The 72,089-nt window shown below is 34.8% G+C and overlaps 1 protein-coding gene across 1 annotated transcript; it reads right to left on the reverse strand.

Annotated features, from left to right (window-relative positions):
* Positions 1–21,400: 21,400 nt before the first annotated feature.
* Positions 21,401–48,438, reverse strand: TRIQK (triple QxxK/R motif containing). The gene is made up of 3 exons (XM_040995188.1): positions 48,362–48,438; positions 28,929–29,014; positions 21,401–23,149 (listed from the first exon to the last, which is right to left on the reverse strand). Exons 1-3 carry the CDS (start codon positions 48,420–48,422, stop codon positions 23,036–23,038), a joined length of 261 nt encoding a protein of 86 aa, XP_040851122.1. The 5' UTR covers positions 48,423–48,438; the 3' UTR covers positions 21,401–23,035.
* Positions 48,439–72,089: the final 23,651 nt, after the last annotated feature.

A 72,089-nucleotide genomic window follows, 5' to 3' on the forward strand; every position in this document is an offset into this window, starting at 1 on the left:
GAGTGCAGAATCTGAAAGTTGGAGTGGCCTAGTAGGGAGATAGTGGGCACCTCCCTCAAGAGTAACCACTCCTGTTGGACAGCATGAAAACCAGGATAGGGGCAGGGGTGGCTAGACAGAAAGGCACCTGCCAGTATGTGTATGGGCTGGATAGTAGGTTGGTTGGGTTGAACTAGGCTTCAATGCCCATTGATAAGTTCCAGAGACACATGGGATGTGGGACAGACTGAACAAGCCTGTGGTACATACTGCCAAGCATGGGAACCAGGGTGGGGACAGGCCTGGTAGGGGTTTGAGGGAGTTGCCCCAACTAGGCTGCAGCTCCCACTGACTTGCGTGAGGGCTGAGTATGAAGTGGGTGGGATCAAGCTGGACTGCAACTCCCATTGGTTCAAGTAGATGACAGGGCTCAACACAGAACTGACCCAGCAATTGCAATGGCCAGCATGTGCATAATTGGGGAGATGGACTGTATCAGACACTGTACTGGCAAGTACAAGCAAGAATAAGGTTTGTGATCACCTCAGACGAAGCTTCCTTGGAGATCCCTCCAACTGAACTGCTGATCTCAGAATCCCAACCGTGAAGAGACCATGTCAGCCAGTGGATTCTGAATAGGTTTCATCACGATTGAAACAGCAAGATTGGCAGCAATTAAGAACTGTTGAACTATCAAAATTGTTTGAGCAGAACCCTCAGAGCGTGTCTCACACTGGGGACCTGGGATGGGTGGAAGGCTGGGTGAGGCGTTTCCCTTTGTTTCTCCCCTAACCCCAGATACAGTGGATAAAAATGATATCAGTGTGGAAACAATGGTATTACCCAATTTCCAGTAGCCCTTGACCCTTTGTATACCCTAATCAACTAAGTAAGATCATTTAAAATATATATATAAATACATTTTGTTGAAAGGAGAAAAAAAAAAGACCTGCAAATCTTAAGCTATGTGAAATATTTACCTTTTACAAACAGATGGGTATTGCATATTGATTTGCACATTTTTCATGCCTAGATTGTGGATGCCATACTCAACTTTGATTCCTGCTCACTGCCACTGTTCTGTCTCCTTTCCTAGGCTCTCCTCATCTGGCTGATCTTCTAAACACTGACATGCAAATGATGTCTCTTCACAGTACTTCTCTTCTGCTTTAGTTTCTTCCCTAAGGGATCTCTTCTAAATTTGACTTCTAGTGTCACCATACATAACTCTTAAATTTGTATTTCTAACCTGGAAATATTCTCAAAACTTGAGTCTTAGATATCACAATTCCACAGAACCTTAATGATACAATGCATGTTGGCTGAACTCTTATAGTGTAACAGACACTTATTTCAGCACTACAAACACATTAATGACTAAGCAAAAACCTCTGTCAATGGCTTTTGTAGTCCATAAAAGGGAAGGTAAAATGAAAATTATTCATAACCAACTGAAATATAGTTAATGATCAAAAGTGGTAGGCTTTAAGTAATAAAGATATGACTACGGCAAGTGCCTTGGCAGCACTAGGATGGGGCAGGGGCTTCAGCTTGAAATGTAATTAAGATGAGCGTCATGGCAGAAACCCAGTGCCCAAACCCTGACGCTGAAACACAGCAGCATCATGAATATGCTGAATTATGGCTGTGGACAGAGAAATAGGGTAAATGGGGACACTCATTATCCCCTTCCCCTATCTCTTCTCTGTAACATCTCCTACCAGTGTTTGTAGCTTTTCATTTTTAGTATATCTTCCTACTCATCCAGCATACCAATTCCTTGTGGACAAGGATTTTATTATTTTAAGTTCACTGTTCTATTTCCAGCTGCTATAAAGTGCCTTCCATTGAGTAGAAATTTAATAAATATTTGTTGAATGAATGATTAATAGTAAGAAGTCTAGCAATAAAAAAGACCTGTATCTACTTACATTTATGGATCTTTCAGCCAGCATAGTCACAAACAAAGGAGCGATTACACATAAGTAATACAGCTTTTATATGAATATGTCTCATGATGCCTAGAGGGTTAAATAGCTAAAGAAAAACACATAAAATCCTAAGAAAAAATATCCTGATGAAAAAAATATTTGTTTATCTTTTTTATTAGCTTTTAAATTTTTGACTAATGGACATACTGTTCATTAAAAAATGAGGAAACTGTATATATGCAATCTAACATGGTAATATTTCCTGAACGGATTTGAACTTTTGAAACAGAAGCAGGAGTGTGAATGTGTTAAAGTCTGGCTTGGACTCTTACTCTAATTTTCTGTCCAGGAGTCTATAATTGTGATGTACCTCCACAAGCCACAATTTAATGAATCTGGGGCCTCATTTCCAGGACCAAAGGTGATGGGGAACCTGCAGCTCGATAATACTGTTTTGTTTCATTAAATGTTCTTACTGTCTGTGTGGAACTAAACGTGACTTGTCTGACAGATGATAAAAAGCAGCAGACATCATTAGCGTCCGTCACATGACTCTGGACACCTAGCCGAGCGAGGGCCTCTGTTTGCTCATGATCAGAAGTCAAGTCCTGCCACAGATTGATTTAAAATTGCTTCTGAACTCCAATGTTCAGATCTAACCATGAAGCCAAAAATGATTCCTATTCGAACCTTAGAAATCTTGTGAGGTTTTAAATCATTGCAGCTCATATTTCAGGATGTTTCAAGGGACAGCCATGTTCACAAAGAAAGCAAGCTCCATTCTGAGCTTTATTAGAATTTCAAAAAAATAAATGTGCCATCTCCAGAGCTGCTCATTACTAGGAAAAACCTGATGCCAGGCAATTTATGATTATTAAAACATATAATTTGCATTTAAATTAAATGAATTAATAAATGCAGAGATTAAAATACTGTGTTATATTTTCTTATTGTTTGCTGCTTTAATTGTTACACATGCTAACCTAAACAATAAAACTTGTAAGTTAATTTTTAAATACAGATGGTATTGAGAAAAATATGAATTGGAGGAATTAATCTCCATTATTTCACATTTTTGTTATGAGAATGTATCCATATATGTGTCTTTTCTTACAATGCAGCTCCTTTTAAAGAAATTAATAGTATTTTATTTTTAGAAGATATTTCTCAACATTTATCTATGGGTGAGATTTTTTCAAAACCATAAATAATACATCAATTTTTGATATATAATAATTATACATAATGAATAATAGTCTTCATAGCTAAATAATATTTGCTGAGAAACTATTATGTGTAAAGAATACACATTGTTATGATGAAAATCAAGACTGCAAGATATATTTCATTGAGCTCACTTTATTGCATGAAGTCATGCAATAAAACATTTTAAATATAAAAATTACCAATCTTGTGAAAACAGTTCTAGGGTAACTCTAGTTCATACCAACCTAAAATGATTAATTCAAAACTATATTTCTAAAGAAATTCTGGATCTGAATATAATAGTACCCACTCAATTTTGAATCTTAAGACTTCTTCTAAAACAACAATTGTTTTTTCAAAACTTCCAAAGTATATTGAACAATAATAGTATCAAATAAAATCAGAAAAGACTTCAGCCACACTGGAAAATGGAATAATCCAAAAACATGGGATGACCTGTACACTGAGATTTAAAGACTACGTAGAAACAGATTTCCTGACACAATGTGTATTAAGTCTGTGGATGCAGAAAGCAGGTGGTGGGGGCAGGAGGTTAGCAGAGATGAGAAGTAGGACCCAGAGATAAAGCCCAGACCACCGGAACAGCAAGCACAGCACAGAAGGCAGATGTATGCGTCACCTCGGGTCTTTGGCATTCAGAACAATCACAATAGGGAAGTGTGAAGATGAGCAGTACTGAAGAAATCAGTATGTTTGGGAACAGTTTCTAGAAGGAGGGCCAGGATTATGCAACTAGAAAAAAAGATCTTATTAAGAGGGAAAGGAGTATGCCCTGGATGAAATAGCAGAAATAAGGAAGAAGGAGGCAAAATTGAGGATCTTTCTGAAATGAGAAAGAAAGTAGGCATGCTGTTCATTTCCATCTCCCCTCTCACTAAGAGCACTCCTGAGTGAAACAGACCTCATTCCACCGACAGGACGGGACGTTTCTTGACCATCTACAAAATCCTTGGGAACAGAAAGAGCAAATTCCACAAAAAGCTGATGAAGAAGAAAACAGAAAATTCAATCAAAATACCTGAGGGACATGTCGTGACAACAAGAACACAAACACAATGAAATGAATACTCTTACACCATTTTTAGTCCTAAAACCTTCAAATATTTGGAGATTAGACAAAAATATGTAGATAAATGTACCTAGTTAGACCGAATCTGAAATTAGAAACAAAAAGCAGAAAAGGGGAATAATAGGAGTGATTCAGTAAGATTTGGCTGATTTCAGTAAAGGAACAAGTGAACAACAACAACAAAAAAATCTCAGAAATAAAGATATTAGAAGTTTCCAGTGTTATAATGGACTGCAGAGAAATTTTAATAACCAACTTTAAATGAAAGCCAGAAAGAAACTAAGGAAATGAAAGTATGGTTCTTTCGAGATGAAAAATTAAATTGTGGAGAAGCAGAACAAGATCATTGATTATGTTGCAGGTAACACGGAGGAGTCGAAAGGCCTATTTAAGATTCATATCCCACATAGTAAAAGTTTATATGGAAAGGAATGTCAAGTGCGCTAAAATGTATAAATACAGGGGTGATTGTTAGAAGAAAACCATCCATTTCTGAAAATACCAAAACATTCTCTTTAGAGAGAAAGAAAACACCACAAGGAGAAACTCAATACATATTCTGTTTTAACAAAATATAGAGATAAACATTATACAAACTGAATTAAAGAACTGAACCCAAAAGATAACCACAAAATGATATAAATAGGGTTTATTCATCTATTTAAAAAAAAATCCAAATTGGATCAGAATATAAATCCTGACCCCATATTCTATTGAAGATACACACCAATAATATAAAGTGTTAAAATAAATTGTAAATCATAGGGTTGGAATGTATGTAACAGAAAAATGAAACAATAAGACAGTAGGAGCTATAATGTCCATATTAGAGAAAAAGTCTAGCTAAAGGTCGATGAAAATATTTTATTCTGCTGAAGGCTTCAATTCATAATATAAATAGATACTCATATGAATGAGTCACATCACAGAAACACCATATTCAAAAACAAAACTGCAAGTGATGAATGGAGAAATAAAAACTAGGTAATAGAAAACTTTAACATACCAGTTTCAATACAAACATGGTTAAACACATGAAGGCACTAGGAGAATATCTGCATAGTATCTTCAATAAAGTAGAACTTTGTGAATCCATAGTGAACATAACTCCTTATGAGCCTTAACCCCTTCTTAAGTGTACATGAATCTTTTACAAAAACTAATCACATATTAGGTTAAATTGAAAAAATCATACAATTCTATAAACTAGAAATATTGCAGGTCTGGTATGATGGCTCAATGGCTAAATTGTCATCATGCAGGTGCCGAGATCCCAAGTGGGCACAGGTTTGTGTCTCAGCTGCTCCATTTCCATCTTGCTCCCTGCTTGTGGCCTGGGAAATCAATCAAAGAAGACCCAAAAACTTGGGACCCTGCAGCCACATGGGAGACCTGGAAGAAGCTCCTGGCTCCTGGCTTTGGATCATCTCAGCTTAGGCCATTGTAGCCATTTAGGGAGGGAACCAACAAATAGATCTTCCTCTCTTTCTTCCTCCATAAATCTGATAATAAATCTGATTTGCTTTTCCCATAAAATTAAAGAATAAGTATTTTTTAAAGAGAGAAATATTGCAAATGACATTTATTACAATGCAGAGAAACTGCAATTTCATCATTTTGTGTTATACACATGTGTTGCAATATCACATTGTAGCCCATAAACATGCAGAGTCATTATGGGCTAATTTAAAAATTAGGAAAAAAAAAAGATCAATGCTGTTGTATAGCAAGTTAAGTTGATGCCTGCAGTAGCCAACATTTCATGGGGGCACCAGACACTAAGTCCTGCATCATTTCTGATCAAGTGTCCCTCTAATGCACCTGGGAAAGTGTGGAAGATAGTTCAAGTGTTTGGGCCCCTGCATCCCTTTGGGAGACCTAGAAGAAGCTCAAGGCTCCTACTTTGACTTGGCCTAGCCCCAGCCCTGGCAGACATTTGAGGAGTGATCCAGCAGTTGAAAACCTCTCTTTCCCATTTTTTCCCTGTCCCCCACCCATAGCTCTTTCAAATAAATAATTGAAAAGTAGTAACAACATAAAATAGAATACAGAAAAGCAACTACTAACCCTGGGAATGGGGAAAAAAAGAACATAATTCAAGACAAAAAAAAAAATGAAAGAAGCAAAAGGTTAAAATTTAAATAGAAGTACCTTCTGTCTGTATACACAGATATCTATTATACATTTTTAAAACTTATCTATTGAGCAACACATTCACGAAAAGGAAATTCTAAGTAGGAGCTGTAGGATTTTTGAATAATGAATTTGTAGAAGAAGCTTATAACAGCAATATAGGGTTACCTGAGGGTAAGATGCTATTGTAGATACTTGCACCTGCCGTTTGTGAGTGAACACTACACACCTGCTTCTGGCTCTTGACTAGGCTGGCCCTGGGAGGGAACAGGTTCCTGCATGGACCCATTGCAGGTCTTTGGAGAGTGAATGAGTGAATAAAAGCTCTCTGTCTGTTTCTCCTTTTCTCTCTGTCTCACCAAAATATAAATAAATATTAAAAAGTTAAAGACATAAAATCGTAAAATCTGCATAAGTAAAAATGAAAAAAAAAGAGGTTAAATTTCCAGTAGAAAAAATCAAAATAAAACACAAAGTCTAAAATCATCCAGAACAACGAACAACATTTTTAATATAATGAATCCTGAAGTTCGGAAGTTAAAGTGAGAAATCTGGTTTAAAATTTATTTTTCTATAATTTTACAAAACTGCACAACTCAGAAACAATACAATAAGCTGATTTATAATGCAAATACTAAAGAAAACTTCATTCTTTCGTAAAGAATGTCTAATCCTAAAAAACATGAGACTGAATTTAATCAATAAGAAAATTAGACTACAAGCCTTGATTAAAAATACAACAGTGTGATTACGTGATATTTACACTGGTAATGTAATAGTAGTTTAATATTTTTAAAAAAATATGTAACTATTTATTCACTGAGATTCCTCTGGGATTTTTATCTGAGAAAAACTATTATTATCTCCATAGATTCTCAATATGCAAAGAAAACATTTAATAGCTGTTTTAACATATCTGGAGTGAATGAAAATAGTTGGATACTTTCTGAGTATACACTGGTAACTTTATATGTATATATATACTTCCATGCATTAAGATATTATGCATTATCAAGTATATATTCAAGAATTAGATATTTATGTGAAATATGAAATTTGCTATATAATCTGACAAGTCACATGTAATCATTTATCAATTGTGTTAGAAGTATATACTCCTTATAAATACTTATGTAGACATTTATATAGATTTGTATTTCTAGATTTATATCTTATTTATGCCATTTATACAGAATTATAGTTGCATATATTTTCAAAATTGTATTTAGTAAATTATGTATGGGATTTGGTACTTACATAAATTACATGTGTGATCAGTTTCATAGTTGATATATGGTTGATAAATATTGAATTAGATACCTTGGTTATGGTATGTGTACAGGTTAAATATCTCTCATCTAAAAAAGTCAAAACCTTAACTGATCCAAAACCTGAAACTTCTGTTTGCTGCCATGATGCCACAAGGGGCAATTGCACATATGACCTCGTGTGACAAGCCATAGTCAGAATTCAAATGCAGGAAAATGAATGCTTCAGACTGCTGTCAGACTATGCATAGAAAGTGTATGTAATACATAAATTAATTTTGTGTTTATATTTTCTTGTCCCTAAGAAATCTTGCCATAATTAAAATAAACTCCACCATCTGAATTGTTCCTGGTTCAAAGCATTACAGATATAGGGACAGTCAAGCTGTATATATGCACAGATACATACACCAGCAAATACCATCTGCACAAATATCAAGTCAGATTTTTATTTAAAGATGCAACACAATAATTTCCACCAAGATCATGAGGACAATGGCCACTGTGTCTATTAGTATTTAACAACATTGTGTCAGTATTAGTCAGTGTTCTTGGATGGTCAGTAACAACTAATGGTGTAGGAATTGTAGAAATGAAAAAGTTATTTGTTTACAATTGACAGGACAGTATATTTGGAATTCTAAGAAAATCAATGGCACAAAGGAGACCACGGGGAATTGGAGTGCTTTCGGAAGCTGAGAACTCTGAGGTCATCCATCCTCGTTTGGATCTACCTACATGGGATGGAGGAAGCCCAGATGCTTCCTCGCAGGAGCCAAGGTCATCAGAACATCAGCCAGAAGCCCTGAGCAGTCCACAGAAACAGAAGAACAGTAAACTTCCTTTGGGAATAGGGAGAGGAGCTTTATCTGGTCCTCGCTTAGTTCCAACTTTGGATCCCCAACCTCTCTTGCAAAGACCATCAGGGTTGCTCCGGAGGCACCTCCTCCCCCCCCCAAAAAAAACAAACAAAAAATTAGAATAGCTAGAGAACAATAAGGAAAGCTTAGAACCAGACAGGAAACGGTCAGCGTGAACTCACACATACCTTACTAGGTAGGACACAAAGAGTAGTTACTCCTCACTAAGGCATTGAAGATTTCTCTGCACACCCCTCCTAAAACTCTTCTGCACTTCAATTGTTGGCATATAGCTTGTTAGAGTTGTAAGCCAGTTTAGACTATCCTAATATCTGCCAAGATCAGCAAAATTATGCTTCAACACTATAAACTGCTAAATACTAAAATGAAAATAGACTGGAGACAGCCGAATAGTACCTTATAACCATTCAAAGGTGTATGGCAGCTGGTTGTACATAACTAAAATTGAAATGCCAATGAAGTAGTCACAGGAATTGGTTAAGAATTTGCATTTTCCAACATATCAGTCACTCAATACCATGTCAATTAACTCCATAATGTTGTAAATTGTTGTTGATGTTATGTTGTGGCTTTTCATAGGATGGGATGATATTCTACCAGCTCTGCTTTCAGACCAGGGATGGTCTCCCCAAGAAACTGTTGAATTTATCTGGACAAGAAGATGCTGGACTCTACACATGGTAAATGCTTGCAAAGAAAGAATCATGACTGAATTTGAACTGTAACACTGCAACAAGGTGGAGAAATCCACCATGGTGTAAGGGTACAGGGAGGGGTTGGGGAATCCCAGAGCCTATGAACCTGTGTCACATAATGCAATGTAATTAATAAAAAAAGAAAATCAATAGCACATATATAAAATATGAATGGCTATATCAATTGATAATTGTCACAGGGAAAAATAAGACAAGTAAGCTGAGAAGAAGATCCAGAGTGGGTGAGTATTTTTAATTTTAAGTGTTATAGGCCTAACCAGGAAAATGACACTGGTGGAAAGACTTGGGGAACACCACAAGCAAGGCACTGAGGTGCCCATTACTGGTAATTCTATGCAGTACAGTGCTGCAGGTACCAGCTCAAACTGTGAAGACAAAAAACAAAAAACAAGCAAACAACAAAAAAAAAAAACAAGAACAGCACAAGAGTTAGGAACAAAAAGTACAGTCATCATTGGAATACAGTACAGTCATCATTGGAATACAGCATTGTATCTCATAAAACAGTGAAAATAATCTTCAGACTGATTATTTGAATTACTTATTTTGGCTATATTACTTTATATTAGGTAAATATACAGATTCTCTTTGTATTTCTATATAAAAGATACCTATGGAAAACTAATGAAACATTTATAAGATTATTTTAAACAAACTTATCAAACTCTATCAAAATTCATGAAAAGCACAAAAATAAGTAAAACAAGACATCAGGTTCAATGGACTAGGGGTTGGACATAATAAATATGCTAAATTCCCCCAACCTAATTCAATGGCATTGCAATAGCAAAGGCTTGTCGGAGAATTGGAAATGCTATTTCCAATACTGGATCAAAATTGAAAGGACCAAAGACACCAAAGGCATCTCTGACAAACAAGGTAGTAGATTAGCCCTGTAGAATCACGTTGACTATGTAAAAGTAGTAACGAGGACAGCCTGATGTCACAGTAATAGAAAATGAACTATGTAAATGAAAGGTTTGGATGAATTAGGTGGCACCTGCTCAGATCCAGATCAGTGCAGGTGGTATCTGATTGAGGTGGCAAGAAGTCATGCTGGGAAGGAGAAGACAGCTCACCAAATGGTACTGAGACAAACACCACAGAATGACAGGTGACAGAAGAGCAGGAGGTGTGGGAAGCACAGTGAAAGATAAGTCCCCAAAATGGAGCAAATGACAATTTTCAGTTGGGTGGCTTGATTAGACCTCACTAAGAAAATAATTTTTGGAAAAAGAAAGGAAAAAAAAATCCTGAAACTTAACACCAGGCACACATACACATACAAAAATCAATTTCACAAGTGTTTAAAGGCTCAAATATAAGAGAAAAAATAATTAAACATTAGGATAAAAATATTAGAAAATATCTTCATGATCTCAAAATGAAAGCATTTTTAAAATTTAAGAACTGTAAAAAGTATTGATGTATTCAATTACATTCAAACTAACCTCTATTAATTGATATCACAGAAAATAAAATATAAGGCAACAATGTGAACTCTACACTCCCAACACAGAGAGAGTTAGCCACATAAATGTAAAAAATGAATAATTCTTATTCTTTCTTAAGGAAATAGCAAAGCTTTAAAATGGACAGATAATATGAACAGGCATTTGGCAGAAAACATATCAATGGACAATGAAAGATTGTGTAAAGATGTTATAACATATAAGCAATCATCCAGGAATGCTGCAGAGCCTTGTAAAATGCACAAGTCAGACAGCCATGACAAAGATGCTGGGCTAACATGCCACTAATGTGCCATCATTGAGAGTTCTGTTCAGGGGTATGAGTTGTAACGCACAGTGATCACATGCACTTTACATGTCTGAAACAGTGGTTGGCATCAGAGAGACAGCAATGGAGCCCTGCTCCTTAAAGTCTCAGTTTTTTACACAGATACATAGAGCTTACTCCTCAGATTCCTTTGCAATAAAAGAAAAATTAATGAGCATTAAGATTAAATTGAGACTCTATGATGGATTATGTCAATCAGTGGGTTCTTTGATGACCTCATCGTGCTTGGAGTGGCGAGATTGGCAGGGATTCATAACTGGTGAACTATAAAAACCACTTGAGCAAGAATCTCAGAGCATACCCCACATCCGGGACCTGGGGAGGGTGGGAAACTGGGTGGGGCTTCTCCCTCAATATCCTCCTTTACCTCAGATACAGGAAGGAAACAATATGGAAGTAACAGTCTTAAACACTTTCTTATTGCCCTTGAACCTTTTTACCCTGATTAACTATGTAAAGATTGTCAAAAATAAATTACAAAAATGGAAAAATAAATTAAACAAGGGAAATTAGATGAAATCTGAGAAACAAAGAAGGTACAACCAACTATTAAATAGCTGTCCTTCCGACAATCTGTTCAATGCACCTACCGGAGTAGGGTGGCCATGAAGATGCCTTGAATTCTCTTACATTTCCGTCTCTAGCAATGCCTGTTGTGTTTTATAATATCATGAACATCTTCCAGGATCACATGCCATGAGGACACAAGTATTTTTATATCTTGATCTTTTATTTTTCATTTTATTCCTTTACTTAATATTTTATGATAGAGTCATTTGGTATTTCCTCATCCACTTCCCCAAATTCCCTCCTCCCACCACTGATTTCCCCCATATCATTACAACAGTATAGTTCTTCACAATCACTCTTAGGTCTATCGCAATCATTCTTAGTTCCATCATTTTGCTATTTAAGCGTATCCTGACATTGTAGACATGGACAATGGCAGAGTCCATCATCCTACTGTCAAGATAAATTCAACAGTTTGATTGGAAGTCCATTTTTTACTTCGAAGTAGAGATGCATACTGCATTATATCTTCATATCAATATGTAATAGTCTCTATTACATACTTACTATACATCCTCTTAAATGAAAATCTGTAAAACAAAACCAACTGAGAGAAAAATAGAAAATTTACAACAATATGAAGTTGAATAACATGCTACTGAATGAACAATACTTTATGGAGGAAGTGAAAATTGAAAACCTTCATGAAGAAGACAATGTTACCATATGATCTATGTTTTACTGCAAGAAATTAATAAGAAAAAACTTTTTTATAAGAAATGAAAATAAAAGCAAAAATATCAAACCCATTATATATAGCAAAAACAGTATTGAAAAGAAAATAACATCAGATGCTTTCAAAAAATCAAAATATTTCTAATAAATGATTTAATAACACATTTCAATGACATTAAAAAGAACTAATGAACAGGAAGCAATAAATAATTTTTAAAAGCAAAAATAAATCAACTGAAATTAAAAAGCTGCAAATTATAAGAAAGAGTCATTTTTAAGGAGTTGAACAAAAGAAACTTTTAGCCAGACAAGCAACAAAAAGCAAGAGGGAAAAACACACACACACACACAAGAAAAGATCCCTTCCTCATATGCAGATTCCATGTCTTTTGGATAGGATTCTCTGGAGTGGGATAGCTGGGTCATATAACAGGCCAATTCTCATTTCTCTTAGTACTCTCCATACTGACATCCTTAGTGGTTATAGTAGCCTACACTCCCACCATCAGAGAAGGAGCATACCATTCTCACATCCACACCAGCAGGTGTTGTTAGTAGGCCAATATCTGAACATAGGCCAATATCACTGGAGTTAGGTGGAATCTCAGAGGGGTTTTCACTTGTATCTCCCTGATGGCTTGGGGGCCTGAACATCTTTGCATATGTCTGTTAGCCATTTGAGTTGGTTCTTTTGAAAAACATCTGTTCATATCCTTCTCTCATCTCTTCACAGGGTTGTTTGTCTAGCTGTCTTTGAGTTTCTGAAGCTCTTTGTAAATCCTGGATGTTAATCCACTATTGGTTGTGTAGTGTGCAAAGATTCTCCCATTACATTGGTTTCATTTTTTTGAATGTCTCTTTGGCTATACAAAAGATTTTTAGCTTGATGTAGTCCCATTTGTTTATTTTGGCTTTTACTACCCGTGCTTTTCGTGAATTTTCTAGGAAGTCCTTTCCAAATCCTATACCTTGCAGAGTACTTCCTGTGTTTTCCCCTAATATTTTGATGATTTCTGGGTGCAGAATAGGTCCTTGATCCTTGTAGAGCTGATTTTTATATAAGGTGACAGGTGTGGGTCTTGCTTCTTATCTCTACAGACTGCTATTCAATTGTCCCAACAGCATTTGTCGAAGAAACCACTTTTCCCCTGTATTATTTTTAGTTCTCTGGTGAAAAATTAGTTGGCTATACATGCTGGGCTCCCTTCTGGGGATTCTGTTCAGTCCCATTGATCTTTTTTCTGTTTCTGTGCCAGTACCTAACTGTTTTGATGACCAGCACTCTGTAGTATGTCTTGAGGTCCAGAATTGTGATTCCTCCAGCTTTATGTTTATTTTTCAAAATAGCTTTGGCTATTCATGGTCTCTTGTGCTTCCAGATGAATTTTTAAATCATGATTTTTTTTTTTCTGTAATAATGTTGGGATTTGGGTTGGGAGTTTGTATATTACTTTGGGTTAATATGGACATTTTGATGATATTGATCATGCCAATCCAGGAACATGGTAGATTTCCAAATTTTGTAATGTCTTCTAATTCTTTTTTTTTTAATGTTTTGTAATTTTCATTACCGACATCTTCCACATCATTGGTTAGGTCAATTCCAAAGTATCTGATATTCTTCTCCACTAGTTTTAAGGGACTTAAAATCTCTTTCTCAGCCATGGAGTTATTTGTGCATACTAGTGTCATCTCTTTTGGTTCATTAATTTTGTATCCTGCTACCCTGCCAGAGGCTCTTAAGCATTGCAGTGGTCTCTTGATTAAATCTTCTGGTTCTTATATGCAGAGAATCATGTCATCTGCAAATAGGAATAATTTTAAGTTCTTAGTTCCAATTGTAATTCCTTTAATTTTTTCTTTGCTTGATAGCTTTAGTAAGGTCTTCCAATACTGCAGTATTGAAATAGCAGTGGTGGAAGTGTACATCCTTGTCTAGTTCCAGATCTTAGTGAAAATGCTTCCAGTCTTTGCCACTTAGTATTATGTTGGCATTTGATTTTTTGTATATCACTTCGATTGTGTTATAGAGTGTTCCTTCTATGCCTATCAGGCTTAAAGTTTTTAGCATGAAATGGTGTGGGATTTTGTCATTTGCCTTCTCTGCATTTATTAATTCTATATTTACAATAGCACAGTTTACAATAGCAAAGACTTGGAAACAACCCAAATGCCCGTCAATAGAACAAATAAGCTGTGATACAACTACTCCATTGAATACTACTCAGCCATTAGAAACAATGAAATTTTACCATTTGCAACCAAATGGTCCCAACTGGAGACCATTATATTTAGTGAGAAAAGTCAGTTCAAAAAGGACAAATATCATATGTTCTCATTGATGTAAGACAACCCTCATGCAAAATATGAGGAAAGTAGTCCTTTAAATACTGTTTTGCTACTTCTCATGGGCTTGATATTTTTATTTTTATTTTCATTCATCCAAAACAAGTGTTTTCTTCTTATTAATCTTTTTCTTATTAATTTCCTCACTGACTCATGTTACACAATAGAATCGCTTGTTTTTTGCTTTGTTTTAGCAAGACCTTTGATTCTTTTTCATTTATTCAGCAATATACTGTTCATTCATGTTGTAAAAATTTTTATTTTTCTCTGTTGTTTTTGTGTCATGGATTTTCATTTATGGTGATGTATAGTAGCTGAGTAGTAGAGACTATTACATATAGATGTGAAGACATAATGCAGTGGTCAGCTCTACTTCCAAATCAAAGATGAACTACAATTGAAGCTATTGAATTTATGTTTTTTTTTATTTTGAATTTTTGAATTATGTGGTACAATTTTGTATAGACTGGGATCCCACTCCCAAATTCCCACCTTCCAGAAGATTTTCCCCATTTTACTACAATGGTATAATCCTTCATAAGAAATCATAATTTTATCAGTCCCTTATTTAAGTGTACCCCAACATTGCTGCTACAGACAATGTTAGACAGTTCAGCATTACATTGTCTACATATTCCAACAGTTTCATTGGGAACCTGTTTTTCATCTGGAAGCAGGAATGAATGTTGCATTATACCCCCACATCTGGATATGGTGGACCCCAGTACTCCATTACTATATACATTTCCATAATTGTGAAGCCATGAAACAAGGTCAATAACTGGTATGAGTTAGAAAAATCACAACAACAATGACAAAAACAAATTACAGCACCATGTAAAAATGCATCACTGAGTAACCAACACATGAGTGACTAAACGGAAATACAAGTCTCTTGGGAAAAACTATGCCACTGTGTAATCCATGAACCAGCAATGAATTCGACAAGAGGAAAGAAAATCTTTGGAATAAATAAAACTGAGATAAAAAAACATCAAAACACATGGGATACAGCCAAAACAAACTAACTAAAAAAGAAAATAAATAAATAAAAGACAATACGGATTGGAATATCGTTGTTACTCTTTCCATTCTGATTTTTTTATATAGGAGAGAACATATCATGTTTGTTGATTTGTGATTGACTCATTTCACTGAGCATAGTGGTCTTTAGTTCCGACCACCTAGTTATAAATAGTATAATTTCATTCTTCTTTATAGCTGAATAATATTCCATGGAGTAGATGTACCACCGTTTCCTTAATCACTCTTCTTTGGATGAACATCTGGATTGTTTCCATGTCTTTGCTGTTGTAGATTGTGCTGCTGCAAATATAGGATACAGATACCCTTCTCACATATAGATTTCACTTCAATTGGACATATTCCTAGGAGCAGGAGAGCTGGGTTATATGGCAGATTTATTTGCAATTCTTTAAGCACTCTCCATACTGAAGCTATTGAATTTATCTTGACAAAAAGATACTGGAATCTCCACTATTGTGCAAGCCTACAGTGTCAGGATACATTTAAATAGCAGAACGATAGACTCAAGATTGATTGTGAAGGGCTATACAATTGTAACGATATGGGGGAAATCAGTGGGGAGGTTAGTGGTTTAAGGAGAGAAGTGATAACCCAAAGCATATGGAATTGTATCATATAATAGTAAATAAATATATTTTAAAAATGAAAACCAGATAAAATTAGAGATGAAAAAAAAAAAAACATCCTAAGAAACTAGTCAAGTGATCTCTTCTTGCTGATGGATCCTTTGATCAGTGACACCATCTCATTTTTCTTTTCCAATCACCTGTGATAATTTTTTTCCATCCTTTCATTTTCAGTTTCTGCAAATCTTTGAAGGTGAGATTTGTCTCCTGTAGGCAACATATAGATGGGTTTTGTTTGATCCATCCTGATAATCTAGGACACTTGATTGATGAGTTTAGGTCTTTTACAATCAGTTAATACCCAGAGGTATTAATTTGGTCCTTTCATTTTAACAATGTGCTATTCAGTCTTTGTTTTAGTCTTCCTTTGTTGTCTTAATGGGACATTCTCTACATTTGCCTTTGGTTTTAAAGGTGTTATTCCTTTTCTATGTCAACAGTACGTATTTAAGGACCATTCGTAGGACATGTCAGGAAGAGATGTAAACTGTGAACTTTTCTTTACTGTGAAATAATTTTATTTCATTTTCAAAGACAAAGGAAAGCTTTGATAGATAAATTATTCTGGAATGATTTTTTGTTTTCATTTTAGAACCTGGAATATGTCACTCCATTTTCTTCTGCCCTATAGAGTTTACTCTGAGGTCAGCAGGGAATCTGATTGGTATTCCTGTATATCGTAATCAATGATCTACCCATTGCTAAAATGACAGGTTTACAAGTTACCACCATTCATATTAACCCTGAATGTAAATAACTTAAACTCATCAATCAAATCTCATAGATGAGCGGACTGGATTGAAAAACAAAACCAATCTATTTGTTGCCTACAGGAGACACATTTCATGAGCAAAGATCAATGGAAACAGTATCTCATGGATTTAGATTTTTTTTTTTTTGGTTAGTTTTATCTCTTCAAAACACTTTCTTCTGATTAAATTCTTCAATAATTCATAGATCATACAGTAGCATCACTTCCTTCAGGAACGTTTTTGATTTTCATTTCTTCAGTGACACCTTAGTCATTCATTCATGTTATTTAGCTTCATTGTGTTGTTAATTTCTCTTTTTCCTTCCTGTTGTTGATTTTGTTTTGTGGCTTTTCACTTATGGGGATGTATAATAACTGTGTAATGGAAACTATCATATCTAGTAGCATGTTGTTTAACTTAATGGCATTGTAAGTTTCTATTTTTTCTTCCTATTGTTGATTTTGCATTGTGGCTTTTCACTTGGGATGTAGAGTAACTGTGTAATGGAGATTATCATATCCAGATGTGAGGATACAATGCAGTATGCCTCTCTACTTCTAGACAAAGATAGACTCCCAGTGAAATTGTTTATTATATCTTGATAATAGGAAGCTGGACTCTTTGCCATTGTCCATGCCTTCAATGATGGACATATGACTGTGTAGAACTATACTGTAGTGATGATATAGGGGAACTAAGTGAGGGGGGAGGGAATTGAGGAGGGGATCAGGGAAATCCCAGGGCCTATGGAACTGTATCATAAAATGATAGCTAGAGTTTGTTTTGAGATACCTTGGGTTACAAAACAGTGGAGTAAACATATAGAAGAGTGAAACTTTTCCCTAAAGAGTTATTTATTTGTTATTTCAAAGACAGCTTTTATAGCAAGAGAAGAGATGGAGAGAGGTCTTCCAGAGTTTTTTCCATGTCTCAAATATAAGTGCAGGGTCTCAAGGACTTGAGTCATCTACTGCTTCTTCTCAAGCCATAAGCATGGAGCTGGGCGTGAAATGAAGCTGCCAAGATAAGAACCAGAGCCAATATCAGAATGCCAATGCAGCAGGGTGAAGGGTTAGCCAGTTATATGACTCTGGCAAACCCAAGAGTGACAAAATTTTGTTAATTATTATAAGTAGGTGATGTGTAGGCTGAGGTTACTCCTATTAATCTACTTTTGTGTAATACATGAGGTTAATGACAAAAAGTTGCACATGAAAAATAAGAGATTGTGGAAAAATATGTGAGGATTTGATGAACGTACCACTTGATGTGTGGATTACAAATATTGGGAATCTGCATTGTAAATAACTTTGAAGGTGTCAGGTATTTCTCTTTAGTCTATCAACTTCTACCACACTAAGGCTGCACAAGAAGCATCCTACTAAAACTTAGATTATGATCTTCTTATGGCCATGTCATGAGGCCACTGGATCTGCATCCATCTATGAAATCTTCTTTTAAAAATTAGTCACCTGAATTAAAGAAACTTCGAAAGTTTCTTTAACCCTAACGTTTCTTTAACCTTCTTTAACATGAAGCCAGAAACACCTATGAGTTCTGTGTTACCATGCCCTAGGATGCACAGAGGAGATCCAGAAAGACTTGGCTTGTCTCAGACAATCGAGCTGCTGGAGAAGCAATTTGTCACTAGCAGATGGATAGCTCAACACTAAAAAAGATGACACACTAGAAGGAAATTAGATATTGAAAACAATTTCTTTCAGACTTATCGTGAAACTTCAGTCTCGTACGAACAATTATCTTTAAAGAAGTCAGGGGGAAAAAAATGCCATACTAAGATCGGTACCCGTGAAAACAGAACTTTACACATGCTATAGCCTTTATAGTCACCATTTACTTGATTGGTCCAAATATTTATAGTTCATTGTTATGACTGCCAAAACTGGCAACCACAGGATTGTTGTCTCAATTAGGACAGTAAACAGATTGTCTCTTTTTTTAATGAAAAAATCTAAAATGTAATACTTCACAGTTTAACATGTTTATTCATCTAAACGAGCTAAAAAATAATGGTGCGACATCTGTTCAAGAGGCATTGGTACCTCAAATTTTGGCTGCTTCCCCACCAATTTGGTTGTTGTCTTAAAAAATGGAGAATAGGAGGGGGTACTGTCATCAAAAAAAAAATCTCCTGGCATGTAAAGTATCTTATTTTTTCTTGAAATAAGGATCTCATATCTGTTGCTAAGATTTTTTTTTTAAGTGTCTGACAAGGAGGCACTGTGCTGAACATGGCTGCAATTCAATTCTGGTGGATGAACTAGTGACCTACTGCAGATATTTCCACAGTGGTGTGGTTATTCATATGAGTCACTGTGCCTTCTGTGTACCAGTACAGCTAGCACCTGAGCAGCTTAGTGAGACTGTTTCTGCAGGGATCCAGCTTTTTCTACATTTTTTTTTCACTGTAGCAATAATGCCAGATATGCTATCAAGTGGAACAAAATCTAGCAAACAACCAAAAGAAGGCACCACTTGTAACAAAGGAAGGCACCACTGCTATGGAGGAGGTGCTACGAATCTCCCCAGGAATGCCTCGGGTAAGTGTAATAAAGTCTTATTTGTCATTAAAGGGAGAAATTAAAAATATCTCAGGTGGTCTGGCTCAGCAACTATGGAGGGCATACATTGAAATGGGATGAATTTAATTTATAAAACTTTATTTCTGAAACTCATCTACAGCAGAGTCTGTTTCACAGAATTATCATTGACTATATGATTTTAGAAGCTGGACAACATAGTGCTTAATATTCACAAAACGATTATATTGATAAATGGATTTTATTTTCGTTTGGAGTGAATGAAAAGTTTGTGTATGGTTTTTTAAGAAATAAGTAGGATAAAAATGGCATATTTCTCAGAAAAGAGCAAAATTTCTTTTATACTTCATGTGGTTTCCTTGATCTTAAAGAGAAACTGGACAAAAATCTCAGTTCCAAGACAACCAATGATCATATTTGCTGACTGGTAAGAGTTGATCCATATTGTGAACTTTATTTTGTATTTATTAAATTCATATAACTTTGGATCATCTATACACAGCAAATTACACCAGTTTTTAAGAGAACTAAAATAATTTACCTTGTGTTTTGATATGAGTCTATTCATTTATTGGCAGATTACTACGCAACTGGAATTACAGAAATGATTACAAAAGCATACACTTAGGGCAGCCAATCATTGGATCTTTGAAGCATTTGTTGCTTTTAAGAAAAGCATAAGAACACTATAAAATCATAAAATATTTGCCAACTAAAACAAATAACCTTAGAGAAGTACTAAAAATGAGCTTTTTCCTAAAAAATCCAGATAAGGTTATATTTTACAGTGTTTCCTCTCAAATAACTTGGTATATTTCTTTATTCTGGTTTAAACTTGTATGTCAAATAAGAACAATAAGAGCTGTCAACTCCACTCACAGTACTCCATGGACCACATTTTCAGTCTATTTCACTAAAGGGAATTTATTCTCTAGAATATGTTAACAAATATATTCTAACATCCTGGAAAGTTATTAATATAGACTTTTTCTAGTTTTGTCTTACAAATTACTCTGAGCAGTCAATCACTAGGCGAAAGGGCAGAAGGACGGATACTCACGTGTTACACACCAAACACTACTCACTATTCAGTAGTGTGGGTTCCTGAAACAGCCCAAAGCTATCACCTGTCCCTCTTCAAAGATTCCAACCACACATCCAATCTGGGGATTCTCTACTCGGATTGGCTGCTTCCCAGATAATGTGAATTCTCAAAATTTGCATTTCACAAAAACAGTGTTGTATAAACATCACCTCACTTTACCTGCTATTTACTGAAAATCAGAAAGTTCTCTGGGCATATCATGAGTGAATCCAGCTGACAAAAGGCCTCATTATAGATTCAAGGTATCCACAAATTGAGGCAATGAGGCACACCTACAATTAAACTATGTTTAGACTAATATTTCTTATCATTAGAAATCACATTTTATTCCCACAGTAGAAAACGTCAAGAATGGAACAGAATAGTAAAATGTTTTCAGTGTGATGAATTTTGAAACATTTCCAATTGCATCATCCTCTATCTTAAACATTTCAGGTTGTGTTCTTCATTACCTGGGCAGTCATGTTGCGCTCCTAAACAATATTACATGTTCTTGCATTTGGATTGACACCAGGAATCAGAAATAATCTTTATCTAATATGCCTGTTTTTAACACCATATGGGAGGGGAAATAACCAAATGAAAATTACTCACGTAAGTGCGATGGAGGAAGGGGAGGGAAGTATTTCTTGACATGTGGTGTGTCACTCAGGAAAGGAAAAGGCCCATCATATCCAAAATGCCAGCTTGGATATTCCCTTGCCTCCCACTTCACGAGCAGACATACCACATGGCACGAAATGCTGCAACCTTTCCTAAAAATGCCACTTGGATTGGTCCGCGGCGGTGAGCGTAGAAGAACTCTTGGTCTGTCTCGTGAGTTTATGAGTTCAAAGGGAAGAATTCTGTAAATCACAGTTAAATTTTGTCCTCAGATGTTTGGCGTAAATGATCTGTGAGACTATTGGGACCTTTGCCTGTTTTCACACTGAGGGAATAGATTATGCTGCTTGAAAAAATTGTACAGAACCTAACACTACATAGTCATATCCACGTTTTTGCAAAAGTACCAAAGACCTCTTTTTTGAAAATGTTTTTAACAAGCTGATCTTAGAAAGCCCTTTATCCTTTGTCAAATCTTTCTTCTCTTGGACATTATGTAGCCAAAGCTAATTATTTATTCTTCATGAATATAACATATAATCTATAGACTATCTTGTGCTCATACTGAAACTATTCATTTCTACACAGCTTTTTAGAATTTAGTAGCCAAGAATTACTTTGAGGACAAATATCTTCTAAGGTTCATGAGTCTTAAAAAATATATTTCAAAACTTGACTGCTAGTAAAAACATTAAATATACTGGTTATTATGCATAAACAAATGCAAACCACATTGAAAACAATTTTGTAAACAGAAATCTCTGCATAAGAGTAATATTAAGCATGTGTTTTACTTATTTTTTACTGAAGAGTTCTAACTTATTAATTCTGAAAGCACAAGATGTAATTTTGCAAAACAACGTCAGGTCATTCAGATTCAGGAGAAAAGCCATGAGGAACATCCTGGGGGTGGGCAGGACTTCTGTGACTTTATGTTTCAATGACAGATTGCTGCAGCTCTCCCTAATAAGAGGGGCAAAGTGATACTCCAACCTGCCAGGATAGAATAATTAAAACAGAGTTCCATGTTTATATTAATAGAGTAATAAGTTAATTAAAATCAAGATCCACTGAACTTTCTATTTACACCAGTTCAGATGGCCCGAGAGGCAAGGGATTGTATTTTAGAGACATATGTGACTCTTTGAGCTTCTGTCATGCAGGTGCCATCTCTGATGGAGCACATGTGCAATGAACAGTTGGTGAAAAAGGGAAAAGAGTACTGTAGTTTTATGTGCAGCTAGTCTCTCTAATGACATAAAATACGTCTGGAAAAAAGCAGGGCTCCTTTGTGGAATAAAAAATTTCCCATGACTTTTCATTCCTTCTTAGGCTCTTAATGGGATTTGAGAACGTTTCTGCAAACAAAACTACGTGCTTTTATTTATGATGCACTTATACACAGAACAAAACTGATTTAGTAATCGGCAAGTGATAGAGCTGCATGAACTGCTTATAATATAAAATAATTAAATTTGGGATATTTTCCATTTTATTTAAATGCACCACGGACGCTTGTCAAAGCCGAAAGATTTACAAAAATGTTTGCTGCCATATAGTATACTACCTTGCTATGTGAGAGTCCTCTCTTGATATCTCAGGCAACTATTTAAAAAGATGTGTCTGCAAAATGAATACATCAGCAGGAAGAAGTCAAGATGTTGCAGTGTCAGTACTTCAGAAAGTACCAGTCCCAAAGATGCTTTTATAAAATTATTTCTGTTTCAGGCATTGAATACTCTTCCGCTAATCTTCATCTGGGTCTAGATCAGATTCGACCTCTGACGACAGTCTGAGATAAAAGAAGGCATAGAAAGCCAGTAGGAGGGCAAATATAGCTGCAAGTACAAGGCCAACTTCCTGGAAAAAAAGAAAACAAAACAGTAGCCTTGATATTGATGAAAACTTGATTTATGGTATCCATTTCATAAGATAAAACAATCATATTATGCATAAATTTAAAATGTCTGTAATGAATTTAAAACGAATTTCTTTCTTAAAACACATTCACTGTGAAGAAATGTACTATGTCCTTTGCAACAGAAATATTGTAGCGGCAAATATGTCAGTGGGTGAGTTACTTCTGTGATTTTTTTTTCAAGTTAATTCCTGGCAGGAAGATTAAAATTCATCAATTCAATATGTTTTCAAGTTTGGATATCCAAATGTTGAATTCAAGGAATGAAGCTGATGCCAAAAATTGTCCTTTTTTTTAAGAATTTAACTTGGTCCATTATTTCAATGCAATCATTTTTAGCAATAGCATTTAGACAGAGTTTTAAATGAAAGGTATCACTCCTTTCATACTGTGAAAATAGTTATAGCCTGTTTCCAAAATATTTGTTGAATTTTAAATATCACTTGGTTGAAGTTCTAATTTTTAATTGTAAGCTCTCTAGTTATTGTCAGGGAGGATCAAAACTATTAGCTCATGACTATATAATGACTTTCAATAGTGAGCAATTGTCCTTGATACTGAATGTTGTGGTTTGATAGGGATTTCATTAATCAACACTGATTAATGACTAAAATGTACCACGGAGACCATAAGAAAATAATTTTAGGTTACATAATATCTTATAAACTCATGCTTATTTATCTGCATGTTTCACAGAGAGATTTCCTCTATGGTAATATATCATCTGATTAAGTAGGAAAAGAAAGAAATGAAGTGCCTGGTCTATATGCTAAAGTACCCACTGCTCTTTTTCTTTTATCTTCTACTTGTATAACAGTCTCAGCATTGTTTTACAGAGAAACAAAATGTTTGCCTTTACATGAATAAATATTACATTTCATATGAATGTAAAATCAGTAAATCAAAACATGGGCATCAAAATGAATTTGATTTATAACTCACATGGACATTTTAATGCATGCCAAAACTATAAACAGGTATTTTACACAGAGTTCCTGCCCAATGATTATATGTACTTGGATTTCCAAATTATGAAAATAAATACTGATACCGATGTTTGAGTTGCAACACTAAGTGTCAGCATTTTTTGTAAGATTTGATATTTTAAATTCAATATTTCAACATGATGTCAAATGGGGGTAAATTTTTCTTCGTTACAGTTGGAACACTTTGGCATCTCAAAAGGGCATGGAGGCATCAGACAGGTTTCATTTATTTTCTTATATCCACAGCTGTGCTCCCAGGCCCATCTGGTTACAGCTACTAATTTTAAGAGGATGTAATAAACAAGAGACACACAACTGCAAACTCCATCTGTTCCGTGGAGTGGACAACAAAACTGTCCAACAGCAGCCGGCATTCACCAAGCCTCACGGAAGAAGAAACTTTTTTATTTTTGATTGGAAGCCATGATTCTTATCTTATTGATAATTAATTCTAATAGTTATTTTCAACCTCTTCTAGTCCTTAAACCAATCTATGTAATCTTTCTGTATACTTTGAAATAGCCAGAGGGATAAAAAAGAGGTTATCCATAGACTACTCTGCTAGGACACTAGTACACTGAGTCAGTTAGATTTCGTCAATATAGGATGGATTAAACAATATTAGGTGGGAAATTAGAACAATTGTCTTCAAAATGTCCTTGTTTTTGGAAAGACAAGCAGTGTGCATGTGACCGGAGGGTGCAACAATATTGATACTTTCAGGTTGCTTTGACACTAACCATAAGTTTTAGATCTATAGCTATTTAGAATTCCCTCTATCCCTTGTCCATTGATAGCTATAAATCTGAAATAACCACAAAGCAAACAACATTTCAACATGGGTCCTTAGCATATGGTTGACACTGAGAATCTTATTTATGTAATGATATTTTCATATTTTTTTGTAATTATGCTTTTCAAATAAAAATTTAAATAAAGTTAGTTAATTAGCTAAAATGTGGGTATTCCTTGTGACTGATAAAAACACAGGTACTTGCATTCCAAAAGCATTACTGAGGCTGTATTTCTTGATAAGCTCTCCTCTAATTGAGCAGTAACCAAATACTAAACACTTAACTGAGCAAATACTTTGCAGCTGGCACACATCGCATAGCTGGCCATAACTTATGACATGAGAAATAAAAGAAAACTCAACAGAAATTAATTCCAGATTTCAACAAATTTAGTCATGTTTTATGATGAAACTATTAGCTATTTCCCAGATATTTCCCATTAATAAATATACATATTACTAGCACATGCTTGCTTATGTTTAACAAGCCTTGAATGGCATAAAGATAAAGGATTTATTCTGCAAATAGTCCTATTTATAGTCCACAATGTCTCAATTGTATTATAGATTTGGAATGATAATGATATCTAGAAGCTTTTGTTTGGTAAATTCCACTAAGATGATCAAGCCTTATCTTACTAAGCATTCTTCACATATTCTGTTGTATTATAACACTTTCTAGGTGAATTATGTATTAATATTTATGTGATCTTGATAAGGTATGATCCAATTACAAAATGCTTTAGAAATGCTACAACAATCATATCCATAAAAATATATCCAAAGAAAACAGGAGGATATTTTGTAATAGAAAATGCAGTCATACCATGCAGACTAAGTGTAAGTAAGTATAGTGACAAATATTAAAGCAAGTGATACTTACACATAGGAAAAAATGGCTAGTTCTAATAAATATACCCTCAATCAGCTGATAATTCATTAATAAATTCTATATCCCAAGGCCCCTGATATTTTCTCCATTAATTTATATTGACAGTGTGACCCACTGAAAAGGATATTCTCCATAATCTCCATTTTACAGATGGGCTAGCCTAGATTTATCTTGTTCATGCCAATGGTGAGGAGCATAGAAGATGTGATATTGGGCCTTGTGTCTTTCATCCAATGTTGTTGTCATTGCTACAACTTTCCCATTCTATCATTTATTCATATTTTGGTAGATTTACATAATTTTATGAGTAAGCCTATGATACATTAAAAAGAATAAGTAGTAAAATGATACAATATTGCAATATTATGGTCATTCTATATGAACAAGATAAGAGTCAAACATATTTGATGTTCATTAGTCCTTAGTTGCTTCTCTGACATTATCAATACTGGTAAAATCACTCACTGGGGAAATTAAAAAGCATTAAATGGCAATTGCTGAAAGAAACTTTGTTATTTAAAACCCTACACCAAAATGACAAGACAATCAAAGTTTGACAGGGCAACCTAATTACTATGCCATATTTGAAATATAAAGCACCTCCCTGGTTCTGATTCCAAAAAAAAAAAAATTTTTTTAAATCATCTTAATGGGCTCTTCATATAAATTTTCTAGCAAAGTAAACGGTTTGTAAGGTTGAAATCCTGTTTTCCACAGGTTTACAAATCAAGCCAACATACTAGCTTATTATAATGAGGCATGCTCCAATAGAACATCTCTGGTGTAAGTTGCAAATGAGATCCAATAAAAAGTTTCCATTAAAAGATAAACAAATTCCAGACCATCTTCAGCATGTTGGAGGATATAACATTGAATGAAATGATCTAAATACAAATTCACAAATACTGCATGTTCTGCAAGCACGGACGCTAATTAAAAAAAGAAAGAAAGAAAGAAAGAAAAAGCATCAAAAAAGCAAAAGCAAAAAGAAATGCCTGTATGGATCTTGTTTCAAATAGGTTTGTACATTTTTATATCTGCCAAATCAAAGGTTTAAAATGCTATACTGCTATATTTTCAATGATCTGTGTTTATTTTTAAATGTAGTTTATAGGTGAAATAGGCATATTTCCATTTAATTATTGTTTACAGCCTCTTCTAGATTCCAATCCAATTATGATCTTTCTGCTTTTTATTTTTTAAGCTTTTTGTTTTGTGAAAAATCAATCCTTTGACTGTTACGCAAATTTAAAATACCTTATCTCAAAAAGAGAAACAGAGAGAGGGAAGGAGAAAAGGAGAGGGAGGAAGGAGAAAGGGAAGAAGGAAGGAAGGAAGGGCGTAGGAAGGGTGGGAGAGAAAAAGGAGAAAAAGGGGGAAGAAGGAAAGGAACGAAAGACAGGGAGGGAGAAATAGTCTATTCTTACAATTGTATAGAAGAACTATACTGAAACTGGTAAAAACTAGCAATTCTAACCAAAGCTTTTCAAAAAGGCAAAAATATTAGATAGTTTATAATGACACTGTAAGACATATTTTCTTTCCTACTGACAATGTACTTCAAACTAAACATTTCTTCAAATTAAAACTTACAAGGCCAACTACGAAAAGGGACATAATTAAAAAAGAAAAAGGGCCCTAAGTACGTGAATGCCTCCAAAATTTTTAAACACTGATACAAAACTGGCCACTACATTATGTCACAGGTGGATTTTGCTGCCATAGAATCTTTCTAAAAGAAAAACAACAACAACAATAAACCACCTCATTGTGAAAGATAAATGTAAGAGACATACTGCCTTGGAAGACAATAAAATACTCTCAGTTCAAGAGACAAACAATGAGTAACTTCATGTCAAATTTACAACCAAGCATTGCTTCTAAAAAAAGGCAATTTTTCTACACATTTTTAAGGAATAAATGAAATTCCATATGAAATTTTTATAAAGATTGATTTTTCTCTTTTAAACCAAAAAACAGTTTTCCTATTCATTAAAAGCTGAAACACAGCACTGAGGAGATTATGTTGTGAAAACATACTACATCACAACAGCAATGCTTGATCAAAATCAGCAATCAGGAGTGAAAGAAGGCAATGTTTCATGATCATAATAGCAAATTCTGGAAGACAACCAAATATATCATCTGGCAGTTCAACAGCTGTTACAGCTTGGTAGTAATACCTTGGCATTTGCTATAAGCCAATGCTTAGAAACATTGATTTTTCATCTGCCAGATAAAAACCCAAATCTCCTTTTAACAGTTTTATATTTAAATGATATATATACACATGCATATATATGAATAAATATGTGTGTGTGTGTATGTGTGTATGTGTGTGTGTGTATTCCACTTTTATTTTACACATTTGGTAGCAGGACTTCCAAATTACACTTTCTCTGAAGCTGAATTCAATTCCATGTACTTGGCAAAAAATTAACATGAGTAATAATATAAACGTAAAGTTGTTGAACTCATGGTACTGGCATATGGAGTTAATGTAGCAACACCATTCTCAGTTGCCTTTATCCCTCTTAAGCAGATAAAACACTGGTTTTCTAAAAGAACAAGTTTCAGAACATCATTAGATTCCATTACACAGCATACTGACTACAGCAACATGATACAAAGTATAATTGTGTGAGTGATCGAAGTATACATAATGGCTAACACAATTTAAACAACCATAAATATTTCTGCAAGTGAGGTTTCTGTTATTGTTTTTTTTTACTAAGTCCACCGCATCACTGCAGTGAACAATAAACAGAGTAACTAAAGAAAAATTGATTTGAAATGTAAATTTTAGTGGGTCTGTTAAGAGACACAGTATTTTACTTTAAGATCCATTAAAATCTCAGGATGAGAAGGATGTTTTCCATTAAGTAACTTCTTTAACCCCCCTCCCCGAAAATAACCTTCAATTTTGATATGCTGTTTAGAGTTTAAAATGCCATAAGATGCTTAGAACTCCACATTTATGCAACCCAGTTTTAGAAAGTAAAAAGGCATGCACATATCATATTTTGAAGTTATCAAAAATGCAGGTCTACCTTTATGCCTATCGCTGTTTTCCTTGCTTCTGCTTTTAATCTGGTTGCTCGTAAAATAGGTTTGGTTTTTTTATAATCCTGTTTACCTAGGAAGAAATAGTTTCAGACAATGAGTTATGCTTATATTTAATTCAAGTTTAACAGTCATCTGAAAATGTCAACAAATGTTTAAACAGAGTAAAACAGGGACGCATAGTTGCAAAGTAGTTCCCAGTAGTGACAACTATAAAGTTGCCACCTAAAGGTCAACATTTCCTCCTTTCCCATTTTTTCAGGGAAAAGACTCTGACAGATATCTTTGATTTGATGTGCAATGAATATGTAAGAAACAAAATTTTAGAAAACAAGTTTTACAGAAAAATAGTAAGCCTTGTGGGAGAATTCAGAGAGAAATATGTCAGTAACTGATTAAAGATTATTTCTCATTAATTGTTAAAGTTAACATTGTGTTCTAACTTGTAACAGGATACTTCATTGTAAATTCATTTTGTTATTGGGTAAATTAAGTAGTCAAACAACCAACTGGAGGAATATACCCAAATTTCCTTTAAAAAGAGATGAAAAAGAAAATTGTACATACTTGACATAAACATATATTTATTTTTTATTTCCTCTTGAGACAATAAATGTGGTTAGATTTTAAAAATTTCCACATCAGCTTCAAGTGTATCTACATTCCCACTTGGAAGCCGAGAATGAGCAAACCTGAGATAGTGTGACAAAATTTGGCACAGGATCATCAGGTGATACTATCACTGAATAACACGACAGTCACCACTCTGGTGAGAAAACAGATTTAATAGCAAAAGCCCTGCTTACAATAACACACACACACACACACACACACACACACACACACACACACACACACATACACACATATTCATGCATGCTAACACATATACCATAACATATATACACACACACACATCTATGTATCTATTTTTTCCTAATAAAGCAGAAAAATTCATGTACAGAAATACATTTCTGGGCCCAGTGAGGTAGCTTAGTGGTTAAAGTCCTTGCCTTGCACGCACCAGGATCTGGTTCTAATCCTGGCAGCCCCGCTTCCCATCCAGCTCCCTGCTTGTGGCCTGGGAAAGCAGTTGAGGATGGCACAAAGCCTTGGGACCCTGCACCCACGTGGGAGACCCAGAAGAAGCTCTGGGCTCCTTGCTTTGGATCTGTGCAGCTCCAGCTGTTGCGTCCTCTTGGACAGCAGATCTTTTCTGTCTCTCCTCCTCTCCCCATATTTGATTTTCCAATAAAAACATAAGAAAATATCATATATAAATATATCTTAATATATGCTAATGATTCAAAAGTATTCAAAATTTCTTACATATTTTCAAATTAGAGATGACAGAGAGGAATGGGACAAATGGGTGACAGTTATGAATAAATGCTCTATTTGTGTCCATTTAACAAATACTAGCATTTGGCTGAAAGGATGCATAAATGTAGATATTTTAAAATAAGGATCATGTGCTCTTTCCCTAGCTGCCTCTGGAGGGTTGTCACTCTGAATCTTTAAACATGCAGGCGTTCAACAAATATTATTTGATGATAGAGTTCAATGATTCAGAAAAATGAGTCATGCATAAAATTGTATATCAAATCACCTAAGTTTACAAAATGTGATAAACAAGATACAGAAAAAAATATTACTCTTAGCCATTATAAATTAGCAATATTCAATTTTTCTGAAAAAAAAATACTGAGTAGTGTTACTCTAATTTCACATTTCAATGGTCATTGTTCATGTCATGGTACCTGCTGACCATATAGACAGTTCAAACCTGTGACACATGAAATGCCTATATTTCCAACTATAAAGCAAATTTCTACTGAAAATCCAAAAACAAATTGGAGATTATAAATTTAAAACCAAAGAAGATATTCATTATTTTATGTTTTATATACCCCATTATAATCTTTGGGCACACTGTGGAAAACACAAATGAAAAAGGATTATCTTACCCTTTTTTATATAAGCAAGTTATAAATAAAATCATAAAGCTTTCACTATCCATGCTCCATATCCTACAAGAAAAAAGACTATCTTATCCCATACATTTTTCGTAGTGATATGCAATATTTTGGACAACATATCTGTCATAAAACAGACTCAAGCACACCTTAACAAATATGATTAAGGGGCTGGTGGGATGGTTCTACTAGCTAATCCGCCACTTCCGAGTACCAGCGTTCCACATGGACACCACTTCTTGTCCAGGCTGCTCTGCTTCTCATCCAGTTCCCTGCTAATGGCCTGGGAAAGCAGCGTAGGATGGTCTAAGGCCTTGAGATGCTACACCCCAGTGGGAGACCCAGAAGAAGCTCCTGGCTTCTAGCTTCAGAATAGCTCAGATGCAGCCATTGTAGCCATTTGAGAAGTGAACCAGCAGATGGAAAAATCTTTCTCTTTGTTGCTTCTTCTTTTTGTGAATCTATTTTTCCAAAAAAATAAATCTTTGAAAAGGAAAAAATAAAGATTCTGGTTACAGTGAGGATTTGTCAATTTGTTTCAAGCACTACGCAATTATGGGTTAAGTGACCTACCCTGTTTCAACTCAATTCCTATATGTTCCTAGAAAATAATGCCTGCACGTTTATTCTGAATCAACATAAGCATTGAAATTGTATTTCTAATTAGCAGATGGTGTTAAATAATATTGCATATCTACTGCTCCAAACAGTGCATTTGCCATTAGTTTCACACTCTCTGTTGATTATGACATCCATGAGTTTATGTTGCAACATGTGGCTTTGGTGTATGATGTGCAAAATTTCCAGAGGGATCTATTAAGTTCTTTATATCAAAACTAAATTGTTTCATTGTTTCAGCATTTGGATTAGTCTCAAGAAATATACTCATGCTCCCATGACTGTGAGTATCATAAAATTCAGAAGTCTCTGCCTTATATCTAGAGTAAATACACTTACAGCATCTATATTTTAATAGCAGACTATTTCCTCAACCTAACAGTCTGATTTTGTTTATAGCATCCATAATGTAATAAACAATATAGCTATTTAACAGTTGCTCATTAAATTTTATGTGGAGAATAAACCTGATCATTCAAGCTTGTGGAGCAAATCTGGAACTTCAATGTCACCATTCATGTGTACTTGTCTCCTATTTAGCTACGCAGTCAACTTTGCTGGTGTTAATTGATTTTACGTTTGTGTGTGGATTTATGTTATTGCCCAGTGCACATTTATTTTAACGTAAAGTACTTCTTTCAGTGTGGTCCTTACAGCACTGGTGTCAACACATTTCTCAAGTTTCTGGTTTTACATAAAATTTCTTCCTTTCTCCTTTCACAAAAAGGATAGTTGTGCCTGACATAAAAGTCATGCTTTACAGCCTTTTGGTGTAAGCATTTTATACATAAAGCATTCAATATTCACGCTCTATGTAAGGCAATGAATAGTTTGACGATGATAACACCAGGCATTGGATTCTCTCATATTTACTCAGTAACAGTGAGTTATATTTGATTGAGTATTATAAGTTTGCTACATAAAGTAACATATGTTGCCAACTTATGGAAATGTCTGGTCGTTATTGTTTTGAGGACTTTTTTTCCTTCCCCTTTTCCTCTTCCTTTTATCATCATTGATATGGAAGCATGCTTGAGAGTGCCCTACAAGTTTATGTGTCTCTGTATATTTTGTGTTATTCTTTCTTCTTCATACTTTTCAGGCTAGAAAATTTCAACTGTTTTAACATCATGTTGTACTGTTTTTCACGTATTTTGCAATTTCTCATAATTTACGATTTTACTCATCATTTATATATTTATTGTTATAATAATAAATATGGTTTTATTTGTTATATTCATAATTTTGTTCATAATTATACTTAACAGTGAAATGTGTCAGTGTTGTAAATGAGATCTCTTTCAGGGCTTATCTTTGCTGTTTTTCCTTCTTTGGTTTTTAGTAGTGTAGTTTATCTCGTGACTTGTCCAAATTTACGTAAAGTTGATATGCCTCATAATATGCAGCTTCTGACAACATTATGGAGTGAACATGGTGATCACTCCATGGCTGATCCAGGAGTTCTTCAAGTGTCTTGAACCAGTGAGTCTTCTTGATTTCCCGATGAGGTGTGTGTGTGTGTGTGTGTGTGTGTGTGTGTGTGTGTGTGTGTGTGTGGTTTGTGCGTGCATGTGGACGTTTTGGAATACAATCCCACGATTTAATAGGAATTTTGACAGTTATGCCATAGCCATACTTTTGCTTGATAAGAACCTGAAAGTTAGCCAAAAGTGCGAGATTACATTTTTTGATGTCCTAACTGGACAGGGCATGTGCTTGCACATTCGCTTGACATGGAACATTCCCACGAATTTGCATCAGAGTCTCCTACCGACATTACAGGCATCTCGCTGCTCAGTTACTGCTTTTAAGTTTTTGTAGTGATCTTCATGCGTATCCCCAACCGGTAAGGCTGCCTCAGACAGCTGTGCTGTTCAACATTTGTCGCCAATCGTTTCGTGGCAAGGCAAGTTTTCCTAAACAGGCTTTTCGGTGACCTGCCAGTTAAGTTTAACAAAGACTGAGTTCTAGTGCAAATATAAAAACAAATTTACACTTATGTTCTAAAAACAGAATTTTCTCACAGTAGTAGAATAATAACAAAGCCCTTGGTCACTAGATTAACCTAGCCAATGCGTTGTTTCTTAATTTGTAAAACATGGTCTATTTGTGAAGCAATGAGACACACAGAGAGAAAGTGAGCTTCTGTCTGCTGATGAATTCCTAAATATCCATAATGGTTGGGGTCAGGTAAGGGGTCAAGGTTGGATGCCAGGAGGACAATCCAGGTTTCCAATGTAAATGTCTGGAGTGTGTTATCTGGAGTCAGGAGTTGAGGCCAGGCCGTCTGAGGTGGAACACAGGTATCTTACCTGCTAACCTGCAGACACATCTCAGCCAACTCAATTTTCTAATTTCCGGTCACAGATACTATGAGAGGTTGTCGGTCTTTACCGGAAGGCACAGTAGTTTACCTACAGTCCTACAGCAGAAGTAGATCAACTCTATCTCATTTCCAGAATCTTTAACTGTTTCATAACTCAGCAGAGTATCAGAAGGAAAATGATATGCGTGTGCATTGGTGAAGACAAAAAAAGTGCCGGAAACTTCCTCATTCTCTTATACATAAGAAAGAGAAGAATGAATGTCAGTGAAAAGCACTTCTCATCTATGTCAGCGTCATGGAGATTACACTGATTTGGATTTTGTCATGAGTTTCTCTCACAAGTAGTGGCAAATCTGTCCCATGCTGCTCTGCCATCAAGAATGGGCACAGGTAGAACTACCTTAAAAATTGTCACTGTTTGACAGTGCCATACTTCATATCTGTGACACAACATTCTTCAATTAAGTATATATTATATATTGCGGAGAAATTCTTATTCGTGTGAATAGATGAAAAGATATTCATAAAATGTTCATGACCACATTGTCCATAATAGTACTCATTGATTTAAAAACAGAAATTGGACTAATAAAATTGTCCAAAACCAGGAGAACAGAAAAATATCGGTGCTTCTAAGCAAGGAAATGCTATCAAGCATAGAAAATGAATGCATTATATCAACATATATTAAGAATAATAAAGCAAAAAATATTATATTCAATAAAAGCAAATTATATGTCAATACACAATATGGTTTCATTTAGATAAACAGAGAACACCAAACAATGTCACCCTTCATACACATGCAGGTAACATATGTATGTAGAGAATTAATAAATATCAAGATTATAATTATCTCTAAGAGAGACGGATAGTGTTGCAACTGGAAAGCATAAAACAGGCACTGTGAAGGTTGGTATGTTTCCAATTATAAACCTGGGTGTTGGATACATTGTGTTCATGTTATTATTTTTTTAATTCTGCCCGAGAAGCTGTTAATATTGAACAAGACATAGAAGAGTCAATTACTTTCCTTACTGTATAACCTACATTACTTCTTAAATTTTCTGGTACAGAAAAGTCGGGGACTTGAGTATCTCAGTTTACTAGCACAGAGGAATAAATCTTTATTTGGTCTCAATAAAAAAAGTGATAATTTTTATAGTTTTGATCCCTTTCTTTAGCAAGTTAGAATTGCTCAGAAACAACAATATATAGTTTGAATACCAAGATGACAGAGATTGACTGATTCTCCATGAGTATTAGGACCAAAGTATCTGACCTACCAGTTATGAATTGGGGATTATTTAGTTCAACAAACCATAAAATGGGGTTATCATTTTAACATTTATACACATTTGCATACATAAAATACATATATAGACACATGTGTCTATATATATGCACATATGTACACACACATATATATATGGACCTTTATAATATCGTGACATCAGCTTGCAGTCTGCTCCACTATTGCAATCATCTTTGTAAATGTCCATAACGGATAATGATAATGGACAGATTCTCCCAGTGGCAAAGGCTCAAGGAGAAGTTACCTAAGAATAGTCAGAATATTTCTTCTCATGAGTTAGAAGCTGAGATATCTAGTATTCAGTATAAATTTTTAATGCCTATAGACAAAGTGAGAAGTCATAGTGAGTATTTTATGCTGGTTCTCAAGAATAAACGGGGTATTTAATATATAGCAGAGGCTCAAAGAAATATGAGATGATATGAGGGAATGCCTAGGGTTACTCTATGATGAATCGTAAAATTTAATAAAATTCTTATGCAACTCTCTAACTAGGCAAACAGGTAAAGTATTATAGATGTCAAAAATATACAATAATTATATTCTTTATTTAATTCAATATAAAATCCTGCTTTTAATTCTTTCACATTTCAAGCAATAGTTTAAATATGACATGGTTTTACACAGAATATAACAAAAGAAGAGATTCCTTAACTGCTTTTGGCTCTTTCCTGTTCAGTTGGTACCCTTGGCCAAACACAAGATTGAATGTTTGCCCTTTGATGATATTATGGCCAACCTCATTATCATGTGAATATCTACTTATTGTTTTATAAATGTTCATTTTTCAGGAGCTCAATCCACCTCCCCCCTCCAGTCGACTTTACAGAACTCACACTCATTATCATCTCATGGCAGTACTGTTCTTCCTCTGCCTTTGCTGCTTTAAAAATTAATGCACTGTTATTTTCTGAATACTGCCTAAGCTGCTTAGGGCTACATTATGCTATCAAGCAAGCACATGCAGAAAAGCTTCCTAAACTGTTATTCTTTCAGTGAAAATACAGCTGGTTCTGCTTCAAAGGCACATCTTTTCACCTGCAAATGGACTTGCTCCTATACTTATTCTTCAATTCATTGTCTTTTATTTGTGTCTGGAAATCTTTAATTGCCTTTAATTAGAAAAAAAGTAAATTCAGTGCTTTAATCTTGCAAATACATTCAATCATAATTCTGTCTGGGATGAATACCAAGTTCTATTCAGTGTGTGATCTCTATAACAAAGATATATAATTTATTGTCCATTTATATAGACCATACCAATTAAGATACAATAGAAAAGCAGAGAGATAAGAGTCAAAATATTTGAAAAGAAAAATTTGCAATCTAAATTTAATTACTCAAATGTATTATTGGAAGATGAGTTATTTACAGAAGCCAAAAATACCAACAAATAATATTGCTAATCAACAGTGAAGACTTTGAGAGTTCCCTTCAACATTTTCAGAATAATTCTTCATCAATTGTTTCAAATCCCTTTGCCTTGCCTCCAAAAGCCAACAGCACTTGAAATCTTAGTTTTCCATATTATAAGAATACCATTAAAAAGAACAATGCAATCTTTCATATAAAGGAAATTCTCAGCAAACACATGAACACAATTTCAGCTACGCTATCATGAACTACATACAAATAACTGAAGCTGCTCACAATAAAAGCAAGAGAGTTTGAAGTCACTCTTAGGGAAAACTACAGTAAACCCCAGTTAGTTACGCCAGAAACCACAAAGTTGCACATTGGCACATTCAAGGGAAATAGAATTACAAATGCTTATAGAAAAATAACTGATTAAAACCTTTACCAATCAAATTGAAAAAAGAAATTATTCTCAAACCAGAAGCTAAAGAAAATGGACCCAAGGGATTGGGATCATCATTATCCACCTTTAAATTCAGGCAATCATAAAAAATGAATCTGTATGCTTCCTTAAAAATAAACGATATATATATATCATATATTATACAAAGCCATAATATATAGGTATAGATTATAAAACATTACAAAGCATAAAATATAATTTAACACAATAACTATTAAGAAGTAAACCAAGTTGAGTAGAAATGAAAGCATCATGTATGTTTGATGTTATCAGTTTAAGCTATGTTGGCATGTTTCATGCAAAACTCACGCTAATCACAAAGATAAAAGCAACAGCAGCTATCCAAAGACAGCAAAGAGTCAAAGTTTTCCAGTGAAAAAAGGCTCCAACAGCAGCAGAAGGGGAAGAGCACAATGGCTAGAGACCAAACACAACACAATGGCAGTAGTAAGCACTTTCCTACTGAGATTAAATGCAGACCGAAAATCACTGAAACAATTAAAAATTCCAAGTTTATTCTACCTATGAGACTCAGCTTGTATTAATGACATATTGACTCTCAAAGTGAAGGGACAGAAGAAGATATCCCATGAAAATGGAAACCGGAGTGAGTGGGAGAGTCATGTGAGAAACAAACAGCACAATAAAAGCAGGAAATATCGGTAGAAAATAGATCATACATACAGAAAGTCAAGATGGAAGAAGACTTCAACAACATCGCAACAACCAAAGGGACCTAACAGATGTATCTGCAACATTCCATCCCAGCAACGACCTAGACGTCCTTTGAAATACACACTGACATTTTCTATATAAATCCCATTCCAAATAAAAGCAGAAGTTTAGCCAATTTTTAAAGGATTGAAATTTATTTTCTGACACAGAAATTAAACTAGAAATAATTTTTTAAAAACAAAACAAAACAAAAAAATGCACCACATGCACCAGTAAATGAAAGTGAAAAAATTGACTTAATCACTGAAACAAAGAAGGAATCAAAAAGGGATTACAAAAAAAATAATAATGATGAGACAAGTGACAATGAAACACAATATACAAAATGTATAGCATGTAGCAAAGAGAATTCCTTTGAAATTCATGTTAAAATGTTATATCTGAAGGTTATATCAGTTGAATGGTTGAATCAGTTATCTCTGAATGGTATCTAATGGCAGAGACTCGGAGATGTCATGGAGATTAGAACAGGTCACTGGAGTTGGAGGGGCACACAGTATGGGACTGGTGGCCTCCTAGCAGGAGAAACCTGAGCTGACACATGCTTGCTCTGCCTCACCATCTGATGACCTGCCCCACATTACAGGGCAGCCAAAGACCTTTACAAGAGCCTCATCCCGGACATCCCCACTTCCAGAACTGGCATTAAAAAAAAAATTCTTTGCATATTCCCAAGCTTCTGGTATTCTGTTATACCAACAGGGGAAAAAAAGCAAGACAGAAGCACTGAGAGAAAATTTTGGAGAGATAAAAACCTCATTTAAAAACATTTTTATGTAAAGTTTATGCCACAAGGATGTAGAAACACAAATTTGCAGAAGAAAAGAAATAATACAGATTAGAGCAAAAATAAATGGAATACAAAAATAGCAAAAATAAACAAAAAAGAAGGTGAAGTTTTATTTTGACAAATGAATTGCCAAGCTTTTAACTAAACTAAAAAGAAAATATTCAAATAAAATCAGAAATGAAAGAGCTGGAATATTAGCAAATTGCTATCAAGAGCACAGCCGAAAGAACTTTGAAAATTACAGGATCATTTCAACTGATAAAAAACAATCATTTGACAAGATTTAACAGCCTTTCCTGAGAAAAACTATAGAAGGAATGTAACTCAAAGCAACTTAGAGTATATACGAAATGGTCACAACTGACATTACCCAGTTTCATTTTCAAAAGAAAGGAACAAAACAGCAAATATTTTCTTTACATCTGAAGCAAAGGACAATGCCTCCTTTCACCACTTCTATTATCTATCTATCTGTCTATCTATCTATACAACAGCAGTTAGCACAGTTAAGCAATGAATTTCTTAATAGTAAAATGATCTCTTTAAAGAATAATATATGAAATATAGAAGGACTAGAGAACTCAATAAAGAAACTGTTAGAACTAGTGAATGAATTCAGTAACGTAGTAGCATACAAAAATTAAGTTTTCATTTGTATATACTAAAAAGAAATACCTCAAGAGTAAGGATATAATTCCATTTACAACAGCATCAACAGATATAACATAGAGGTAAATTTAATCAAAGCAGCAAAAACGTTATACATTGAGAATTATTTTTAAAAATACCAAAAAATTAAAGCAGATACAAAAATAGGGGAGCTATCTCATGCACTATCACAATTGTGTTAAAAATACTCTCCAAAAATAGCTACATTCCGTTAGAATTTACCTCATGGTATTAATGGTATTTTTCAAAAAGGACAAAACAATCTTGACAGATCCAAAATGGACAAAACAATTATGATCAAGAAGGAAAAAAACAGAAGACATCACTTTCTGATTTCAAAATATATTATAAGTACACAGTACTCAAAACAGTATACCACTGTAATAAAAATCAGATATACAGACCAATGAAACCAAATAGAAAGTCCAATAGGGAACCCACATGTACTTGCTTCAGTGATGTTTAGCAAAGGTTGGCCTGTAGGGAAGGGATCTTGTGTATGTGTCTGGGAGAACTGGTAGCCATATGCAAAAGAGAGAAACCTTATACCATTGACAAAATCAATTCAACATGGCTTAAATACTTAAATGAAAGCTTAAAATTCACAAATGCTAGGAAAAAAGCAAACCATAAGCTTCTTAAAACTCATTTATTGTTCAGTTATAATTTCATTCAAATAAATCATGTTTCCCAATTGGATAAAAAAACATATGTATCTAAAAGTGTGCGTACGAGCCAGCATTGCAGCCGTATGATTTTATCCAAATGAAAATGCATTTGAGAGAGTTATTCGCAGACTTACGGCTATCACAGCTCAATTCACAATAGCCATATATGGGATCGTCGCGGATCCCCAGCAGCAGATGACAGAATAAAGAAAATGTGGCACACAAACACTATAGAATACTACCCATTCATAAAAATTGATGAAATTCTATCTATGCAGCACAACGGGCACAACTGGAAACAATTATTCTTAGTAAAATAAGCTTGCCTCCCAAAGACAATCAGCATGTTTCTGCTTGATCTATGGTTGCCAAAGTACCTGATCTATGGTATGTGATCAAAGTGACCTGGACTATGGTTCTCCCTGATTGATGGTTAGCAAAGTACAAAGTGTAATCTATGCACTCTGAGATTTGGATATTGTTTACAGCTTTTACCCAAACTCTCGAGAAACAGTATTTTTCTGTTTGCTACACCTTTTTTGTTTTTTTTAAATTCTTTTTCTAATAGAATGCTAAGCATGTTTTTTATGAGGTGAACGTAAAGTATGTCATTGTAAAAATCTAAAAAAGAGAGAGAAAAAACAGAAGTAGGAAAGGAGGAGGGTGAGTAGAGAATGCGGGCGGGGCGAAGAGAAGGTGGGGAAGTATCAACGTATTCCTAAATCTGCATTATGAAATATGTGAAATTTGTTAAACTTATACAATTAAAATAACTTATTAAAATGTCTAGTTGTAAACAACCATTTTAAAGTGCAGCAATAAAAAATCACAAAATCAGGATATCAAATGATAAATAAATCAATAAAGTACCTCAGTAAGTAAAACATCAACACTAGAACCAAAATGGATTCAACTTAGCACTTAAAGAAATCGGAAAAAAGTCAAAATCTGAGAATAACAAAAGGCAGGGAGCACTAGAAAGCAATTTAGCAAGGAAGTCGAATCCATACCTAGAATCACCACAGTGAAACTGCATAAACCCAAAGCCTTAAAAGGAATTACAAATTCAGAACATTCTGTCCAAAGAAGCAGTCCTTAATTGATTTCCCAGCAGCAAAACTAATAGCTGAAGTACAGCAGAGTTGCTACGTGTTGAAAGAAATAACAATGAAATAAAAACAAATTATCGCCAAATGAAAACATCTTTGGAGAATGAATATAAAATGAATCCAAGGTTGAAAGAGAAAACAAACAAAAAACAAAAACAAAACAAAAAACAACTAAAAATGGCCAAAAAGCAAGTCTGAATTTTATGAAATTCTGAAAATGTCAAGGTGATTAAAAAAAAAACAATTTCAGATAGGACTTCCATATAAATGGGAATCTGGAGTATACACACAGATTATATCCTTGTAAGGTGATTTATCTGATAAAATATAGTACTGGCTTAGTGGTTAAAAGTAGAATTAAGAAATACAAGAATCATATTTTCCTTTTTTAAATTAGGAAAGGAATTACTCCAGATGCTTGTGAAACTGCAGTACCATTGCGGAATCAATTTCCTGCACGTGAAGCTTACAACATCAGTGAAATCTGCGTCTTCTAATACTAATATGGTCTTGGGCCTCAAACAGAAGTACGGTGAAGAGATTCTGAGGGCAATTCTGAGGAATTAAGTTCTGAATCCACCCCTTATCAACTGTAGAAGCTTAAGAAAAATGTTTAACCTATGCATGCTGTGGTTTCTTAATCACCAATAAAGGAGTTAATAATAAAGGCTACACTCCAATGATGTCACAGTTTCAGTTGCATAAGAAGAGCTCTGCAAGATAATTCCAATGACAATATTACATTACTTGATTCTGACCTGAGTTTAAAAAATTTAGCAAACACCTTAATGAACACCTTAATGAACATTTACCATGGTCATTTAGTACATGTGTAGTTTTCAGGACAAAACTTTAAGTGGAAGATGAACATTCAAAAATGATATGGATTTTTGCCAAAGACTATACAGATATGATCAATTACATATATATATGAAATAAATTGGATTTAGTATCAAGTAAAACAGTGAACACATATAATGTCACTATTTTATGGAACTTAATTAGTAAATTAAATCAAATTATTAATTTTAAGATTAAAAATACAAACTGCTCTGTTAAAACAGATCTGCACTTTACTTTTTATGACAAATACTAGCTTCATTTTGTCATATTTTGAATCATAGCTGAGAAACAAATGTAGGAGGCTCAATTTAAATGATGTTGGTGACAGAAGATATATCACAATTTATATGACCGGACAAATAGTATCTCTAAGTTTGATACATAATGCTCTTTCTCCCAAAATTTTTAGTTAATACTTAAATATCCTTAATATTTTATTTATTTATTCCTTTGTCTTTACAAAAATCTTATCAATAACATTCTATGATGTATGTATAAGAATGTTAAGAATGGAATGCATAATTTCTGAAAAGAAACACTTGGGCCTGGCACAATAGTCTAGTGGCTAAATCCTTGCCTTGCATGTCTCAGGATCCCTTATGTGCACCAGTTCATTTACCATATGCTCCACATCCCATCTAGCTGTCTGCTTGTGGTCTGAGAAAACAGTTGAGGACGGCCCAAAGTCTTTGGACACTGCACCTGCAGGGGAGACCACGAGGAAACTCCTAGCTCCTGGCTTCAGAAGATTAGCTCAGCTCTGGCAGTTGCAGCTAATTGAGGAGTGAACCAGAAACAGATCTTTCTCTCTGTTCTTCCTTCTCTCTGTAGATATATCTTTCCAATTTAAAAAAAAATTTTTTTTTGAAGAGAGAGGGAGAAGGGGTTGTGTGCAGTAGCCTAGCTGCTAAAGTCCTCGCCTTGAACATGCTGGGATCCCATATGGCACTGGTTCTAATCCCAGCAGCCCCACTTCCCATCCCGTGCTTGTGACATGTTAAGCAATGGATGATGGTCCAAAGCCTTGGGACCCTGCACCCATGTGCGAGACCCAGAAGAAGCTCCTGACTCCTGGCTTTGGACTGGCTCATCTCCAGCCATTGCAGCCACTTGGGGAGTGAATCATTAGATGGAAGATATTACTCTCTGTCTCTCCTCCTCTCTGTGTATCTGCCTTTCCAACAAAAATAAATAAATATTTTTTAGAAGAGAAGAAATGCCTGGAATGCCTTTTTTTTTCATTTTGATTACAACATTTACAAAATGCACATGGTATGCTTCTTATTGAGGCAGCAATTCTGTTTTTAAAGAGAGTTATAACACTTCTCTTTGATCTCAAAAGAATCTTGTGAAACCACTGAGGCTTCACAGTTATGTAATATGTCTTCTAATAGTTCATAGTGTGTGTATATAAATGTATATATGTAGATATATAGAGAAAAATATATATTCTATATTAAGAAAAACATGCTCATAATATATATATAAAGAAAATATATATTATATAGATTAAGAAAAAACACTCTAGAATTTCAAAATGTGGACCAAAATAACATCTTTTATTGCCATTTTGCTCAAAACTTTTGGTATATACTAATATTACATTTCTGTCTACTTTTCTGACTCTAATAAATACATACAAGAGAGATAAATAAAAGAGAAAAAAATACCAGGTTTATAAATGAGAAGATGGGAGTTTTACTATATGCATTCCCCCAAATTGACAATTCCCACAAACTCAATTTCAACAAAAATTCTAAAAAAGTATTTTTGGTTGAAAAAAATTCAAGTGATGATAAAATCATGAGAGGGTTAGTATTTGAAGGATGACTCAGCCTGAATGACTAGAGGTAGATAAGAACTATCTGGGAACTTGAAAATGTTCTACATTTCATTTGGTATAAATGTTTACGTGGGTATTTGCACTCGTAAAAATTCTAAGAATTGTATATTTAAGAATTGTAAATGGAATGATTCATAATATGATTATTCTTTTAAAAAATGAGTAATACATTTCTTTCACTTGAAAGATTTACCAAGAGAAGTGGAGGGAAAAAGAGAGACAGAGATCTTGCGTCCACTGGTTTATTCCCCAAATGGCTGTAATGGCTGAGGCTGAGCCAGGCCAAACCCCAAAGCCAGGAGTTACTGCAGGGTCTCTCAATGGGACTTAGGGACTTGGGACATCTGCTGCTGCTGCCCCATCATGGCTTGGAAGTAGAAGGAACTGGCCTGGAAGTACAGCAGCTGGGAAGTGACTGTTGTCCATATTGGATACGGCCATCGCTGGCAGTAGACCTTAAGGCTCTTATTCTTTGCTTAGATGGTTAGTGTATTCCATTTGGTCAAGACAGGTTTGATGAAACAGAACTTCTGTATAAAAAATATATAAATAATCTACAACAATAACAAAAGCTCAAATTATTCACAAATAAGGAATCTTATAATCAGGAAGGAAATGTTACACAAAACTAATAAACATAAGTCCTCCCTCCAAATCTGAATCCAAAAGATAATATTTTCTATGCTGTAACTCAGATTTAGATGGCACGGATCTTCTCATAAAGTTTTTTTTTTTTTCATTTCACTGCTATTATACCAATTTTTTCAGTTTTGTTTATTTGACCATTCAGATTTCTTCTTCTTTGAATTGCCTCATTATACAATTTGTTCACCTTGATATTAGGTTTATAGATAATTCCTAATGGTAAGACAATTCTCTTGTATAAAATTTTTAATTCATTTCTACAAACAAGGTGGGAATATTGAATATCCATATATGCAGTTGGGCTCATTTTACAAAGTACACAACAATACTTAGAAATTGATTAAGAATTAAATGTTAAGGCCAAGAAGAAAAGGCAGGGGGAAAACTCATTGACACTGGTCCACACAATAACTTTTTGGATAGAATACAAAAACCACAAGAGCAAAGGACAAATAAGTAAATGGGAATACATCAAACTAGAAAGATTTTGCAGAGCAAATGAAAAAATAAACAACATTAAAATGGAATCTACAAATTGGGCAAAAAGATTTCCAAGCTACATATTTAATACAGAATATTAATAAAATTATTTGGAAATTAAAACATCTTAATATCAAAAAAATCTCAATAAAAAGGGTCAAACTATCTGACGGCGACTTCTCCAAATAAGATATAAAATTGCCACAAATATCTAAAATGTGCTCAACACTTCTAAGGATCAGAGACATGCTTATGAAGTAACAAAAACTATAGCCTCACACCTGCGCGAATGGGTATGGTCAAAAAGAGATGCCAAGTATTGAAAGATGTGGGAGGAGGAGACCAAACTTGTGTAGTGATTATGGACAATGACATGGAGGTTCTTCACAAAATTAAACATAAGACTACTACATTTGCTCTGCTACAACAATACCCAAAGGAAGTCAGCATTGTGTAGAGAATATCTCCGCTCCCATGTTCAGTTCAATATTACTGACAACAGGTAAGGTGTGGAAACTAATTTTTCATTAACCAATGACAACATAAACAGATGATTGCTATACATAATTGTCATATATAATAGAAGTATATAATAAATATATATCAAATACACAAAATATGAGCAAGTTACGCGGTCTTTAAAAGGGATGCCCTAAAAGGTACCCTATAGAACTGTATCATGAAAAATAAAAATTTGTTAAAAAGGATACTTTAAGCAACATATTTTAGAGAACATCTTTCCAAGTGTTTATATGCCTAAACACAGAAAGTAAAATGTTGAATAATATTTTGTATTTGCAGTTTTTTTTAAAAAATATAATACACACACAGATCAGTCGTCGCATGATCTCATACCAGCTTCTCCGAGGAAAGCAATGGCACTTCATGGTCACAAGAATCAGCTCTGCCTGCTTGAGGCAGGCCTCGGGGCCCAAGAAGAGCTGTCGGGATTAGTGGCACATAGATTTCCATAGTTATGGAAGAGGACGCAGCCTCTCTTTCCTCCCTGCTGCCCTGATCCAAGACACACTAAAGAAGGTTCCTGAGATTGAGATGCCAAGTCCCCCTGGAGTCCTCAGGGAGCACTTGCCCAGTCTCTTCATAGGCAGGAAAAGGAGGAGCAAAAGGCAGCGGGCAGACTTCAAAAGGTGAGGAAGATTTTCATCACAAACTCCAAGCTGGGAACAGGGCAGATTTACTGCAGGTCCTGGTATTCAAATGTCAAATGAAATAACTGACCACAGAGGCACCAATGCTGAGTTATCACACCACCAAAAATTACCAAGACCATTTTCTTGTGGTTTTCAGAATGTTAGTGAGTATGCACCTGATGTTTGGCATCGACTTGAAAGAAGTACACCCATACTCCCAGTCCCGTGTCCTCTACTGCCCTGGGCTTCACGTATGACGGACTGCTGGGTGATGATCAGAACGTGCTCAAGGTGACCTCTTCCTGATCAACCTGGGCCTGATCTTCATGGAAGACAACTGCGTCCCTGAGGGTGAGTTGTGGGAAATGATGAGCATGATGAGGTGTGTGGTGGAGGAGAGCACTATGTATTTGAGGACCCAAAGAAACACATCACTCACAATTGCAGAAAATGTGCCCAAATACCAGCAGGTACCCCACAGAGATCCTGCCTGCTCAAGTTCCTGTGGATTCCAAGAGCCCATAATAAATCCAACCAAGTGAGAGTCCTGGAGCTTTCCTGCAAGAGCCATGGCATTGATCCCAGATCCTTCCCAACCCTGAATGAAGACACACTGAGAAATGCCAAAGAAGAGAATGACCAAAATAGAGACACTGTTAGAGCTTGAAGAGGGGTGCAGGACGCGATCCAGCAGCTTTTCCTTCTCTCCTGTGAACAGAGGTCTATTCTGCATTCCTTACGTGAAGACAGCAGTCGATAATCTGGTTCATGGAGGACCAGGGTAGGTTGCGAAGAACATGATCTGTACCATTTATATGAACCTGTTGTATTTGAGTGACTTGAAAATTGATCCAGCTATCCTTTGAGATGTTTTGAATAACTATCCTTCTGACTGGTTTTGTTAGCTTTATTATCTTTTTAACTAGTTTTGATCGCACATGTCATTTTGCATTTCCACTTCAGGGGTCAGGGTGCTGCTTTTTAAAAACTGATTGGAAATTCTTCCTTTAATATAATATTCCAAGTTATGCCAAGAAACCATGGAACTGCAAGAGGAATTTCTTTGGAAATGGGTAAGAACTTTTCATTAAAACAGGGCCAAGAAGCAGAGAAAAAAAAAAATAAATAAAATACACACAAAACAGAGTATCTTTGAGTAGTTACCAGCAACAAGAAAGAGGAATAGGGACGTGAAGGTCAAATGCTACACAGTATCAGATATGTAGGATGAATAAACATAAAAATATAATGTACAACATGAAGAACATTGTTAATAGTTATTGCATGTGGGGATTTTGCTAAAAGATTAGTATAAGCTCTTGTCATACAGAAAAAAATCACAATGTGAAATAATATATGTTTTAATTAGTTTGTTGTAATCATTTTACATCATATTATATACTTACATATTGTTGCAAAAATATTAGAAAATCTATTTGATTTTATATATTCCAATGTTTTCACTTTCTGTAACTTTGACTTTATGCAGTATGTTTTTGTTATATTTATAAAATAGATACATTATCTTTAGATAGCAGCCATTTCTATGTATTTTCTGAGTGCTAAATTGACATCTTTTTTTTCAGTTACTTAATCAGTATAATTTAATTTGATATTTTTTTCATTTCAAAAGGAATGGAAAGGAAATGCACAAAATGAGAGGGGAGGTGAACGGGAAGGGGAGGTTACCATTTTGTTTCTGATTTCTAGTTTACTACATTTCATTAAAGAATGTGATTGTAAGATTTTTCTCATGATATGAGCAACTTTTAGGTTTGCTTGGGGATTTTTTTTAAATATTGAAAAAGAAAACCTTACATGTGGAGTATAATCTAAAACAGGGAGTCTCCCTCTGGTCTTCAACACTGAGTAGATTTTTCTCTCGTGTGCTATTTTATCAAAGTAGTGTCTCCTTAACCATAATCGATAGTCTCAATTCCACCTCTAAGAGTTTGTCTTCAGTCTCCTACAAACTTTCCCTTATGACTTCAAGAAAGATTTTTAATTTTTGGTTGAATTTTTATCTCCATTTCATTTTATTTTGCATTTTATTATTTGCATTTTAACAGAGAATTTTAAAGTTATTATCAGCTTATTGTCGTTAATAGTCTATAAATTAAATGTCTTTATATGGGTAGAAGAAATTATTTTAATAGGCAAAAATATTTTTTATATAGAAGCATCTAGCCACAAAAATAGAATTGCTATTTTATGTTATTAACTTGAAATATTACAAGTTCACCGAGTCTATCTTGGCTGGCAAACAGGGATACATTTGCTTTTTGCTCCTAAAAACTCTACAAAGTTCTTTTTTATTCATAGATTCCTGTGCATCACATACATTTTAGAAAATTTAGTTTCTTAACATCATGTACAATTGCTCATTCTAGATTTTAATTTATAAGAGTACATGAAAAAGAGTTTACTACTTACCAATTTGCTTTCGATACTGATCAACAGGAAGCTTTACAGCGGAAGCATCTTTTTTACCCATCTTTGATCTCCAAAATGCCTGCCGAAAAGAAAGAAAATAACTGTAATGACATTCTCCTAAAGAATACAGAAGGATTTCCAGAAATGTCCGCAATAATTTACTCATTCAAATTAATTTTTGAAGCAATGTGTGGAACTGCTTTTGACATATTCTGATTAGATAGCTATAAAGAACACAACATTATTTCAAATAAATTGAAGAAGTCATGCTTAATAGTAGTTAAATTTCTCAATCATTTGTTCTGAGTAACACAAATGCTATCAAATTCTATCAATGCCCAATTAAACCACACTGCTGAAGAAGATTATCTGTAAAAGCAAGTATCATGTACTATTTGTTCGGATGAGTTGAAGCCAAAGACAAGTTCACAACAGCTTGCTTCTTTCCTAGTACCTATTATGCCACAACAAAAATAAAGTTGAAATTTTAAATTCATATAGTTTGAATTTTGTTTGAAATATTCTGGCATACCTTTTTTAAGATGCTTTGTACCTATCAAATCCTATTACTTTAACTGTATTTAAATATGGCAACAGAGATACAACTTGCTCACAAAATCCATATTCTCTTTTTCTTCCAAGTACTTTTGACCTGTAGCTCCTACTATCAATTCAAATATGTGACTCTTAACAACTGAACATGAACGGAAGTAACATCTGTCACTTTCACACCCAAACTTACAAAGATTCACACACATGATCCTTTATTTTTTGTTTTTTGTTTTAAACAATTGCTCTGTTTTTATTATTCTCCATGACAGTTTTATAGATATAGGCATTCTCCCCCTTCTCTTGTCTTTCTCCCTCCCAATTTCCCCCTCACATAATTTCCCCCCGTATCATGATAGAGGCATAAATCTTTAGTAAGAGTTACAAATTTAACACTCTGCTGCTGAAGTGCAAGGTAACATTATAGGTATACACAAAGAAATGGTTCCAAATGGAGAGTATTTTGCTAAGTGAAATAAGCAAATCCCAAAGGTCAAATACGGTAGGTTCTTTCTGATATAAGGCAACTTTTATGCAAAACAAAAATAGATAGGTGAACAAATACATACATACAACCTCATATCTGGAAGTAAAGATCCATTGCAGTGGCCATCTCTACTGCTGACTAAAATGAGGACTCCCAGTGAAACAGTTCAATGTACCGTGACAAACTGATACTAGAATTTCTACCTTTGTCTGATCCTGCATTTTATTTCCCTTTCCAGTTTTCTGGAATGCAAATGATCACAAACTGTTGCAGGAACGGGATCATTGGTGAGCCTATGGTCAGAGGATAGAATCTTCACTAATGTTTTCACCATTCCTAACTATGAGAGAGAAATAAAATGCTGTAGATCTTGAGTTGTCACACATTTATAGGGTCAATTTATTACAGATGTAAGTGTTTGCCAAAGTAATTACATATATTATTTCCTGGAATCTGATCCTCACTACTTTTAACAATTTACGATAAAAAGACGAAGACGAGCAAAATCAGATCAATCAAATTATAAGGGAATATAAAGGACAATAATGTGGTTACTAATGAGGCTGGAAATGCAAATTTTGTCTAAAACCCAATAGTAGGAAATAAAACTGAAAAAAAAAATCCCTTAAAATTTGTCAGCTAAGGGAGAAGCAGAAAGGGAAAGAGCAAGCTCACTGCCTGATGAGCCTGCCTCCAATCCCTTCAACACAGAAGTTATTTGTTAGAACAAGACTGCTGAAACCCATTGAAGCAAACACTAGAAGTATGTGTAGGAAAAAAGAAAAACCAGCAGTGTGATAACCGGCATGCACACTTCATGAATAATTGCAAGAAGGTTAGTAAAATGTGAGGGAGCCATGTTGATTAAGACTAGTCTGTAAAGGAAAACCATCTCTTGGTTCCCTTTAAAAAAGCAGCCTCCACAGAGTTTGTAACATCAGCTCCACGTGTAACCAGGAAGGAGGAACCATCTAGAGAGCACTGTGAGTAAATAAGGGAATTCCTCTTACTGAAAAACCATAGCTAAAGTCTAAGCAAGAAAAGCGTATGGGTGAGGCTGGGAAAGAGCAGGTAAATTTCAGTCTGTAATACTCAAGGAACCACATCCCACTCGGAGAAAGAATACTTGACAATGGCCGAGATTCTTGGTGCCGAGTTTGGCACGAAAAAATGGAAACCTGCATATATAATCCTTTTATCTCTGGACACAAAATTCCTTTGATGGTAGTTGTGGGCACATCACTGGTTTCAGCCCATCTACTGTTAGCAAGTTAGTGTTTTGTACTTTAAGATTTGAACTACTCAAACTTTCCATGTGTATTTATTACTCATATCGATGAAATGGAGATGATCTCCAGGATGACTTCAGAAATTATGTAATAGAGATGGCAGATTCTATGGAAGCTTGGGTTTAAAAAGACTCGATGAAGGAGAGCTACACAACCAACCAAGTTTCATTCTTGCATGCAACTGTAAAGAATGAAACAAACTTGCAGCATTTTTATATCTATTTAAATGGCTGGCGGAGCTTAACTAAAACATATATGCGTAGAATTCTTCTTAACTTAAGGCACTTATCAAATTGTAACTGTCCAAATGTGTACTAAGGCTTTCAAAGACTAAATGCACTTGAAATTTGTCAGATCACATTGATTTATATATCCTTGAAGAAGACATACATACTTGAAGAAGCAGTACTGCACTTAGGCAACACTAGAAAGGTCATTTTAACTTAAAAAATGTCCGTGTATATATAAGAAAATCTTAAGTGCATATGAATATATTTGAATAATTATATTTATAGTACTAAGATTTCAAAGAATGTAAAAAGATAAAGTCATATAAATTAATTCCTAATATCTAATAAACCATCATTTTGTATTTAACCTCACCTTTTCCTGCCATCACATTTGTTATTATTACTAACACTAAAATAATTCTGTCAAGACAAGAACCATAAAAATGTCAACCAATATATTATAATTTATTCATATAGCAATTTAATTTGCATAGGGTGTGCATTTATTAATTGTAAAGAGGATTCAAGATATTTTCACCTTAATTGTGTGGCATTAAGAGAGATATTGCTCTATTCTAGACAGGAAGTTAGTGTAAATGAACAAACATAAGATAATAAACCCTTTTAAACTGAGTTACGTTCTTTGCTTTTATGGAGTTTTTCTAAATTTATAAAAATAGAAAGTTACTAGGATTATCTGCAAAAATGGTTACTTACTGTTTCCTAAAATCCTTATCAGATAATTTTATACAGGCCAATGTTTTACTAATTAACATTACCGGTAGTAAACTAAAAAGGTAATAGGTCTATGAGAACTATCCTCTCACCAGACTGAAATACATTGTTGTAAATGAATTTCTCACAACAGAATTATAACAACATAACCTTAAAAAGAGTCTGTACTCTATGACTAGCTATGTTGGATTCATTAATAAAATCTGAATAAAAAGTACAAGAATTTCAGGCCTAGCGTCGTGGCCTAGAGGCTAAGGTCCTCACCTTGAATTTGCCAGGATCCCAAATGGGTGCCAGTTCTAGCCTCGGCGGCCCCACTTGCCATCCAACTCTCTGCTTGTGCCTGGGAAAGCAGTCGAGGATGGCCCAAAGCCTTGGGTCTCTGCACCCACACGGGAGACCCAGAAGAAGCTCCAGGATTTTGGCTTCAGATGCTCAGCTCCAGCCGTTGCAGCCACTTGGGGCGTAAACCAGTGAACAGAAGATCTTCCTCTCTGTCTCTTCTCCTCTATATGACTTTGCAATAAAATAAATGAATCTTTAAAAAAAAGTACAAGAATTTCAATTGCTGAGTTTTGTTACACAGGTTCTGGTTTGAAGGTTTTTTTTTTTTAATAATTATTTTAGTAATTGGTAACAATCAAAATCTTAACTTCTATTTTTTTCTGCTTTGAAATGATTACGTTTTATTCCTTGAGCAAAAACAAATTACTAAGCGATCAAGGGAAAACACCTACAGAACACACCCTTCTCACAAGTAACTCACATTTGACTAGATGAAACAAACACTAAAGGGAATATATTTTATTTTGCGAATAGGCACACTAGGGCTATTTTCCATGATTTACAGAGAAACTCATTTATGTGAATGGTGAAAACTGTCAATGCCTGAGACATCTAGAACCTCTAAAATGTTTTGACTTCTCTTTGTTCTTCAAAGCCTTGCAGTAATCGTCATTCATTTCTGCTGCTTTGATGGCAAAATAGCAAACTCCCAGGAAATCCACGGAGACATTCGCACATACAGCCGCAATTTCTAATAAGACAGCTATTTGCATACAAGATCAGCCACAATTTAAAATGTGTTGTGATAGATGTGGAAAGGGAATAACAGATTTATATTAGCATGTACAATAACAAGATTGTTTTCACAATTTAATTCCTTAGAGATTATGTCTCATCACCTTCTTTCTTAAAGAACACTGCATTCCCTGAGGAACTAACTTGCTTGGAGACCTAGCTAACTAAAATATGGATTAATAAGATAGTATTTATTATTTATGAATTTAGCTGTAGGAATGATTTTAGATTGAACCATCAGAGAAGTTCTTAGCATTCTTTAAACTTGATAACACATGTTTAAAGAAGAAAAATGCTAATTTTATTTAATATCTAAATTGCATATTAAAAGAATTCATAGCTAATTTTTCAGTTAATTAAAACTTTACACTCTTTAGGATTCCTTAAGACTTTTAAGATTAAAGAGCACTTCTGTTTTTAAGGATGATTTTCTAACCTGAATTTTACAGAGCAATTTGCTACATGTGTTTTAAAGCATAATATGTGACCTTTAAAAACAAACAAAGGTAGCATTATATTCAATCACATCCCAACCAACCAAGTTATTTTATTGCTCACTTATACCATTTTTATGAACTCCAGAATGAATAAGTAAAGAAATAAGAAACCCAAAGCCTCCACATATGTCTTTGCTTCCAGAAAAAGCATTAAGTCCAGACTGTGACATTTAAATAGATATCAAAACACAGGTTATTAAAAAATTCAACTTATGACCGCAGAAAAATAATGATCTCAGTTTCTATGGCTGAAAGAAATACTCTAATTAAGAAAACTTGTGGTTAAGCATAAATTTATAATTAAGCATAAAAGATAACTTCAGTATAGCTAAGCCAAAATTAGACATCCATCGTGAAAATAGAACCTTATGTTAGATGCTTGGGATATAACAGTGAACTAAGACATTGTTCCTGATCTTAATACCACATTCATCTCATTGCGCAATAGTAAAAATTCAAAATTGTTCATGAAATTAGCATATTTGTGTCATCCAGTTGGTAGCATGGACCCTAGATAAAAGAAAAAGGTCTTAAAACAAAAATATCAGCAATGATCTGTTAGTATGCACTTTCTAGGGTACTACTGAACTGAGCTTTTCATGCCATAATTTTGATACGCTCACTCACATTTTTATGAATTTACTCCTTCTCTGCAATTTAAGTGTCCTTTAAACATCTCCCCTTGTGGAAGCTATACTTTAAAAGTACATACAAATATCATCTTAACTGAGTGAATCATTCCAAACTTGTCAAAAGTGTATCACAAAAGATTCAGAGATTTGGCAATAATTTCGCATAATTGAGGAAATGAAAAAGAAAAAGATAACAGGTAAGCTGAAATACAATCATTTCTGAAATATAAGAAGGATGATACTGAGCACTACTTACAACCGGAAATGTGTTCATCAATAATGTTATAATCAGTAACTATAACACAGACATCCAGCAGTATCTATAGGGGAATTGATTATAACCTTCCCAGAGACTCCAAAATCCAGATGCTGCAGGTTCTTATACAAAATGCGACAATGCTTGCATATGACCAATGCAATCATTTTGTACCTCTCAAGTCCCTTTAGATTGCTTATAATATCTACTGAAATGTTAACCTCATATATATTTATGATAGAAATTTATCACATTGGCTGGGGGTGAAGCCAAAAAATATTCATATGTGTAATACATTTTCAATACAATTCAGACAAAATTTCCTTTTTGCGGCTGTTTTCTGTCTGTGGTTGATTAAATTCATGGAGAAAAGACACTCACATATGGAGGCGTTGCTGTGTTGAAACACACTGTTACAAGGAGGAATATCTTCCTACGGCATAAAGCCAGACATGAGCAGTGTTCTTAAAATCATTCAAAGGTCAGGAGCCTGGCAAGGTAGCCTAGCGGCTAAAGTTCTTGCCTTGCACGTGTCGGGATACCATAAGGGTGCTGGTTCTACTTCCAGCAGCCCCGCTTCCCATTGAGCTCCCTGTGTGTCCTGGGAAAGTGGTGGAGGATGACCCAAAGCCTTGGGACCCTGCACCCTTGTGAGAGACCGGGAAGAGGCTCCTGGTTCCTGAAGCTCTTGGCTTCAAATTAGCTAAGTTCTAGCTTTTGCAGTCACTTGGGGACTGAAACAGTGGAAGGAAGATCTCTCTCTGTCCCTCCTCTTCTATGTATATCTGACTTCCCAATAAAAATAAATCTTAAAAAAAAATTCAAAGGTCAGCATGACCAGCTCACCCAAACTTTGCCAAATTAATTTTCCTCACAGCTGGAAAAAAGTGCCAAACCACGTGAATATCTGACAACAGGAGTGTAAATATCTAACCCCTTATCAACAGTAATCTGAACATTGATAAGAAAAGTAACCACAGGAAAGTTGGCCTGTGGTCAAGTCCTTGGAAAAGCAATCTTTAACCAGTCTGTGGAACTCAAATGAGCACAGTGTCAACAAATAATATTAGAACTACATCCTTATGTAGAAGCAAACAACCGAGAAACTCAACTACCATCTCATACCACACGTATTCAGGTAACATTGCAGATCTAAGCAAAAGAGCTGGGATGCATACTCAAATTAACAGGGGAAACAAAGAAGAAGGTAAATGATGGGATTTAATTTGGAAGAGTACAACAGTTATCCAGAGGAAAGAGAATTGAAGGAAAACAGTAAGATATAAAATATATTTGGTAACCTTGAGTCTATGGTAACACTGATCTCCATGAGTTGAAATAATTTCTTTCTTTTTTTTAAGATTTATTTATTTTTATTACAAAGTCAGATATACAGAGAGGAGGAGAGACAGAGAGGAAGATCTTCCGTCCAATAATTCACTCCCCAAGTGAGCGCAACGGCTGATGCTATGCCAGTCCGAAGCCAGGAGCCAGGAGACTCTTCCGGGTCTCCCACGCGGGTGCAGTGTCACAAACCTTTGGGTCGTTCTTGACTGCTTTCCCAGGCCACAGGCAGGGAGCTGGATGGGAAGTGGAGCTGCAGGGATTAGAACCGGCACCCATATGGGATCCCCGGGCGTGCAAGGAGAGGACCTTAGCCGCTAGGCCATGCCGCTGGGCCCCAAAATAATTTATTTCTGAAACATGAAATGATGACATAGGGAACATGATTGATTAAGCAGAATTTAGACTGGCATAAAAAAGGCAAAAAAAAAAAAAGTGATGCACCATACTGTCTAAAGTTAGATTAGGAAGTAAAGATAGCAGGGATTTGGAATTTGGCAGAACACTATACTACTTTGGGAGCTTAAAAGATTAGGGTGAATTCTATCAACTTTGCTGCAAATATCAGTATTTCATTTTTATGGCTGAACAATATTCCATGAGTGCATTTTTAAAATCCATTCATCCATTAATAGAAGCCTACTTTTATTTTATGCCTTGTGTACTGTGCAGCTTTGCAATAAGCAATGGGGCAGATATCTCTTTCCTATACCAGTTACATTTCCCTTGTTTATATAATCTAAAAACAAGATAACTGGATCATCTGCTAAATCTATTTTTTTAAATTTAGTTTTTTGAGGACCCCCCCCATAATGTTCTCCACAATGTTAAATGAGATAAGCTAGAAGAAAGACAAATATCATACATACAATTTTTGTTTTGATTTGTTTTATTTTGCTTAAGTCAATCTGAACTCTAAATAGTTATTAACAGAACCTGGGAAGATTTGCAAGGAGGTGGTGGAAGAGTGAGACGATATATGAAGGACAACCAAACTCGGTAGTAGTTGGTTCCAGTGTTCCATAACCCAGTGCGATAATTGTACACCGCAATAATGGCTTCCATACTATGCAAAGAACAGGAGATTTGTTGGTAGTTTCCAATCAGGCAGGAAGGATGGCAGGTTGAGGAAGCTGATGACTTCATTTGTCGGTTTACACTGTATGTAAATGTTGAAATATTACATTGTGTCCCATAAAGGTATAATTTTGTGGCTTAAAAATGAGACTTTGCTTATATTTAGATAACAATAGTTGGCGGTAATAAAACGTAATCAAATATTTGGAGGTACTTGAAAGAAGAAAACAAAGTTACTGATAGAGAAAACGAAGCAACTGAGATGGAGCAGATTTGGGTCAGAGCTTATGTAACTGGTAAGAAAATTTATGGCAGACGTGTGAAAAATGTCACCTAACTGGTGACAGGACTTGCACAAGGAGACAAAAGGCATCCTTTCAATTAGGAAGGCTGAGGAAAAAACCCTGATACCCACATGTAACCATAAAAGACAGAGGTCACTGTAGTCACAAAGGATCCAGGCTTTTTGTTTAATTTGTTTTATTTGCTTTTATATGCACAGAAATGGAAATGACCTGGAAATGGCAAGAGATAATTAAGATAACACCAAACTCATGCTCCACGGATACCACAGGGTCTCAATTTAAGAAAGCTTTAGGGAAATTGTGCCTAAGAGAAGACTTGAGTTTCAATTAAAGCTAAGGTAAAAGTAATAATCAGTAAGTACTTGATGGTGATGGGGTTCAAGGGGAATATAAAGAAAATAACAAGCAAAGGGTGAAAGAAGATAATGGCAGGAGAATGGTCCATGAAACAATTCAAACACCCACAGAGAAACACGGGCTTAGTGATAGAGGACACGATCGCGTCCTCTTGAGAAGCAAGCAAAGCGAACAGGAAGGTATACTATCTTAAAAATCAGCTTTGCTTCAAAATGTCACTGAGTACTCAGCCCTGATGCAATCAGTTGTATCTTGGGTAAAACAGAGATTGCCCAGTTCCTCTGGGTACAGTCCACAGACTGCAATTAAGTTCCTGAGGGGAGAGGCTCAGGATCTGTTCACCAGGAACGGCATTTATCAACATGTGGCCACCTGTCAGTAGAATCTGAGTTGCCTGAGCTACGCATGAAAATTCAGATTCCTGAGTTCCAATCCAAGGCCCACTGAGTGTGAATCTCAGGAAGGAAGGACCATAGATGGTGAGTTGCTTTGCTTTTAGACTTTAGGGCATGACCATTCACATCATGAGCTCACAGCTCATTTCTCCCGCACACTGTTGAGAGCAGATGTCAAACCTGGTCAGAGATGCTTGGAGATGCTTCAGCTTCTTTGATGTCTGGCAAAGCCCAGTTGGGCAGTACAGTTACTGTAGAGTACTTTCATGATCAGCTCACACTTTCTTTTTTTAAGTAAAATAAATTTAATTTTGAATATTGCTTACGTAGCTGAGAGGGATGCATACCCAAGTGGGTCTCTGATTAGGGTGAGGAGGGTCGCAGCATGCAGGAAGGTGGGTGGGACAAATGTTTCACTTTTGCTTTTTTTCTCCTATGTTCACAGTGGGGGAAAGGCTGGGTGCCACTCCTTCCTGTCAAACCACATCAGCATGATCAGTTGACACTTTCAAGGTTGAGAATTCATCAGGAAACCATCAAAAGGTTTTGCACAATGTGGTAATCCAATCAGATACTTTTTGATGAGCTTAGAAAGACGGAGAAATTTGAAGATAATTGATAGGACAGAATACAGAAAATCTGGCTAAGCGCCAAAGGCAAGAACTGAGGGAATGACACAGGACGTAGAAAGATTTGATTATTGACTTTCTCAAATTTGGGTACAGCATGGACATGGGGCATGAAGCAAAGGAACAATGGAAGATACCAGAGTTTTTTTTTTTTTTAAGTTGAGATCATTAGTTAAAATAAAAAGCACAAGCCTGATCCTTCAGAAACAGTATTGGGGAGGGGCCATAGAAGCAGCATTTCCAATAAGCACTAACACACTGCCAGAGTTTTCAAACTCAGACGGTTATTGGGTCATCCCAGCCAAGATACTGGCTAGACAAATGATATTATCATCAACTAAAACTGGCAATATATAAGAAATAGGCAATGGGTAGGCAATGAGGATGAGAAAATGCTAGAAATCTACACTATAAAATGTTTATAACTGCCAAACAAAAATAATGTATTTGTTATTCCTGAAATCCAACAGCATGAATTAATTCAAGCATAATTGTGTCCCAAATCCCTCAGTCTCCATGAAAAAAAAAATCCACAAATATTTTATTTACTTTTATTTTGAAGCACAGATTGTTGTGGCATCTGGACACATGACAGAGTTGAAAACAACACATTAAATTTATACTGCCCAGAATAGACAAGAAGCTGCCTTGTATGCACCATCAGCAGTGCTTAGCACTGAGGGTGGAGGTGCGGTGGGAGCTGGAGCCTGGGGGGCTACTTTTGGATAAAATCTGAACTTTGCTCAGATATAAAAGAAACAGGCACTTCACACCTGAGGGGCAACAACATGAAAACACTTTCTGTTAAGTGATCATTTTCCTGCTTGGAAACTTAGTTATAATTCAGCAACAGATTACAGTCTAACTTCAGCAAATGGGAGATGTATTTTAGTGAATTTATTGTATTTGCAGACTAATGGGTTAAGGAAGTTAGGACTGGCAACTAATGTGACTTACAGCAATCAAAAACTCATTAATCAAACACATTACACTATCTTTTAAATAATGGTTTACTTCATGTAAACTGTCACAAAATTCTAAGAGTTACAATAATGTAGAATCAAATAAAGCTACTGAGCCTATTTTTACTATTAAAAATACATGTACAAAGAAAGGCACACATCTAAGCATGTAAAAGAAAAAAAAGCAGATAGCTATGATTCTAGCATAAAACCAGTAAAGGTAGGGAGCTTGCACCTTCCATGTAAGAAGAAGAATCAAGGCCGTGCTTAGCTTTAGAGACTCAGAGCTTGATAAAAGACAGCTTTCTTTATATACACTATTTTTTTCCCCAAATCTACACATCTACAGGTTTCTCTTGAATGAGACAAAAAATAATTGAGAAAAAGAGTTAATTGTGAAGGCCACAAATCCTAAGTTTTCATTGCTTAATATTCTTTCAAAATTATTTTAACAGAATTATAGGAAACCCAAGATTGGTTCAATTATTATTTAATTTGACTGATATGAAAACTTGTGGCTAAACGACGAAGAGAAGTAATACACTCTACACGTATGCCTCTCAGACAACATTTAATTTTAAAATATATTCGGTTATAAAAATTACAAATGATCTCTATGAATTCCCTTTCAAACTAGCAGAATACTAGTGAATTCTTAGTCATATCAGTTTTCAATAAACTGCTCCAAAACCAATTTACCTGATAAAAACAATTCTGTATTTTTTTTTTCAGATATTAAATGCCTTTGATTGGGAATTGCTAATTAATATGCTTGTGTTCTGAGCGCCGGCACAATGGCTCAACAGGATAATTCTCCAATCACGTATGGGCACAGGTTCCTGTCATGGCTGACTCTATTTCTTCTCTAGCTTTTTTCTTATGGCCTGAAACCAGCAGCAGATGACTCAAGTCTTCAGATCCTGCATACTGAGCAGGAGAACTGGAAGGAGCTCCTAGATCCTTAGGTCAGCTCAGCTCCGACTGTTAAAGCCATTTGGTGAGTGAACCAGCAAATGGAAGATCTTTTTCTTTGTCTCTCCTTTTCCATGTTTATCTGCCTTTCCAAATTAATATAAATAAACCATAAATAAATAAATAAATGTGTTCAGTATAGTTGCAGTACTCTGACACACTTAAAATTTACAAAATTGCTACAACAAAGTTATTAAAAGTTTCTTTTAACTTATTAGCACTTTCGATTGAAACAAAGGTGAAGAAAATTTGGTAGAAAACTGGACCATGCAGGACACTGCTATAAGCAATGTTACTTTTGGTCGTTTAGTCCATCCTTCAAGAACTGAAGGGTCCTTCGAACTTAACCATGTCAATACAGTACTTGTTACATAATTAACTGAAAAAAGATATAGCCATAGAAGTAAGCTTAATTCAAGTATACAAAAGAAAATATAAACCCAAGGCAATCGTCAGGGTTCTCTCTGTAGTGATTTTGCTTCTCATAGCTTCATTTTCCATATGAATTAATTAAAAGCAACACTATTAAAAAATGAATGGCAAAAGTATAGAAATACCAGTACATATTCAATTTCATAGAGGTTGCATTAAATGCATTCATTATACTGAAATCTCATATGATTATAACATTATTACTTTACTAATAGAAGATTTTCTCAGACTGGTAGTTTGCAAACAGATTGTGATATTAAAAATATATACAAAATATGATTCAAATTAAACTTTTATAAGGCCACCAAATTATACCACCAGAGCAATGCAGTAATATGTACAGAATTTTAAATATTTGGGAGACGAGTGCAAAAACCCTAACAGAAACAAAGAATAATAACACTGAGTTATCAACTGATATAAGTTTGCTACACAGATATGAATAAATAGTGGAAGAACTATAACAGTGAAAACCATCACTAAGCTTTTCTGATATAACGGATTGACAGAGTATTTCCCCAAAAGGAGCCACATTTCAATGAGAAGATCAGATACTCCATTTTTTCAAGGTTCTCTATCTCCTGTTGCCTATTCATTCATTTCTACACTATCAAATGTGTGAATTTCGTAATTCATTTCTTTTAAAAATATGTTAAAGTACTGCTTAATTTCTGATATCTTGCCTTTTCAAAAGCATTGTTCCACAGTACAAAATATAAAGTCAGCAAGTCAAAAAATGGAAAACTCACCCTAATCAACTAAGTAAGATTATTTAAAAAGAAAGAAAGAAAAAATGGAAAATTCACAGGCAAAATACACTGTTCACATGTAATGCACGGTTCAAGTCCAATGTTACAAACTGCAGAGATTAGAACACTGCAACTGCCTTCATGCAAACTGTAAGATCAATAACACTTTCCATACTGTTTTTGCCTGCAACTTACGGGTTTTGATATCTTTGTTCTTATTTTCATTTCTTCCAAATAGTTTCTTCTTATCAAATTCTTCATTGACTCATAGATCACAAAGTAGCAGCATTTTACCCAACAAGTTTTTGTGTTTTCTTTTTCATATTATACTTCATCTTGGCCAAAAGGCCGAGAAGTGATGTGTTTTCTTTTTCATTTCTTCATCAACACATCAGTTATTTAGTAGCATTTCTTTAACTCCATGGTGCTGTAAATTTTTTGTTTGTTTGTTTTTCCATTCCTGTTGTTGACATTATTTCATGGCTTCTCATTTCAGGGAATATATAATGCCGGCATAGTAGAAACTATCATATCCAGCTGTGAAGATGTAATGCAGTATGCATCTTTACTTTCACATCAAAAATAGACTCCCAATGAAAGTGTTGGACATGTCTAAACAATAGGATGGTCTTTGGCCATATCACCCTGAACGCGCCCGATCTCCTCTAAACAATAGGATGCTGTACTGTCTGGCATTTTCTGTACCAGAAATGTCAGGAGATGCTTAAATAACAGACTGATGAACTTGTGAAGGATTATACTATTGTAATAATATGGGGACAATCAGTTGATGGGGAGGAAATTTGGGAACGAGTTAGGGAAATCCCAGACACAATGGACTTGTACCAAAAAATTCAAAATATAACATAATATTTTTTTAAGTTTATGTAAAAAAGAATTAAAAGATATACTTACTTTGGTGCAAAGAAAAGGCACTGCAACATTAAACTGAATAGAAATTATGACTAAAATAATATAATCAGGATGTTAATTTTGTAAATATTCACATCTGCTCTCTTTCATTGTCTTCATGTTGCTATTTGTAATATGCACCAAATAAAATTTATTACAAAAGTATGTGGATATATGAATAGAGTTAAAATGATGAACAGAGTACACTTAAATTTACAAAAATGTTAAATTCCCTAATTCTAGTAAAAAGGTATAATCCTTTAAAATATAAAATGAAAATAGAGATAATTCATGTTACAGATATATAACATTATGAGATACATTAAATAATTGTGCCATTGCTTCTCAGCCTTTTGGCTAAGATCAAGTGTAATAATTGTGACAATTTGAATCCACTGAAAGGTAAGAAAAATAAAGGAAGGAAAGAGGAAGTAAGGCTTTCAGGAAGGAGAGAAGAGAAGGAATTTAGAAAGAACTTTCTTACCCTGTTGATAGGTAAGCAAATAACTAGAACAACATTATTGGACAAAGAAATAAAAATGTTCTTTTTAAAACCATAAACAAGACAATGATACTCCTTGTGCTGAGAAATTCAGGCAATATGGTTAGCTTAGGGCAAAAATCTTAGGAACCAAAAAGAAAAACATAACAATAATAGCCATAATGCCAAAGATGGGTTGGAGTAGTTGAGAAACACAAGCAAATTACTGGATCCTACATAAATTAAAGAACATGGCATGGATACTACAAATACAAAAATCACTATCATAGTGAAATAATCCATTAAGTAAATTCAAATATTATTAGTATTCTAAAAATATACACAAGAGCACTTACAGAATTCATCAAGCTTAAATTCTAATTAAAACACAAAGAACAAGTTATTAATGAAATATGGGGGGAACAAGTAAACTGAGTATAAGTTCATACATGAACCATCAATTCCAATGGTAACTGTAAGAATCAGGGAAACAGTTCTAGGTGCGTGCTTGTTGGCTAGAAATGTGGCTTTCAGACGAAAGCTTTTCAGAAAATCACATAATTTATTCATCAAGTGGTAAAAGCAATTAAAAGTGTAGATAAAGATACATATATTAATGTACATATAAAACACTTTAAACTTGCAAATCAATAGCCAATATTAGTAAAAAAAAAAATGCCTACATATGCATCGAAGCCCCCAAATCTTAAATATCAAATTCTGTACTGTGTGGGCAGAACATGAAAAGACACAGCTGAGATAGCTTGCACACAATTATTGCATGGGATTTGTGGACAAGATTCATAGGGTCTTGCCTTTTCACCAAGAACACTGTAAATGTAGTACAAGTATAGATAATGTCAGTATTTATAACTACCACTATGCAATTTACCTTTTCACTGTACCATCTAACCTTTCCTCTAGTTGATCTTTACCTGCCTCTTTGGGATTTAAATTTTTGTTGCATCATACCTTCCCTTTTTAAAAGGTAGTTAATTAGTTTATTTGTTTGTATATGAGGCAGGGGGACAGAGAAACAGAGATCTCAATGTCTACAGTGCTCAGGGCTGGGTGAAGGCCAAGTAGGTACCAGGGTTCAAATTATTTGAGCCACAGCAACCACCTTCTAATGTCTGGATTGGTGAGAAGCTTGAGCTAGAAACTGGAGCTGATAATCAAATGATGGCACTCTAATGTTGAATGTAAACATACTAACTGCTAGGCTAAGACATCCATTCCTCCAGAATTAACTATGAATTTTATATATATATATATGTACACACACACACACACAGAGAATGCATATGTAACTATTCACCTTTAGTTAACTCTAGCAGAACCACTGAAAGTATAAATTAAAGAGAAATAACCAGCAGATTAAAACTGAGGTTAGTGGAATATACACTCACATATATACTGATCACTAATTAAAATAGTTTTCTATTATTGTTCAACACTTTACATCTGCATGTGTAATACCATTTTCTGACAGTACTGGAAAGAGAATACTCCTCTGCCTTCTAATTATTGTAGTTTATGAAACAGCCTTCAAATTTATCTTTATTTTATATTAGGACACTTAATTGACAATTAAAAACTGTACAAGATGCACAATGCAACTTGATATAGGCATATGATATGCAATGGCTATCACATCTGAATTAACATATCCACTACCATCCATTTTAAACTTATCATAGGTCATATCCTTTCCTCAATTTGGCTACTTCAAAATATTCACTTAAAAAGTAGACATTATATACCTACATAAGTATATTTTCTTTAAAGCAAGACAGTAATACACTTAATATGTATTCATGATGATGATGATAAAGCTGGGGAACAAAGATATACTATTATATGGGGCATCATTCAGTAAATACAATATTTATAATTAGCTATGTTAAGTAATATGACACCCACACAATTTCTGGATGCTATGCATTAATTTTAACATACAAAAAACATGGTATTTGTCTTTACGTCTTAATTCTAAAGTGTCTTACCCTGTCTGAAATTTTTTATCTGTGGTGTAATTTTCATTAAATTTAGAAAAAATTTATGTCATGATTTCCTCAAATATCTCCCTCCTGCAAGCAACTATTCTAGGACTTCACACATGTATGAAATTTGATATTGTTTAAAGGAATGTTTTATTTTAGTTTTGCCTTACTTTTGTTTTCATTTAATTGCAATATATTCAAGTCCACTGGTCTGATCTTTGGCAGAGTCTAAACTGTGATTAATGACTACTAGAGAGATTTTTAATTCGTAAATTGCATTCCATTGCTGAAATGTCCTTTGATTCTTTCTAATAACTTTCATTTTCCCTTATGTGAATAGCTTACTCTAAATGTTCAAACACATTTAGACGGACTACATTTTTTTCCTCCTGGTTATTAATCACATTTTCCTACCCCATGACATATCATGTGTGTTTTACAGTTGAACGTCTGAGTATTACTTTATTTCATGGAAATATTGTGAGGATTTTGGGAAGGAAGGGCACAGAAAAAGGGATAGTTAACATCTGTTTGATCAGATTTAAGTTTTACTAGGCTGGATTTTATACAGACATTACTCCAAGGCTTCAATCAGTTCTACTTTTAAAGCTCCTCTCCTCTGAGGTCTCAGCTAAATCCTGTGGTCGATCATGAAGACAGGTCACTGTGATCAGTTAAAGTCCCGTATCACAGCCCTTTGTGTGAACTCACAGAACTTTCCCTTGAGAATAAGAAAATTATTTGAAAATCAGTGTTACACAAGGAAAAGGCAAGATAGACAGATTTACTCCCAAATTGCTGCAATGCTATAGACTTTTTCATTTTAAATGCCTTCCCATGTTTGCCTTCCACTTAGAGATTTACACTACAAAAACATGACCTGCTACCCATCAAAGAAGCAAGGGAATTGTTTTGCAGATTTCTCATCTTAGGTGGTTGCATAGCTCCCTCTTCAACTTTGCCCTCTAATGTTCCTCTCCCTCTGCTTGTGCTGACTCCAACCTCCATCACTCACATTCAGCAGGATTTCTGGGCTATGTCTGGGTTCCTCCTCTCCTTTCACAGTCAGAAAATGAATCCAAGGAAAAAAGGCATGGACATCGCAAGTTTACCTTGCTTTTCCTCCTCATTCTAGCAACAATAATTCTATGCTATTCTGTGTTCAAAATGTGTGTGTGTGTGTTTATTTGCTATTGGTAGCTGTCTGCAATGAATGGAATCTAACCCCAGTGACTCCGTCATGCTCAGAAGGGGACATTTTAATTGTATTTATAATTCTATGGCTTCATCTTGGGAGTGAGCCACAGATGTTTATAATATTACTTAATTGCATCTCTTTTAATAATGAGATATTTCATTATTAAACAGATACTGTTTGTTCATATACAATTTGCTTTGAAAAATATTTACTTGATCCTATGCAAATTGAGTTTGGGTCATGTATTTCTTTTTCTGTCAACAATTCGATTTCCACAATTTTATTCACAGTTAAAAGTTTTCCAAAGGACAGTTAGCATATAGTCTCTGAGAACAACATCAGAGGTTAGTTTGAAATAAGTAAAATCGAGAGAACTTTATTTGGTAACAAAAAAAATTATGAAATTGAACTAAAAGATGTATGAATATACTGATTCTGGAAGTAGAAGTGATAACTTGCACATCGAAACACTTATTACACAATTTACGATGACACAATCCCAACATTAGGATCAATCTTATAGAGGGATTAATCTGTTTGCTCTTAAGCTTTATGTTTTGGCCAGTAAAATAAACCTTATCAAAAATTTTATTTCACTCTTATTGAAATCTTACTATTAACAAAACAAATACCTTTCTTTAAAAAGACCATGCAAATATTACTCTGAATTCTACTATAGTCATAATTGCATGAACGTGCTGACTTTGAACCAATCAGCTCTGCCTATACTAGTAAGTAATACTGACTGAGATAAATATTTTTTGATCGGAGACACATCCATATGATCAATGCACTTCAGCTGGACTGCAGAATTCAAAAAAGTCTGTCCAAAGGAATTTTACCTACTGTACCATACTGGTAATAAATGCATAAATAAAGCAAAACTCCATCCACGTTTTGGAAGTCTGTAAGAATCAAGAAGACCATATTAACTAAAAACTAACTTTACCAGATGATGAGTACTGATAGTATCCCACGTAATGTCACAGCTACTTTGATGTATGATAAAGAATCCTTAATGAAGTTGGCTGGAAGCAATAAAAATATAATATATTATATTGGGCCCAATTGATGTATTTCTTCAGATTTTGTTGCACCCAAGGTTGAGCTTTCTTCACTATTGTCTGGATACGAAGCAATATTCTATTTTTGTTGCACTGATATTTTACAGTTTTGCAATTAACTTGGATATTGCTTGTTTTCCAAATACTTTTGTATGTCCAATACAGATCCAGGAAAAAATCTCCGTGGGAATTCATAGGTTTTTTTCATTAAGAATAGAAGACTAAATAAATAAGTATCTATGTCTAAGCTCAGATTAAATAAATATCTGTATTATAACATCAGTTTCATTATTGAAAGTAGAATGTCTAATATAAATATAAAAATGTTGAGTGAATAAAGAGAAACTTGCAACAAACTACAAAAATAATGAAGTAATCCCTGAGCACATATTCAGAAAATTATCCTTAAGTTCATACTGATAGATATTCACTATGGTAAAAGCTGTAGGTGTGATTTTAAAATGGCTCGCAATGACTCTCCTATATAATTTCTGCCTCACTCCCTTGATTATCAGTGGAACATGTATATGTTTTATATCACTTCTGTGATTGCATTATACTAAATAATAATAAGATATTTCATAGATAGAATTAAGGTCCTACATAACATGACTTTAATATAAGGAGATTATCCAAATGTAAAAGCAAAAAAAAAAATCATATGAATATTTTAAATCTCATGCTAGAAGTCAAAATCAAAGAAGTCAAAAGATTTCTAAATGAAATGAAATAAATCTAAATTTAACCACAGTAAGTTTCTCTATTGCTGGATGGGGTTAGTTTTGGTTAAGTCCTCCTTCACAAAAGCTGGCATTTTAACTCTGGATTGGGTCTTAAAAAAGGATATTTCCAAAGAAAATACTTATTACTAGTAGTTTTCTGTTTACCCTGACGAACTAATGGAGTAATGATTATTGATGTCCATAATTAAAATCTGCAAACCCAACAAACAATGTGTTCTAAATGTAAAAATTCAATTTATTCAAAGTAAGTTCACTGTTACTTCTCGACTAAAATGGACCATTTAAACAAACGCATCACCTTCTTCAGTTACATCACGTAATGAAATAATACATTTAATTCCTCTCCTAGCTCTTTTTGTATGTGAACTTATGTGTCATTCCAAAGTATAAGACACTGACTGCACGAGCATCCATTCATCTTTATTATTTCAAAGAATTGGAGAAATAGTTGCTTATATTTTCTACTTCTTTAAGGGCCGGGGAATGCAAAGCTTATAGTCCATGCTAGATCACATAGTCCTGAGCTGCTCAGTCATTGGGAACAAGTAGATAAGGCGCAGTAACAACAGGATAGAAACAGCACTTTGCAGCAATTTTATCTGCACAGTTTCACACCTTTTTACAGATTTACTTACTTTGACACAGGAAGAACAACAGAATGGCAAAATACTTCACTAGATTTTTACATCATTTTAGTTCTTAATAAAAGAATTCCTTTTAGAATTCTTTAAACCCCACATAAGACAAGAACTCCAAAAAATAGCCTTTGTACAATGAAGTGCTGTTCTACAGTGAAAGGCATTCCTTACAAAGAGAAATAAACAAGTGCTATGCCAAGTTTGTTTCAAAGATTCAGCTAATAACGGCAAGTGTACAGCACACTGATTAAGATGCTGCTTGGGACTCTGTTACAGAGCCTGGGTTCAAGTTCCAGCTTCAGGTCTCATTTCAGCTTCCTGCTAACGCACAACTTGCAAGACAGCACACTGTGATTCAAGTAGCTGGGTGCCTGCCACTGTGTGAGCAACCCAAACTGATTTCCCAGCCCCAGCTCCTACCTCCTGATTCCTGCTACTGTAGGCTTTGAAGAATGAATTCGTGGATAAGAGACGTCTCTTTTTCTCTGTCTCTTTATTTTTCAAATAAGTAATAAAATTATTTTTAAAGGGTTTCTGTGTTTTTGTTTGTTTGTTTGTTTTTAGGCAGGGGAGAGTCTGATGAAATGTGCCTTGTTGGGATTCAGCATGGGGCCACTTCCACATAATGGGTGACCCTGTGAGGGGGAATGGTCGCCCAGGGTATACAGCACTGGGTTTTTATACTTCTTAGGCACAAGAGATGGAAGAAGGCAGCAGCTCCTCGGCTTGTGCATGTGTGTGACATCTAGCACAGGGTACTCACTAAGGTGGGTATCGACCTTTTGCAGAGACAAGTTTCTAGTCACTAGGCATTTCAAGTATTTCTGCGTGAGAGATCCAGCTTGATTTTGGCAGGAGCCACTTCTGCTCTGCCCAACCTAGTATTCCAGCCTTCTACTTTTTGGTATTGGTGGGCATTTTTGCGAACTGAAAGGGGGTACCTTAAGGGATTAGAGTGGAACATTATTGGGCAATGATCCAGATTGACCCATGAAGAGTTGATTAAAAGATTGATTAGCAAGAGGTGTGTGAAGCACACAGGGTCGGTGAAAAGAAATAGAAACAATATGCATGGTTGTGACAGTTTGCACTTTCCAGCAAGGACCTGTGGGATGGAGCTAGTGTGGCCTGCTCCTAGTCCTGGGTTCCCTCATCCTCTCCCTCTGCTTACAGAAACTGTGGCTGTTATCAGGAGTTAGAGTGACTGTTTCGGCTTTTTGGAGATGAAAGAGATCAGGTACCAGTCTGTGGTCAAGCCAGGGCTCCACCAGAAGGTGGCCTCGGAGGGATCACAGTGCCAGTAGCAAGAATTGTCTCTATCTGAGGCTTTATGTGCGTGGGCACTTAGAATTTCTTTGTTTCAATTCTGGAAGACATAACAAGCAAATTACTCAAGGTCCCAAAGGACGGAGTTATTGAAGAACCCAGTTCTACAGCTGCCCAAATACCAAAGTTCTCCCATTGAGAGGTGCATAGAAGTTGACAGGAGGGGCTTCATAGAGAGAGGTTGAAAAAATAGACTAAAACAGGCGGTTTGATAATTAAGTTGGTGGTAAGACTTAGCCAGGCATAGTGAGGCCCAAGCCTGCCTATCTCCTCCCATGGGATATTGGAAGAGACATCGTAAGGGAGATGTTGGACTCTTACTTGTTCTTCAAGATAAAGTTAATGATGAAATTGTGAATGCTCATATAGAGGTCACAGAAATGCTTAAATGAATATCTGGGCTTTGATTACTAAAAAGAAAAAAACACACAATCTCAATTTGTACATTTCCTACGTAGCAAGGCATTCCGTACATAAACTGTGGAGGCTGCTTTATTTAAAGAGCATCATGTTTGTCCCCACACTAATCAATGATCAACACATTTATTCATAAGAAGCATACTTATTAAAAATATTCTTCTTTGTTGAATAGCATTATGTGTTGGCACACATATAGATCTACATACATACAAAGAATATATGCATATTGTGTTCAGGCATAGGACTCCATTATAGTATAAATGCCCAAAAATATAGCTCCATCGAGTCAGTTTACTTACAGTTTACTTGCATTTATTCCTCCAGTATATCATAAAAGAAATAATCATAAAGTTGTTTAGAGAAAGAATAACTGTAATTAAAAATAGAAGTAAAAATATGAAAAAGCATAGTAAACAACATGAGAAAAATGAGCAAAAAATTATTTTTTCAGGGTGCAGATGCTTGGAGCAGAATGAAAAATGACTAAAACATCAAATGGAAAATAAAAAAGTGATTAATTTAATGAACAGGCTAACTCTTAATGAATTATACTACTTTTCATAGACTGCTTTAATGAGCTATTGAAAATGATGAGTATTTTCTCAGTCATGATGTAGCAAAGAAACAGATCAGTGAAACGAAAAAGTAATATCACAGCACACAAACATAAAATTCATATATAGACAGAAAAATCACAGTTTACATTACATTCAGGCTTAAACTCAAACACTACTTTTTCACATTTTGAATATTTCCCCCCTAAATATGGAAAGAAAAACAAGCCAGAGATTTAATATAATATTTTTTTCCAACCTGAAACAGCTGCAAAAAAAAAAAAAAACAAATCTTGCGGCAGATAAGCTTGGTTATAAATATCAACACTCCCTTTAAATAAAGGAGTCCAGTTTTCATACCATCTGCCTTTTTCTGAAGCAGAGAAAGTATGAGAATCATAAACCAGGCCATTCCCTCTCAATAAGGCATTTAGAAATGAGTGCATTAAAGGCTAGGAATTACTCCGATTTCCTGCCTTCAAATCTGCCCTGTTTACTTCAGATCAGAAGATAGGATTTTGTAAAACAAAACAATTCTTATTTCAGGAGTAAAAGACCAAAAGAATTGTGCATAATCATGTCCATATTAGCTGGCTGTATTATATTTTTCCAGAATTTGTTACCATGTGTGCCATCCTTACTATTTATTTTTTTAACTACTTATTTTTGTTGCATCTATTTTTTCCAAAACTTTTTCAGACTCTATTCCAAAGGCTTTCTTATCATCTCTCCCAGTATCAAAATCTAGTTAGAAGAGACCTGGCCTTTTCTTTTAATATAGATTTTACTCTCAGCAAAAATACTTGCTTTTGTCTCTTTCACCACTGTGCTCCTTTTGCATTCCAAGCTGAATTTGGATTTTATCTTAAATCCTTCTTTTCATCTGCCCTTAATTAAATTTCATTCTTTGTTAATGACCTTGTGATTAAACACTTTAACTTTTCACCATACCACAAAGTTACTATTTCGAGAATGAAGTCCATAAACCGCATCCATCACAATAAAGAATTAATGAAAGGTGGTTGGTCTAGCAATGTGCTTCAGGAAGCTACAGGAGCTACAGGCACATAAAGCGCTATCCAGTGGAACAACACAGAGATTGCTGAAGGACAGCAGTAACACAAAGCCAAGAAGAATGACATCAAGAAAAATGGCATCTCGTACTATGGGGGTAACAATATATATATAAACGTTTCGTCAATTCCCTTAATTACAGTGGTGGGATTCTGAAAAGCTATGGAACAAAAGCACCTTGGGAGTCCAGGCATAACTCATTCTCATTTTCACATTCATCCTCCCCCTTTTTGTCACACATGTAAAGACATACCCATATAGTATAAACAAGGAGGGCTAAACTGAATTTTTAAACATGAATGTCTATACTTAAAGGTACTAACATGACACTTCAATAT

This window comes from Ochotona curzoniae, unplaced genomic scaffold, assembly GCF_017591425.1.
Source record: "Ochotona curzoniae isolate NIBS_2020 unplaced genomic scaffold, NIBS_Ocur_1.0 contig_1071, whole genome shotgun sequence".
Taxonomy (NCBI): domain Eukaryota; kingdom Metazoa; phylum Chordata; class Mammalia; order Lagomorpha; family Ochotonidae; genus Ochotona; species Ochotona curzoniae.

Coding starts and splice junctions, on each gene's coding strand:
- TRIQK (XM_040995188.1), bottom strand. CDS start 48,422: ATGGGTAAAAAAGATGCTTCCGCTGTAAAGCTTCCTGTTGATCAGTAT. Junction 29,015..48,361: donor TCAGTATCGAAAGCAAATTG/GTAAGTAGTAAA, acceptor ATTTCTTCCTAG/GTAAACAGGATTATAAAAAA. Junction 23,150..28,928: donor AAACAGCGATAGGCATAAAG/GTAGACCTGCAT, acceptor CTTTTTTTCCAG/GAAGTTGGCCTTGTACTTGC.